The sequence below is a fragment of the Lutjanus erythropterus genome, chromosome 7 (assembly GCF_056507025.1).
Source record: "Lutjanus erythropterus isolate fLutEry1 chromosome 7, fLutEry1.hap2, whole genome shotgun sequence".
Taxonomy (NCBI): Eukaryota; Metazoa; Chordata; class Actinopteri; order Lutjaniformes; family Lutjanidae; genus Lutjanus; species Lutjanus erythropterus.
Window position 1 is genome coordinate 34,012,325 of NC_139323.1, and position 71,623 is coordinate 34,083,947.

The window sequence follows — 71,623 nt, forward strand, 5'->3', positions numbered from 1 at the left end:
AGCAAAACAAAAGAAAAACTGAAGGCAAACACAAATCACCTCCAAGTAGTGGGCCACATAACCAAGCGAAAATGTCATCTTGTTGTATAGTAACAGCTCAAAAGTTAAGTTTTATAGCATACCAGCTGCTACTGCCAGTCAAAAAAACTAATAGAGACAAAGAGCCTGAGAGATGTGCATTTTTATCGGCCCACTTTGATTTTGCACCAGCCCACATCCTTCTCCTAGGAAGCTAGTGTTAGTTAGCCAGACATGCTCATGCTAAAAGCCCACTTTAGAGTAGGTAAAGACTAAATTTAATCCATTCCCCATACGTGTGCTCTTGTGTTTAACATTTATAACATTTTTGAGGACATCATCAGATGTCATTAAACACTGGGTATTGCTCTTTTTAGAGCCTGCTTCAACAGGCTTAACAGGTCTGTGGCACTTTAGTTATGATCGCTTCCTGCAGGAGGGGCTTAGCAAAGGGACAGTTGTTTTCCCTCCACCTAAGCTCCGCCCACAAAAAAGTCATAATGTTTACCAACAGAAAAGCAGTCTATAAATGCAACTTCTTCAGGCTGCAGGCTGAAACTATTAGCAAGTATCACAATAAACAGCCTTGTTGAGGTTTTATGATGGCGAGCACCACCGTTATCTCAATGTCAAACGTCAGTAACTGTGAGTCCACATGTCAGGGATGTCAGGGGCTCTGTTCCTGAGAAATGACAGAGGTCTCACATCTCCTGCATCACATGGCACACTATTCCTCGCACACAATCTGTCACTGTTTTCTCACAGTCCCAGCACAGTTGCCATGGTAGCGAAAAGGAAGTGAGTACTGCCGATGGCACGTTGTTAGTCAAGACAGTCACACTTGGGGAAATTCACTATCAGATCTGGATGCTACATGGTGCTTTAAACTGCTGGCTTCCTCCATATAGCAACTCTAGGCACACAATAAAATAGTAAAAGGGACAGCTTTCAGTTCACAGTGTTTGGTGACTCTTCGTAACGCATCGGTACTTATAACCGTGTTTGGGCAAAAGAGGGAAAGCAGCATCAGTGAAGCCAAGCCAAAGGGCAGATTGTAGCAGAATGGCCTGAGGTATCAGATGGTGAGCAAGAGTGAGAGGCAGGCACGTCTCTGATATCCCACAACTCCTCTGATGTATGTTAATTACCTTCTGAGGCCCAGTTTTTCTGTCAGAATCTGTTCCCCTCTTCACTAAACCTATAATAACTTTTATAATTTAAACGTTACAGAAGCGAGGTTGGTTGCACTGGATTACATTCATTCTTCTTGGTTTGACAAGTCAAGTTGCTCTTTGGATGTATGAAAAAGCTCAGTTTAAATCAAAGCTTTCACCTTTACTGAAATAGACGGAATTGTCTTAAACCAGAACTACTAAAAAGTAGATTGTCTTGTGAGCACTGACCTAGAAACTGGCTGAGCATGACGTGCTACATTAGCATTGGCCCCGCACTTGTCTGATGTTCAATTTTATTCGAGTAATTCCCACAAAAGTAAGACAGTGACATCTTGTTTTGTCAACCATGATTCCCTTTTCAATCTTCAATCTAAAGCTGCTTTTATTGACGTTTATTTTGGGGGAAATGAAAATAAACTGCTGTGTTAAGAAGCAAGAATATGAGCAGAATGATGCATCTCACAGTAAAATGTGTAGAAACCCGCCTGATTAATGTGAAGTGAGAGGCAGATGGTGTGATTCTGTTCTGTCACACTTCTAGCCGGAGCTCAGAGTGAAGTGAGAAGAAGAGGTTTACGTTTGCAGGGATTTGTAGTCTTTCCTTCCAAATTTAAAGCAGTTTTGTGCGTGATTTTTACACCCAGTGACAACATTTCTGTTTGAGAATCACGTTGTGGTGCTCCAAATAGAGGAAAACAAAAAAGCCAACAGCATCAATCAGATCAGCAAAACTATCATGATGTCTTGACGACACCAACACTGACGTTTTGCGACCAGCTCTTCTAACATAACTGATCAATTGCTAAGCCCCGCCCTCCTTAGTTACTGTTGCTATGCCTGCCAAACTTTCCATTCTTGCGCTGTATTTACGGTGGCAGACTTAACATCGAAATTGGGAGTAATTGTTGAAACATGAGTCCTTTGACTCCTTAGAGAAGTAAACAAAAGCAGCTTCTCATTTCTAGCTTGATGACGGTGGATGTCATTGGCTAAAATAATGACTCACAAGCAGAAGTCTAGCTGGCTGATGTGAGCAAATGCTAACTCATCTTGAGTCGACTGAGAAGCTGATGTTTTAATGTTTCAATCTGACACGTTTAAAACAAGAACCTTGTGAAAGTGTAAATGTAAAGTTACCTAACAGCTGCTTACATGGCATGACGTTAATACTAAAGCTAGTTTACATCTCAGTAAACAGTGGTTGGATGTCAAATACAGCTGGTATATCTAGATGATAGACGACAGAAATATACTCATTAACATGGGAAAAGGAAACTCACAGACTAAATTACTGTAGCAGACCTTGAGATGGGTCACCCAGCGAGACCAGCTGGACCGCAATCGCGGAAGAGAGCCGGAATAAGAGCTAAGCTAAACTGGCTTAGGCCTGAGACAGCGAGTCAGAGACAGATGCATCATCGGTGGTCCACTTTGATTCTGCACCAGCCCACATCCTCCTCCTCAAACAGCTACAAAACAAATGCAGATGCAGCGGTACAAAACAAGTTTGGCTGGAAGTAAAGTTACTGCAGGTAGTGAGCTAGCATTAGTTAGCCAGACATGCTAACATGCTAATCCACACATGTGCTCTTGTGTTTCACATTTTTGAGAGACTACAAAAAAGATGCCACCATCCATACTTATGACACACAAGGCATGTGTACACTCCTGCACACCTTCAACATGTAGAGAAATGGAACGCTTAACAGGTCTACTTTCAGTTGCTAACCTATGATTGGACAGTTGCTGTTTGGAGGCAGGGCTTAGCGAAAGGTCAGGGTCAGCAACAAAAGTTATTTGAGCCACTCAAAGAAAAGGTCCATTTAAAAAAAAAAAAGCAATATCAGTTTGAGTCTGCGCCATATTTTCACCAAACCCACCAAACCCTACAGGCAAAATCTGAAATTTTAACTTGCAGAACACGGGAACTGCTGGTCTACCGCTGCCTTTATTTGTTTGTTTGTTTGTGTTGTTGTATGACTTAGGTGTTTAAAAGGATTTTTCGGTTTCCTCAAAGTCATACAATAGCACAAACAAACTATCAGGTTGAGACCGCGGTAGACCAGCAAGTCCTGTTCCTTCAGAAAAAGCTGTCTGACAGCAAAGTAAACTTGTGAAAATATTCTAAATATAGTAACACCAGTGTAAGTGAACCCAGCTAATCTTACAGGTAACTCGTGATCGTGGCCTCTTCTGAAGCAATGCTTCACTGGGTAGAAATTTCAACATTATTTTGTCTTTAAAACAGAAAAGAGGAACAACAACCAAGTACAGTGACAGTTCTTGCCTTCAGCTATTAAAACACTGTCATCATCCATGACTGGGCATCTGATTTGAATAAATATTTAATTTGACAGGTAGGACTAATCACTAATGTTAGACACAAAGAAATCAAGTTAGCTTGTTAGTCTGTCAATACTACTACTGAAAAAATATTTTGGGACTGTAAGCGGTGATGCTGGTGACCAGGATGGTGTGTGGATAAAAACACAAACCACAGAACGAGTTTATGTCAGTTTACTTCAATGTGAAGAGTGAAGAGCATAATCTTACTTGACAAAAAGCATTTAAAAGTTTTTTTGAATGCTGGTGAATATCTTGGGGTGGAGGTTGTGGTGTTACCACGTACATTTTGAACTTTGCATATTGTGGCGAAGGAAATGACGACATGAAAAAGATAGGCACTTATATTTATTTGGCGTGTCACTGACTGGAACTGGGCCTGAAGTCAGTGGGGGCTGCGGTGCTTCCATCCCAAACTTAAAATCGCTGCTCCACCGATGTTCAAGGGGTGCTTCTTTTTTAAGTTTCTGAAACTGACTAGCTAACATTCACACTCATTTAACACAGTGTTTTGCAAGGTGTGTGGAGGAGTGAAAGTTGGCTGGATTTGAACTTCTCTTCAGTTCTTTTTTTTTTTAGTTTAGAATAACTTTAAGTGCAAAACCTGGTGCATCACCACAAATACCTTTGTGGAGAGACTGTTTGAATCACTGTGTGCTGTTATCAAATTTTGACAATCACATCATGCCCCTCTTTGGCACTTTTCCTTGACACTTACATGCAAACTAGATTAGTTCAAGCAGGCCCCCACCTTTAAGATAAGACAGAAGTTCAGGATCGAATGTTGAAGCCAATAAATTCCCACAGCTTATTCTTCAGTCATCATCTGCAGCGGCCTTGACCTCAGCGCCAGACAAAATACGTAATAGGGCAGCAATGATTTGAAGGAAACATAAAAATGTTGAGGGTCAGCACTACTATTGCTAATTCCAGCTAACGCTCGTCACTCGCCAAGAAACTGTCCAGTTCACTAGAAGTTCTCACACCCCAACTGGACTTTGGGCCAAGCCTGTTTTTTTCTCTTTGCCCCTGTCTGCTCCCAGTCCTTTGAACAAGTAACAAGCTCAAAAGTAACAGGCTGTGGTCCGTCAAATGTGTAGGTATAATGTGTAAGTAAGTGTAGACCCATGTAGTAGTTGACCATGTTGGCCATGTCACTGATGTCACAATTTCTTCCATTTTAGGTAATTCACCCTCACAGGAATTATTCTAAATGTCAATGTAAATGTGTGCAGTATAAGATATTTTTCAGCAATCCTATCTACTTAATTTTCTAACATATTAAAGAAAAAGTTAAGACATTTTAATGTGGGGTTGTATATAGTCAGTGCCGGCAACAAAGGCTATTTAAGTTCCACCTAAAAGCATCTATATCATTAAGTGTGCAATACATTTAGACTATTTTAACCACTTCACCTTCCCATAAGACAGACTTTTCTAAAGAAAAACTGCTGATATATAAGCAAAATATTGCTCTCTCCAAACTAACCAAACTCCATTGGTGAAATCAGTCATTTTAGCTCGTAGAAAACAGGAGTTGCTGTACTAACGCTGCCTCAGTTTGTTAATTTGTTTGTGTTATTGTGTGATTCCATGTTCTGTGAGTCAAAATGACAACAACGGAGTTTGGTTGGTTTAGAGGGAGGGCAACATTTGGCTTATATAACTGTGGTTTAAGTGGCTCAAACACCTTTTATTGCTGATTCCATCCACAGCTATACATCGTTTAGCCTCCTCTCTGCTTCTCCAATTTAGGAATGTGGCCATCCAGTGTGCTCTCATTCCCAACTCCTCAAATACAGATGTTTCGTCACCGTGACTCATCGACCCATGCAGATGCGCACAGTGCCCGTTAGTAGCTGGAAGAGAGGAGAGAGGGAAAAAGTCCTCATCTAGAGGAGGTGGGGTTGATGGATGGCTCAAACAAAAACAAGACTTTCCCTCAGGAGACTGGGGTTTGTGTTCCATGTGAAACCAAAACGTTATTTAAAGTTGTAAAGTACTTAAGTTTATGTGCGTCATGTCACTTTCGTCTTGCATGTCGTGTCAGTGATGTCACATGACTTGTCTAACGTAACGTATTTATTGTAATCCCAGACATGGTCTTATCCTAAGAAGCAGTTTTTGTGCGTAAGCGTACCCAAACTGTGATGTTTTACAAATGAAACACATGAAAAACTCTTTCTGGCAGCATCCTTTACTTCAGGGTAACTTGTGCAACTGTAAGAGAGGCAGAGGGACAGTGACAAAATGTTGTTATTTGACGAGTTGGAAGGAAAGCACACTGGCTGACCAGCATCTACCATGGATAAGACACTGAGTAGCAACCTTATAAAACACCATATTAAATAATCCAAACTATCCTTCAACTCTCTTGTGTTGTCACTCTAAAAACCCTGCACTGAGAGGATGCAAAGGTTGGAAAAATGTTCTAATTTCTGAGGGTTTCCCAAGCTGTTATATACAATAAAATACAACACACAGACTTGCATACCCTACCTTCCAAATAAGGATTTCTGTCTGCAGTTTGGCCATGTAGGATATGACATTCTGACAATTTCTAACTTCCTGTCGCCTTGCTGAGTCTCTCTGTTGCAATCAATTCACTGTTTCCTCTTTCTCGCATATGGCTGTAGCCTCGTGTTGCACGAATGTACGCCACATTTTTGAATTTCCCTTTGCGGGATCAATAAATGTTGAAATCTAAAGACTCACAAGACAGAAGAGCAATCCTTCCATTTGTCTTCAGCAAGCTTCACTTTTCCAAACTACAAAAACACACCGCATGCAAAGGTCACAATTTGCTTATCACACTCAGTGTTACTGTAATTTGCATGTGTGCTGTCAGACTAAAAATAATGTGGACACAGCACGCTTTCAGCCACAGAGAGTGCTGATTGTTTGGCTCATCCAGTCAGGAGGAGGGAAAGATCTGCAACAGCGGGAGGAAAAGAAAGGAAGCAGAGAGACATAATAGGGAGTAAAGCATCAAGAGGAGGGAGGCATGTATGCAGTTACAGTGTGAGTATGTGTTGTTTCAGTGAGGTAGGAGGAGAGGAGGAACAGGGGGAAGGAGGAGGAAGGGGTGCTTCCTCTTCAGTCTGGGGCTGAGCTGCTGATGTATCCCAGCAGCCCCGGTCCGTGGCAACAGGAAACCTTGGTATAAAAAGCCGCGTCGCAGGGGGAACCCTCCTAAGTGTCTCTCAGCCGCAGCATGACCAGGACCAAGAGCCTGAGAGTGTGGACTTAACAAAACAATGCCCAGCCTAATCGTCGAACCACTCAACACACAGCACTTCATCATGGACAGAGATGACAGGAAGAGAAACAAGAACATGTGAGTGAAACTTTGACGGCATTTCTAGTAAATATATTAATTTGGAGCTTTATTAAAAATCTTTTATTTTAGTTAAGGTATCTATTTAATTTGTAAAGAGATGTTACGACAAACCTTTCAGACTAAAGAACACAAAGCAATATTATGGATGCTTCATGGTATATCCTTATAAATAGTTTAAGTTAATAATGTCATCTAAGTTTACTACACCACATGCTCTGTTTTCTAATTACTAACATGCCTAACATGCTTTGACCGACTCACTTGAAGCTAATTTAACAGCAGTAAATCCAATAGGGATATATTCATGCATTTCTTATCTCTACACAGTGGAAAGAACTTTATGTGCCGACTCCAGTGCATGTTCTCACACTCATCAAGCTCTGAGAGGTAAGGAGACTTATGGAGTGTTTTGCATACATTTCAGTTTTAAAATAGCCGGCCCTGCTCCTATCATTTCCATCTATGGCATCATGAAAGGATTCAAATGAACTAGAGACACCATGTTTGCTTTGGCACAGCACACACGCACGCCAACATATCCCATGGTTTGACATTTTTGTATGAATTTGATAAGCACATCTGCTATGCTTTTCTTGATTAGGCTGCCTCTGTGCCCTTTGCAGCCCTTGCAGTTCGCCACAGCTTCATTTTACAAAAATTTGATTCTGGTTGAGTAATCTGACTTGCATTCTCTCCCAGCAGGCTAAGTTTAGAAGATACCCAACAATGGTCACAGTCACTGGAAAGGCTTCTCGAGTCTAAATGTAGGTTGCTTCTCCCTTGAGGATGAGAATACGGCTAAAAAATTATGTTTTTGAGAATGAGAGTTCAAAGAGGATAACTGTTTTTTTTTTTTCTTTTCAAGACAGCTGAAACAAGGTGTCATCTGTGCTTCACGCTTGGTGTGTTTTCCGTCTTTCCTCAGATGGACTGGCTACTTTTCGCAACTTTCTCAAATCCGAATACAGCGATGAGAATATCGAGTTCTGGCTCACCTGCGAGGATTACAAGAAGATCAAGTCTTCATTCAGAATGTCCTCTAGAGCAAAGAAGATTTATGAGCAATTCATCAAAGCAGAATCTCCTAAAGAGGTAAATCCAAACTTAGAGACCCTTCACATTCATACACAGATACAAAAATAAACTTAAAACGGTCGGTGCCTGGGCTGCCTTAAAACTTAAGGCTGACTGAGAAGACAAGTTGAAGTCATTTTTAAATATTTCAAAACAAATAAACTTGATATTAATTAAGTTGTACTTAGCAAACCTGCTCAATAAGCTTAGGAATTTAAGTTGAACCAATAACTCTCCAGTCACACTGCTAAACATTACAATCAAATTTTTTAATTTTTTTTTTTCAGTTTGAAGTGTCAGTTCTTCATTTCACACAAAGAACTTACAGCTTCAGCAGTTCCAACACTGGCACAAAGACAATGTGTGAAACTTCTTACCACACTGTAAATCCTAACAAGAAAAAAAAAAAAGGGAAACTGATTACTCTGTTAAAAGTACGTAAAAGAACTTATCTGTGTAAATTGCGCTGCCACAAAACCGAGTAGATAAAGTCCACGTTTCTTTAGAAACTTAATTTAAAGCTACTACAAGGAACTTTGTTGATTTTGGAGGCCCCTGTGGACAAAAGCGCCAGTGTGTCCACTGCCATAACCGCAAATACTAACGTCAAAAATACATTTATCTAAATAAAAAAAATCCTCCTGCTTCTTTTTAACTGGCTTACATACATCTCATCGTGAGTCAGCGTGGGAAAATTTAAACACAGCCAGAACGATTTTTTTCGCGGATGTCATGCAGGTCATCAGTATTAAATTGAGACTGTTTCATAGTCAATTAAAAACTCCTTGTGGCAGCTTTAATGAGTTGATTGAACTCTGTACAGTGCATTTATTCAACTCAAGATTTCATAAGAACTCATGTTTATTAGTCGTGAAGAGCTTTGAAAATGAATACCAGAAATTTTGAGTTTAATCAACTTGAATAAATAAAATCTACATATTTAAGTTGGGAAATTTTGGAGGCCCCTGTGGATAAAAGCAGTAGAATTTTTATTGTATTAACCACAAAATATAGCAGTCAATCTTCTTAAAGATGGTCGCAATTGCTTATACTGTTTGTAGAGAAGCGTCAGTATTAAATTTCATAATCAATTAAAAACTTATTTTAGTAGCTTTAATGAGATGATTAAACTCTGTACAGGACATTTATTCAACTCAAAATTTCAAGTCAAAAGACTTAAAGTTAGAAGAACTCTTAAAACTTAAGTTTAATTAACCTGAATAAATAAATCTGTATATTTACATCAAGTTAATGACAAAAGATGAGTTGATTCCACTAAATTGCAGTTAAGCTTTTTGCAGTGCACATGCTTCCATCTGTTATCAGTTTGAAAAATGAAGATGCATATTGCGCTCTGACAGATGATCTAATAGGAGAAGTGCCTGCTCAAAGGTTGACTCTCAGATCTTTCGCTCTTGGCTCAAATCCCCTCATTCCTCTCTATCTGCCTCATTCCAGATCAACATTGACTATCACACCCGAGAGCAGATCAAAAGGAACGTCAAGACTCCCACCACGCACTGCTTTGACGACGCTCAGAAGATAGTTTACGGGCTGATGGAAAGAGACTCGTACCCGCGGTTCCTCCGCTCGGACATTTATAGAACTCTCCTGGAAAACCTCGCCGCCGACGCCACGAAGGGGTGAAGGCGCGCTCACGGGGAGGGAGAAAGGACATAAAACCCAAAACTGGAAATGTTTGAGCTCCTTCTGGAGGAAGGACTCACAACAAAGAAGGAAGGAGGCTCGACCCCCACGCGCGCCACACACACAGAGGCCTCGCACCTCGGCGTCGTCACTAAATCCAGAAGAACTGTGCTTTAGTCCCGCCACGGGAGGATCCCCACACTGAGCACTTCACACCTGAGGACTATGTTACAACAAGAAGAATAGTCATGACCAGCCTTAACGATAATGACCCCGTAGTGTGTGTTTGCACTGGATGATAAGTCTGCGTACACGGGTGAATTGACCACTTTTGACAATGAATGAATCAGTGCGGTGACTGACGCCCGCTCTGACGGCGGAGCTGCGTAAGCAAGCCATGCAGCGGACCTCCTTTGGCCTTCTTTGCAGAGGTGTTTCCTGTGCAGATAAAGATAGAGGATGTAAGATGCAACGGTCACACTCGATTAGTTGTGTGCGTGTGTGTGTGTGTGTGTGTGTGTGTGTGTGTGTGAGAGAGAGAGAGTGCTTGTTTAGTTGTAGCTTTTAACTGCCACTGACACAGAATAAGCTGTCGCAATAAGAGTTGGCCAATTATCTAATGACAGCACAGAGGAAGCCAACAAATCCATAGTGGACAGAGGACTCAATAGTGATATGTCATCCTAAGTAAAGTGTTGCAGGAGGCCACTTAGTTGTGCAAGAGGCATTCTGGGACACTTTGAAAGGAGATTTTTCTTCCTACTTCTTTTTTTTTTTTTTTTTAGATTGGAAGATTGGATGGGATTTTAAAAAACTGATATTTCTTAGATTTAAGCTGCCTGTTGGTGATATTTTGTCCCAATACTCAATCTATTTAAGGTTTATAAGTTAAAAACAAGTAAAAGTAGTTTTATTTTAATTAAAAATTCAAGATAATTATATTTTTTATGTTAACAAAACATAGTCATGCACATTTTTTGTGTGGAATTTGAATGAAGTTCCCATTTACGGCCGGTGATGTCTAATAATAATTCCTCAGCGCACGACCGCCAGCTATTATCTAAACCGTCTAAACTAAATTCTTACAGCACTGAAGTGTCAAGAGTTGTGATTTTATGTAGTAAACTATTTGAGTGGAATGACTATAGAGGTAGAATGTTTCACCTTGCATGATAGGATGTTAAAACTCCTTGTATACCCTGAGAATATGCCTTGGTCTTAACTTTCAAAGCATGTTGTAGGAATCTTAGGAGTTAATAGTTAAGTTAACTTAAAGGTTAAACAAAGTTTTATTTATTGTTAATTGTCACCATTTGAGTACAAAGTTTGTTGCAGTGTTGAAGTGCTTGTTAAATTGTTAGTGATTTGAATGACATTAAATTATTTAAATTGCTTTCTTGGAACAAAGTGATCTTTTTTTTTTTAGGAACACACATTTTTTCGCCTTACTGCTTTTAGTGCTTTGTGCTCTGAAATCTAGTCTTGTGGTCTGTTTAAAGAAAAGCAAATAGATCTTAAAACATGGCATTAGAAAATTAATGAGATGTTTGCATAATGATTGTCTGTTATATGTTTAAAGCAATACTCCACCGCATAAGCATGGAAACATAAAAGCTGTGCCAAGTTCTGGTGGGCCGATGGCTTATTTTCTCTGTTATGGAGAAGCAAATACAGTGCGGTTGTTGGCAAGACTTAACACTTCATCCTCCTAAGTGACAACGTATATATACAGTAGTTTTTTTTTTTTATAAATAGAGCTCCTGGTCTCTCATATTCAAACATTTTCAGCATTTTAATCCCTGGGTTGCCATCACCAGAGTGAAGATATGCAGTAAATAAGACAATAATCCACCCACAGGAACAAAATATTTAAAAGAAATTACAGCACTAGCTTGAGTTTCAGTTTTTGAGACAGACGTTAAAGTGATCCTTGTTTTATCCAACAAAAGATACCGGGCAGTTTCTTGTCCTTGTCCTTTTTTATCACTGAGTGGCATCTGTTGACTTGAAAATTAAGTGCATTAGTGATATGTGCTGTTTTAGAAAACAGGAAGCCCTGGACTTCCAGTTTCTTATGAAATCAGACATTGTGAGAAATGTGATTTTCTCTGAATTGAAACAGCATGAAACACTGTACGATTCAACAGATGTGAGGTAACATATACATATAAAACATCATTAATAAATGCTAAATTGATAATTGATTTCACTTTAGTTAGTAGTTAAAATTAAACAACAATTAATTATAATTGATTATATTTGGTAATTATTAGTAATTCTATAATTTATATTTTTCTACAATTATCTGTCTAATATAAAAAAATAGTTTATGTATAAATTGTATATTTTATCATAGCTGGTAAGTCACAATTACATTCTGAATAAATTAGTTTTATTCTAAATTATTAGTATTTGGTAATGATTAAACGGAGAGATGGATCAGGTTCGTAACACTTTGTTGATTGCTAATAATTAGTTTGTAAACTGCCAAGAAAGATTATTTGGATTGCTACTGATGATTACAATACTTCATGTACTTACATAAGTAACTTATGTTACGTCTATGAGTAACATACATATTTTAAGCTAAAGTACGATCTTTTCCTAAACATACCCGAGTAGTTTGCCCTTCATGTGCAAAACTGACACTACAGCATCATAGTTTGGAGCGTAGATCCACCGACCAAGACCCTTTAACATTATCTGATGGTTATTGTTAAGTTGCAACTGACGTTTATAAGATTTTGTAAACGATAAATAACTACAGCTTAGTGCAACTATAAACATTATTTTGATGGCTAGTTTTAGGTTCATAAAACTTTACAGTTGATTAATAAATGTTTTATAAAGGATATATGAAAATTATTTAACAGAAACTAACTATTAACTTTTAATTGACTAAAAATGTATTAATGATGATTATCATATATTGCTATCAAGTAGGGTTATTGGTTTGTTTGGGGCAGAGATTCACACTAATCATGAACATCAGACTGACTCACGCTAATGTGTGAGTCAGTCTGATCAAATACTTGTGATTACCCAAAATGCACCCAACTCAAAGCTGTAGGTTTGGCACAGAACAAGCACACACACAGTGAGTGTCTCATTCTTCTTCTCCTTTTTTTTTTATTCTGCTAATTTTAACCAGTACAGCACACTGGCGTGGTATCACGGGCAACATGATGGATGGACTCCATTTTCTGATACGCTCATACAAAACAGTAACGACGGCTTGAAGAGAACTTGTTAAATACTGTTTGTTTGTGCATTTCGGAGAGTGACACCCACACAGAATGAGACCAAACACACACACACACACACACTCAGGCATTTGAAATATGAGTGAAACAGCCTGACAAAACACAAAAATCACAGAGCCTGTTGAAATTTTCCTCAGTGAAAATTTGTATTTTATTCTGAAATGTGCTCCCCGTGCTTTGATTAAAACTTATCATCTTTATAAAGTGAGCAAGTAAAGTTATAATATATGACTTGTACTGTTGGATGGATGGACAGACAGCAGTGCGTTGTTGATCTGACAGATGACAGGCTACGGCAACATTATATTCTAACAGCTGCAATGGTCGGGCTGCTCACACGTCATACAAAAACTTTCAGAAACTTCCGCCTGTAAATTCTCCCAACAAAACAAGACCAAGGCCCGTGTCAGAAGTCGGTAGACCCTTGCATATGCAGTTCAACATTCATAAATTGGCGTCTTGTGTTCTGCAAAAGTTTGGGAGACTCTTCCGTCTTAAAGCTTGCCAGTTGTTCCGCCCCACACTTAAGTAAACATCAGCAGGTGAGTGTGCAGGTATTTTTAGCTCCTTGGAAAGGTGCCTGTATGCATACAAGCAACAAGGTTTGCATGGTTAGGGACTTGGGATGGGCAACCTGTCAGCATAGCTACAGGTGATTTATTGTACAGGTTGTACAATCTGTGGTTCATTAAATTGCAAAAACACAACAAATAGGGACAACGACTCATTGTGGAAACTAAGCCAAAAAGTTGCAGAAACATCTTTGTTATGCACTTTATTCTTATAATTGGTAGGTCACAATTTCTGGGGCAGCATTTCCGATGGGCTGTTGCCCTCATTTACATGCAGATAAACACATCTTAATATATTTTTATCTTTGTATCTTTTACAGGGGGTGTGACTTATTTATTGTCAGCTGCCCTTCCTGGGTCAGTTTCCCAGTGGTTTGTGTGTGTGTTGTCTGTGCCGACTTCCACATACAGTACACACACACACACGCACACACACACACACACACACACACACATAAACAAAGAGACAGACTTACCTTACGATATTCCGAAGGACCCGTCAGGCCATGCGCCAGATTGAAGTGACTGGGAGGGCTGTTGAAAATGACAAATGGGTCATTTTTTTCATTAAAATAAAAGTCTCGCTCTGCACGTGTGCTATTTGCGATTAGCGATAATGGGGGCAGATTTAACATTGACATTGGCAGTAATTGTTGAAACATGAGGTCTCTGATTCCACAGGGAAGTAAACAAAAGCAGCTTCTCGTTTCTAGCTGACGACGGTGCATCTTGTCGGCTAAAATGGTGACTCTCATTAGCAGATTAGTGTAGCTGGCTTATGTAAGCTAATGTTAATGCTTGAACTCTTTGAGTCAGCTGAGATGTGTGTCTCCAGGTGACTTTTCCTAAATGCAAACAGCATTTCCACTGGACACAAGAACCATGTGAAAGTGTATTAAATAGGTAAAGCTACTCAATGGCTGTGTAAATGCTACAATATTATTGCTAAGACTAGATGCAAAAGCTATCTTACATCAGGTGAAATACCATGCAAATAATATGATAGACAACAGAAATATGCTCATTGGATTGGATTAAGTGCAATGGACCTTGAGACGGTCACCCAGCCAGACCAGTTAGCTAATTGGTCAAGTCAAGAAGGACAGAAACCAAAGACAAGAACAAAATGACTCAGGGGCTCTGAGAGTTTTTTCAGCCGAATGGGCAACTGTCCTCACCACGTAAGAGCCTTGTGGCAAGAGATCATTAGGCCTTGAGTTATGTTTGTCCACGTATAACCCGCGTAATGCCACTCCCAAAGCATACAGATGCCATAAAGCCTGCAGTGCATGTACATCTGCTCCGGTATTGGCAATAAAAACATCCTTTTGATAGGTCTACATAAAGCCGGAGGTCATTTGAAAGGTTCCGATGATTCAGAAACCAAACCATAAATAGAAGAGTAAACTCAGCACAGACAGTGAAGCACCTGCTGCAATGCCACACTGATGTTTCTTTTTAATAAAGCTGTCTTGATTTTCATACATAGAATAGTGGAGTGCTATTGTAGCCTGGGTTTGCCAAATTGTATGGGTTTATGCCCTCAATTCAAAAAAGCTGGGATGTTGTGGAAAATACAAATAAAAACAGAATGCAATCATCTGCGAGTCATTTTTGACAATATACACTCATTCTGAATTTGATGCCTCCTACACATTTTAAAAAAGTTGGGACAGGGGCAACAAAAGACTGAGAAAGTTGTAGCGAGGGTGAGATTCACCACTTTGTCAAAAATTGTGTGGTCAAATAATAATGTTTTAAGAACGTTTTTCAACACACTACTTGCAAAGAATTTTGTGATTTCACCATCTAGAATCAATAATATCATTAAAAGATTCAAGGGGGGGTGTTAGCGCCCATGGTATGGCTTACTGTCACATCTATGAATGCTTCACTAATGCTGACAGGTACATAAAGGTTTTAGAGCAACATATGCTGCCATCCAGATGACGTCTTTTTCAGAGACGTCCCTCGCATCTCAGCAAGACGATGCCAAGACACATTCTTCCAACAGCGTGGCTTCGTAGTGAAAGAGTTAATGTACGAGACTGACCTGCCTGCAGTCCAGACCTGTCTCCTGTTGAAAATGTGTGGCGCGTGGTTAATGCCCAAAACTGCATGGCATCATAAATTGGGCATTTATATCTGTAAAACTCTTGGGTAGCCGTAGAACTCATTTACATTCAGATATCTAACGGTGAGAGGTCAAGGGACCCCGTTGAAGATGGCCGTGCCAGTTTTTTCCTCACAAAAAAAAAGCCTAACTTTGGAGGGTTATTTAGCCTCAACAACCTGGCATAGTTGGTACAAATTGATGCCTTCGGTCATCTAGTTTCATATAATGCTGCTATCTTCACTCTCGCTTTAAAAATGCCCCCCACAACGGCCCCTGAAAGCCGAACAGATGCGACACTAACATTCACACACAAATGAGATTTAAAAATGTACTAATTAATCACTGAATGTACTTGCTGTGTGACTGCTGCTTGTCCTTTTGTCTTGTCTTGTCTGCTTGTCCTCCTGGCCCTGCTGTCTTTCTGCTACTCTACCTTCATATACTGTAACAGTCCAGAAGCTGACAAGTAGGAATGCAAGAGAGAGGTCAGGTTTGTTTTATAATGCAATTAATCTACTTAAATAATCCTAAAAATAGGATAGGCTGCAGAGTTAAAGATGCTGCATAAAACAGTAAGTCTTTTGTGCTGTCATCTGACTTCATCCTGTACGTATGTGGATATTTTACAGGCCATGCTGTTGAATTTAGGGGTAGCTGGGTCTTTTTTTTACTTTAACTGTATGATATTTTATTGGTATGGTGAATTTTTACTGGCTTTGGCTGGCCCCAGAGCAATATAATAACCTCTTATATTTCCTTTTTCTGTTTTTATGGGTGTGATTTGTCCTTTATGTGTTGTTAACTGACCAAAACTCCCCCTGTGGATCAATGAAGTTCATGTTTTACAGCTGTCAGTAGCCAACTATGACTTTTATCAATTTAAGAAATAAGAGGGTGAAATATAATGTGAGACAGATAAATAAATAACAGTGTGTACAAGGGGTATCATGAGTACAGGATGGATAACTTTCTACTGTGCGTGTTGGAACTTGCAAACCTTCTCGTTAAGCGAGGAACAGAATCTTCCTGTAAGTGAACCTTCATATAAGACGTGCCAAGACCTGATTCTGCATCCACAGCGTCAGCAATCATGGTGACAAGTTTCTGATGAATTCAAAATAAGTGTTTTTGAGTGTTTTTATCACCTAGGCCTTATTGCACAATATGCCACCTGTACGTCAATCCCAGCAATGACAAACAACCATGTTGTAAGTATTCTTGGGTAGCCTAATTTTAATGGTAATTCAGCGTTTGTTTTCTGGAAGTTGGTAAAAACATTATGACACATCCTGCACTCAAGGGTGGACATTAATTTTGATTCCAATGAAACACTTATGATGCAGCATTGGAGAATATGTTCAAAATGGAGTTTCCTGATAGAAAAATAGTTTTACTTGTGTCAGCTTGGTGAGCTGTGACTCAGCTCTGGAGTGCTGGAAGTCAAACCCAGCAGCTAAACCTTCATACTGTTGGTTCCCCGTCGTTAAACTGGCCTTTGTTGGTCTTGGACACTTTTTTGGTTTCTGGAAGGTCGTCTTCCCTCTGAGCACTCAGTCTGGGAAGTAGCAGCTAAAAGGACCACTGTCCTTCCTAGCGTTACATCCACGGACTGCTTTAGCTGCATGGAGCAGAGGTGGGGGTGTAATGCACAGCACTATTTGCTACTGGAAATGGCAAAAAATGTCTGTGACAAGTTGCTCCCTAAGTAACTAAGTACAAATACTTTGTTACTACATTTATGTAGATTTCCAAGTCCACTTTAGTGTTTTTGCTGAGAACTTTTTACTTCTACTCACATACAAACGAAACAGGCTTGTTACTTTAGTTTTAATGCAAGCAGAAAACAATGTAAAAAGGTGTAATAAGACAAAAGCAATATAAAAAGCATAACATGATGAAAACAACATAAAGCAAATACAGTGTAAAAGATGAAAACAACTTAAAAGGATGAAAAAGATACACAAGGACAAAAGCAAGATAAAAGACAAAACAACATAACAAGACGAAACAGACAGAAAAGGGAGATTTCTGAGAAAAGGTGAGGTTCCAATAGCTTTGGACAGAGACGGCTGGTAGAAATCACAGTCAGAGCGTGACTTTTCACCTTAAGACTCTGAGTACATTTCAGAGCCTGTACTTTTTTACTTTCACTTGAGTAAAGACACTGAACCAGTACTTCTACTTTCACCAAAGTGTTCTTTTACACAAGTATCTGTATTTGAGTACAGAATGTGCATACTTTTGTCACCTCTGCAGGAAACATGTAACCAATAAGCACTGCATTAGCTGTTTCATGGAGATTTTGAAGGCTTTGTTTGTGCTTCTAAAATACAGTCACAGTATGAGTTTAGTCAACATGGAGATGTGTTGCCATCCCAGGACCAAGCACTGCTCAGGGTGTGAAGATTAGTATCTCCTGTTCCTGTCTTAGCCTGCCTGACACTGTTAAGCACAGGAAATGGAGGTCAAGTCATAACACACAACCTTTCACCACTGCTGGTCTCAGTATATATGTACACAGGAGGAGGCCAGAAGGAAATAGCACTCATGTCATCCAGGTATCAACCTTCACATGACCGTTACAAAGACTCCCTCACAGATTGGTGAATTAGGTGATGCCCTCCGCCAGTCGGATCAACGAGGAAGCAGGTGCACGAATGATAGATGCTATGTCACAATTATATACTGCTTTTTTTAAGATAGAATACAAGAAATTATTTTTTTGAACACTCTGTACTAACAGGAAATGATACAAAACAAAACTTGTCGTCAGATATCAGTCAAACTTTTAAATGACAGGCAATTAAACATGAAAAACCCCAGAGACAGAATAATTTCCTTGTTTGGTTTCTGTGGTTTTCCTGGAGCTGTCTCCCACGCCTTCTACAATTAGTTTTCATTTAATCTCTTTGTGCATTACAGTGTGGGACAACAGGGTTAGTCAAAGCACACTCAAGCAGATTTTGTGTGTAATAATGACATCTTTGAATCTGAGCTTTGAGCTGAGAGAGAGCAGGTAAGATTACAAAGTCTTGTCTCTGACACAATGGCCTCTGTCTTCCAGTAGCAATGTAAACAAGAGACATGAGCAGTTAATAAAAACAGGTGTCATGTAGAATAAGACCGCATCCAGACCATTCTCATGCCCTGGTTGTCAAATTCTGACACTTTGTAATGCCCCTCCGTATTTCATGAAGACACACAAGGTAGCCTTTGGCGTACGAAAAGCAGCAGACTTTAAAGTAACTTCAATTTAAACCCATCCACATCAGGTGACATAGTATAAAGAGCAAGAAAATCCACATCTCACGACACCACTTTGGTCTCCTTGAAACCATCTTCGTGTTGCTAATTCATCATCATGGCCCCTGGTGAAAAAAAAATGCTTCACTGGGTGGGAACTTCTACATTTTTTTGTCTTTAAATCACAGCGGAACCGCACAGGAAGCTGCGCCTCTGTAGGGCCTCGACGCAAACAGGATGAAAATCAAAGTGAACATACCACAGCCCCATAAGGGACTACTTTATTGTAACAGTAGACCTTGCTAAGTGGAAGTGATGTGAGCGAAGTCAAGCAGATAATTCGCGAAAACACTGCATCTTAACTGGAAGCAATGTGAATGAGCGAGCGAGCGAACAGCTGATTGTGTTGGTGTCCGTAATGAGGATGTTCACACAAAAATGTACTGCACTAAGATTACATGCAGTAATGCAGTAGAACCAGAATATGTGTGCGTCTGTCATTCATGCACATGCAAGTGAGCTGCGCCCCTCACAGGGCTTCACACACACACCCCCACAACAGCCCTGCATCACATTACAGTGACAGTTCTGCTTTCAGCTGTGGAAATGAGAACTGACATCTAGTTTAATGAAAGATACAGCTAAGAAAACTGCAAACATTAGCTGCGTAGACCAACTGCTAGCTGTGTCTTTTTATAGCATCAAATAATTAAGACCGAACTGATCAGAAAAAATAACTCTTGAACATACATCAGTGTGATAGGAACTACTTAAAATGCCTAAAATGATAGAAACCATATTTGGGAAAAACGTATTTGATGTTTACTTTGATTGTTTAATGTTTTATCTGTTAACAGGATTTATGACCTAGATGTCTTTTGCAGCAAGGCTGCCAAGGGTCATCGAGATGTTTTGGCTTCACTTTTAAGGAGCTTTCATGTTGTCCATTTGTTTAAATGTCAATAACTGATCCTGACAGATAAGTCGGGTTTAACAAGGTGTCTCTGAGCAAATCAAGTCAGCTCTGACTTGGATTCTACGTGGGAAAGTGTGTGCAGAGATCAGGCGCAGCTGTCCTGTTGCGGTTTTATCCCATGTTTATTAGTTGGACTTTCATCATGAGTTACAGACTTTGCTGCCAAAATGATAAGTCAGTTTCAGTCGAGTTACTAACCATTGCTTCTCTCTAATTGTTTTGGGCTGAGTGCATGTGCAGCAGCCACATGCAGAGGGTCATATGGGTATTTTCCACAGTCTGTAGTACACACAAACTGGACTGGTCATCCACTCTGCCTGCCTTGCAGACATGTCTTTCTTTTCATGCTGGTGGCCATGGTGTTTTCGGCTATCTTTGAATATTAGACGTGAAGTTCTATGAGGTACTCCATAGTCAGTGTATTACCTACAGTAGATGCCAGTCAGCACGCCCCTAATTAGGAGAAGCAGAGAGGTTTGCTGGCACAGAAGCTAAGCAATGAACTGATGTGGACAGGGTCAGCAACAAAAAGTAATGTAGCCACTTAGAAAAGGTTAATCTAACAAAATCAATATCAATCTAAGTGTGTGCTCGTATGACTTTTCTGACAGAAAACTTCCATTATTTAAAAGCCAACTATTGCTCTCTCCAAACGAGCCAAACTCCATTGGCAAAATCAGTAATTTTACCTCACAGAACACAGGGGATCCTGGTCTGTCACTGTCTCAGTCTGTTCATTTGTTTGTGTCATTGTGTGAATTTGGTGAATCCTTTTAAAACACCAAAATCACTCAACAACACAAACTTACAGATTGAGGCAGTGGTACACCAGTTACTTCTGTGTACTGGAATGCAAAGCTCCTGATTTTGCCCATGGAGTTTGGTTGGTTTGAAGAGAGCAATATTTTGCTCACATAACGGTGGTTTCCCATCAGAAAATGCTGTCTGATGGCAAAATAAAGCCAAAAAAGAACTTTTATTTAAGTGGCTAAAATATCTTTTGTTGCTGACTCTGTCCATAACAGTGCATTTCTTAGCTTCCGTGCTGCTAACCTCTCTGCATCTACTGTAACTGACACACACTCCCTTTAAGCACACAATGCTTCATGCAAGCTTTACGCACTTTACCACTAAGAACATATCAAAAGCACATAGACGGGTTTAAAGTGCAGCCGATTTTATGAATACCAGAGTGTCCAAACACGAAGGAGAGGACAAACTCTACAAGCCAGTGCTGGGAATCACCTTCTGCGTAAGGCCTGCTGGACAGCCCTCGTGCCTTAGTGGAAACTTGGCTCTGCTCTTCATCCACTTCTAAACAGACGGCTGCTTACACACAGTCTGCACATCATAATAAACACACGAGGTGAACACCGTGTTTTCACCCAGCTGAGCTCCAAACTGGTGCAACACAGAGAGAGAGGGTGGCCAGTGATAATCACAACATAACACAGCAGGTGACGCAGATGCATTAGGTCAGATAATTTAGAACATATTGTGATTGTTCTTTACATATGTGCGCCCTGTTCCTCAATAGGAATGCCCTGTTAGAGTTTTTTGGACATGAGTTCGGTGTGGAACCACTTTGTTACTGGAATAAGGAGCTCCCAGTGCTTAAATGGTAGGTCTCTCAAGCAGACACTGATGGGAAATTACTTTCAAACTTGTTTTCAATGTCCAGAGCATGCATTCAAATGCAAGCAAATGTTTTCTCATTTTTAACTTTAACTTTTGCGCTAATCTTGCTTAATTGCTGGTTATAACTGTACATCTCAACATAGACTGTATTGTTTAATTTATCATGAGAATTAGCTTGTGTACTTTTCCACTGCAATATCATGCAGACAAACTGCACCTATAACGGAATGACAAACATTTGCATGACCACAGCTTTGTGTGCAAACACTGTGACTGAATGGAAACAGGGAGGGAAGGCAGGGATGGTGCCTTGTGTGGATGGTGTGGGTTACTCATCTACTGTGTATAAAAACTGGACATGCAGGTTTAGGTGAACAATTACGTAATAATGCGTGTGTGGCATTTGATTCATCTGGTACCCTGCTGCATCTGCAAAAACTGAAAAGAGCTTCTGCTTTGTACATACAAGAATACTCAGTTCTGTACATGACATCTGGCACGTTTAGTAATTAAACTGACCATGTGTGCTTTAACGAATGTGAACTGACCAATGATCTATTCAAAAATATACTTTAGACAGCTGACAGTTATTCACAGTTTTGCTCCTGAAAAGTTGGGATGGCAGACGCTTAACGCCAAAGATTGGATTCAGTTATGTAATATCACTGTCCTGGTAGCAAACAATAGCTAAATCTGTATATCGAATCTATATCATTAAATTGGGGTCCTTTAATCAGCATTTTCATGTTCCAAATAGATCAGGCCAGAGGAGTCACATGTTGATGAGCCGACAGAGAATCACCCAATTCTGCAGCTCTTGGAAGCTTGTTAGCGTCTTCTGACTCACTGGTTTGCTTTCTGGCCCATCAGTTCCATTTCCAGAAGAGGAGGGCAGCTGGTTTTAGTGGGGAAAAAGATTTTTTTTAAAAAAGGGGCTAAAATACCCATGCAAACACTGCCCAGCAGGAAACAACAGACGAAGTTAGTGACTAAAAGAAAGTCATACAGCTAGCAGCTCAAGAGATTAAAAAAACAAAACAAAAGGAGAATGAGTATTGGACTTGTGTTACTTGGACAAGAATGAATGCTAAAAATGCTAAAGTTGCCCTGTGTCTTCATTAGCAATGAGAAATTTGGTGATAATGTGCCTTAAGTTCTAATCAATCAATCATCAGTGCTTTAACTATATAGCCAAAAGACTTCAGCCTTGTTTCCATCCAAGTGTATTGCAAATTTGAATCAAATTTCAAGGAAACTGACAAAATAAAATGTGAATTATCACTTGTTTCTATCCACTACTGTGAAGTGACTACTAGGAAATTGCTTATCAAGATAAGCAGTAGGTCTCGCCAATTCTCTGGTGAGAAAACCATTTTTCTAGCCGGGCATCGTCAGACAAACTGTCCAGAACCCCTCAGGTCATTTTCAATTTCCAAGAGACGTTATCAATGCATGCAGACCACAGTGCTCTGGTCACAACTGGATAGACCTGCAACCAATCAGAGCAACGAAACCTGACCAAAGTTACATTACAGTAGAGCAACGAAACGTGAGACGTAGCGGTGCTCCAGTTTCAAGCAGGACATATTTGATATTTGATCAACACCACCTAGTTTTATATTTTAGCCTGAGTTTCAGGAACCTTAGTCTGAAAGTAGGCCAAAAAGTGCACACGCCTGGTCACAGTCTTTCACATATTACAGCTTAACTAAAACACGTTTCTGCAGACATGCGAGGCAAGAAATAGGCAATGTAGTTGCAGAATCTTGATTGATCATCACTGCCTAGTTTGACAGTTTGATCTGACTTTCACAAGCCTGAAGTATTGCACTGGACAGACCTGCTGACTGGATGTAATTGTCTAGAACCTGCCACTCACCGTATAGCTCCATATTACATGAATGGCTGTGATTGTCCCAACTGGATCTAAGGCTGGTTGAATTGTGTCTGAATGGTGGGGGAGCTATACGGATCTGCCTGACAAAAAAACGAGCTCAGCAGATTTGTCTGCTTCCCAGGCTACCATTCTACCGTTGAAGACGGACAGGGCACAACAAGATTATGTAATTAAAAATACCGTAAATTAAATTAAATTAAAATTAAAAATAAATGTTTGTTTTGACTTTGTCACACCAGAGAAACGTGTTATTAATCGCCCAGCCAAATTTTGATTTGGCTCCGGCACGTCACCGAGCCACGTTTCAGGTCCCCCCCTCCAAAGAAAATTTCCTAAATACAGAAATCGTGGTCTTTTCTCAGTCTTTTCTGTGTTTAGATGAAAAACTCCCTTTCTCCTTTACATGGACTTTGACAGAGCAACGGTCGAACCACAGATGGTGAAAAAAGATGCAGAAAAATTATAGAAAGATGACATCTCTGTTTAATGTATTAATGTCGGGGGGGGGGGTTCCATCATCTGTATGGACAAATCACGGATTAAAGAACCGTGGGAGTGATGTGGAGACTATCAGAGCAGAAACAGCTGATCAGTCATGTGAATTATGTCCATTACGTCAGAACTTATTCAGAAAAAGCGTTTCCATCTCCTATTAAGGGCATTTAATCTATTTCAGAAAAGGGAAAAACCACCTTAAGCAAGCGTGAAAACTTACATCAACTTTTTCTAATGCAAACTGTGCATAGGCATACGTTGCTGCAAACACAGCCACTGACATGTCATATTGAAACTGGGTTAGAACTGGTTGACAGTTACATTTTTTAGATGTCTGTTACGTAAGTAAAACTAAGATGACTAAGAGTTCAGCAAGAGCACTCAGCAGATCAGTATCAGTTGTTTGATTCATGTTTTATAGTCTCATCTATCAATCATCAGCTGCCTGGCTACCAGCTGACCATTAACATTCACTCATATTTATACAGGTGTACACTTCTCACTATCACTCCTGATACCCTCATGCCAACGCACGTTCGCCGCCCCGGCTCCCTCTAACCTCCTCCTATGGTGCTGAAGCTTGTGGTTTTGTTGACTTTAATAAGATCTTACGTTCGTGCATGTGTTTGTTGATGGGGGATCAGTTCCCCTAGCAGCAACGGATTCTTTGAGCTCCCTCAACGAGCAAAGCTTTTTCCACCAAATCTAACTGTATAACTCTTTGCTATAAATGGTCAATTCCTTGATTCTAGTGTTGCTGACTGACAGAACCTGCTTAACATTGAAACGTAGTTCAAACTGCACCCTGGGGCTGCTGAAACAAGGCAACCAAAACGTCTAAAGACACGTTCACTTTTCAGACAAATTTAACCCAAATCAATGTATGGACATCTTTTGACCTAAAGTCACCACTAGATGTAACTACTACTGATGACGAACAGGTTGCTCTATTTAAGTTATTAATACACTGAAGTAAGTATTGGAAGAATGTAAAACAAAGCATTGTGCACATCTAATTAAGGTAAAAGGAAATTGCATCATCATCTATGTCCCAACCTGTCATATCTCACAGTGCCATCATGACACGCATTTCTTCATGGATCCACACCCTCTGTGAGTAATTCATTAAATATGAACACTGCCGGTTGTGTCGCTAAGTCACAATGAACCGACTGTACATCAGCAATGCCACTTGTGACAGATAAGAGCCCCTGGCAACAGGAAACAGTCTCCAAACGTGGTGTACGTGGTGCACTCTCAGGAATGAGGGTTCTTCCTGGAGGGCTGAGGTTAAACATTTTTTATGAAGAATGGATACATCAGTTGTTCTTTAGGGGTTCCATTCAGGACCCTTTTCATCCAAAGAGCCCTTTTTTGAAGTAAGAGTTTTGTCAGGCTTCTGGGTTGAACCCCCTCAATGGGTTCTAAATAAAACCCTTGGAATATAAAAGGGTTCTTGGTGAAAACCCCTGAGTGGGTTCATGCTAGCACCCTTTGAAGGTGAAAAGATTCTGGACAGAACCCTAGAGAGGGTTGTTGAATTCCTTGAAGAACTGTGTCATCAAGGGTTCTTTGTACTATAATATAAAATGGTTCTCAGTAGAACCCCCTGAGGGGGTTCTGGATACAAGCCATGAATATAAAGGGGTTCTACGCTGAACCCCATGGGTGGGGTTTAAAAACAACCCTTGGAATATAAAAGGTTTCTAGGTAGAACCCCTGGGTGGGTTCTTGTTAGCACCCTTCAAAGATGGAAAGATTCTGTACAGAACCTTCAGAGGGGGTTCTGGATGGAACCATTACACCACAGAGGGGTAATCCTTTTGAACCTCTCACCAGGGGTTTTGGTTGAAACCCTTCACAGATGGTTCTAGGTATAATCTTTTATGTTGGGTGCAAGGTAGAACCCTCTGAAAGAGTCCCAAGTGGAACCTCTATAAAAGGTTCTACGAGGAACCAAAAAGGGTCCTCTGATGGGGACAAGCCAAAGAGCCCATTATGATTCTAGTTTGCAACTTTATCTCTAAAAGTGTAGCTGCTGTTTTGGGTGTTAAAATATAAAGGGGTTCTCAGTAGGTTCTTGTAGCACCTTTACGTCTAAGAGTGTGGCTGAGGTTTTTGTATTTCTTTAATTAAGGAATCTACTAAATAGTGGAAAGTAGAATCATTAAAGCCTCTGTTGTTTTGTTAATGTGTCTGGGTGAACGTCACTGAGCAGCTGCAAATCTGCAAAACGTAAAAGAAGAAATAAAAACACTCAAGCAAGTACAGAAAAGTTCCATCACTGTCTGACAGAACCTTATTTTAGGAATAAGGGCATTGAGTCTGCATGTACGTCACATCTTGACCTTACGCTTAAAAATGGAACCCTGCAGGAAAATCAGGAAGGGAGGGGGGTGTTTATGCAGTGACAGCCTATCGCTGCCTCGGGCCCTGAGAGTCATACCAGGGCAAGTCACTGTTTACACAGCGAGAGCCAATCGCGTCAAAGACCTGCGATTCCAGGTCCGCCTCTTGCCTGCCGCGGCCGGGGAGAAACTATAAAGTTGCCTGACGAGTCAAGAGGGAGAAGCAGAGGAGATTGAACCATGAGAGAGATCCTTACAAGTGTGTCATCCCAAAGCATGGCGTTCACTGACTGTATGAAACCTACTGACCTGCCCGCAGAGAAGAAGGGAATGAAGTAAGTTAATGTGGTGTTTAATGAGAATGTTTCTGAAATAAAATAAAAAATATTTTAATCAGATTTACTCTGCCATGAAACACTGAGGAATAATTTTTCATTTTTTTTTTTCAGGAGGAAAAACTGGAGAAACAGAATAGGACTTCTCTTGAAGACAAACGCCTCCCAGTCGATATTACATACAATGAGGAACAGATCTTACAGGTAAGAACTTTTTATTCTAAGGAATATACGTACTATTAGATAACTTTTCACGTTCATGCGTAACATCTTTTTGTGCTTCATGTGAGTTATAGTTTAAAATTTATGTATTTTAATCTATCTTTATTCAACTTAAATTTTTATCTTTGAATTATCCACACTTTATTGAATCTGCACTTTACTTTTTTGTAATGTGTATATTTTTGTATGCATGCTATATATTGTTTTATGACTCAATCAAACCAAAGCAGATTACTATGATTTTACACCTCAAATAAATTATTTTCATTCAGTGAAAGAAGACTTGTGGCAATATAGTACTGTTTTGGTAACACTATATCTTGATAATGTAAGGATTTTGCAGTGTAACTTCAAACTAACGCCCGATATTATCAGCCCATTATTGGCCAAACACAGCCATATCAGTCTGCATCAGTATTGGCATATATGTTGTCTGAAATGCCACCATTTTTTTAATATATTTTATTTTTTCCCTTCACTTTTTATATGTGTGTTTCATTGAGTGGAAGGCAAAGCAAGAGTTTCTTTGTACAGGGAACTTATTTTAACTTTGCATATGACAATAAACACTTTGGCTTTGATATGAAAGTTGTTTTATGACAGGAACATAATGCAAACTGTTTTTATTTTTTAGCTTTTTAGGGAGCATTTTATGTATAGTAAAAAATCCAGTGTCTTTCAGGCCCGACTTCAAACTTGCTCTTAAAAGCAGCAGTTACCTCGTCCTTAACACGATCCTTCTCTCCCCTCAGGCCAACTGCTGATGATGTGAACCAATGGGCGCAGTCACTTGACACACTACTCAGTCATAAATGTAAGTGTCACTCACCGCATGATTGGTGCACAATTACATAAAAGAGTCTCAAAGGTCACACGGTAACGGTGTGCTGAATGTAGGCACTTTATTGGCCTCAATAAAACGCATGCTGTAATGGTTTTGCACTTACTTTACCTTACGCTAACAGCTCATGTTACTGGCCTCATCTTTAACAGTTCTTCTTCTCTTCCCTCCTCCTGCAGATGGGAAAGCTGCCTTTTGTATGTTCCTGAAGTCCGAGTTCTGCGAAGAGAACATCGAGTTTTGGACGGCCTGTGAGGACTATAAGCACCACACTTCGCACAAAGAGCTGGTGGCCAAGGCCAACAGCATTTACGAGGAGTTCATTAAAAATGAAGCTCCCAAAGAGGTAACAGCTGACAGATGTCATTAGAGCATTTGATATTAATCCAAATAACTTAGTTTTAAGGAGCAATTGCAAGACCAAAAAGGAATAACTCATTCAGCCTACATATCATGTTAATTTTGCGATAAATCACAGTGCATATATTACAGATTTCTCCTTTAATCGGAGTGCATGTACTGTCAAGTTATAGAGGCTTTTCTTTACTTTAGAAAAAGGATGTTAAAGGCTAATCGTGGCTGTTTCTTCTTTCACAGATAAACCTGGATTTTCACACCAAAAATGCTATCATCCAGAGCCTCCATGAGCCCACTGCGACCAGCTTCCTGGCAGCTCAGAGGAAAGTCTACAGCCTGATGGAGAACAACTCGTACCCACGGTTTATCCACTCCGACCTCTACAAAGAGCTGTACGCAGCAGCCAGGGGAGAGGGCAAGCACATTAAGTCCTAGTCAAACTAGACAGCCCGTCCTGAAGTCATTTGTTTACCGCTGTGATGTGTGAATAGACCGCTGATGATGCTCATTCCAGGCACCGCTTCGGGATAATAGACCCGAATGCAAATCCTGAGCATAAACATTACCGGCAAGTGTGGAAAATGCAAAACCGAAGCCATTTTTATTCCGTCCTGCTGAGAGCTTCCAACAATGAAGTTGGGATGATTAGGCTGGGAGCTGTGTGCTGCTAGAGGCGGCACACAGAGCATTTCTACCAGATGGGATTAAGGTTACATTTTCTTCACTGCGCCATTACCTGCACGTTTTTTAAAAACGCTGTTAGAATCTGGTGTTTCGAGCAATGATGCAGTTCGAGAAAAGCTGTTGTAGCGCAGCTGCATTCTGAGCTGAAAAGACTTTTGATGTCTGTCAAAAACTTTGCACTTAACTTTATCTCTTTCTGACAATATTGTTAGAATGTATTTATCCGCTGATATGTCATATACACAGGATTTCATATGTGTTACTCTGCTGGATTTGTGTCTATGCAAAAAGAGTGCAATTTTAATTTATATCAAAATTTTCAAAATTTCTGCCAAAGACTGCATTACTGTGAGTTTATTGTAAATATTGTGACATTGCATGTGAATGTGAATTTAAATTTGGAGCAGCTGGACTGCTTGAGAAATAAAATTTATTGTTCAGTGCTAAAATGTCTCTGATGCACTTATTTCTGAATTTAATGCAAAAATGTCAAACTTCTTTTAAGCGGAAATAGACCCTTTTCTTGCTTTAACTTCTCATTATGAAGTAAATGTTGATTGCACAGTGTAATGGTTATATAATAGTAACACCATCCGTGTTTGGGCTTGTTCCCTATAACATTCCCAAACACTGGGTCGGGACCCACAGGTGGGTCACCAGAGATTTTATTTGGGTCACCAAAAAAATAAAAGATTCTAGAAGAAATTTAGCAGTATCTTAATTAAACTCTTATAAATCAGTAGTCTAAAATGCTTTATGTTGTTTTCCTGATGAGAGGAAATAAAAACAATGAGATGTCCTGTTAACTCTGCCTAAATGCATTTATTTCTGATTTATAAAGTATCTAACGTGTGTATATGTTTGTGATAATATTCATCAAGATTAGGGCTGCAAATAATTTACTGCCGATCAATCTGTCCATTATATTCACAACTGATTGATCATTTGTAGGTGAAAAATGTCAATCTGGCAATAATTTTTCAACTAATCGTTTACTTGTTGTTTCACAAAATGTAAGAAAACAATGAAAATCAATTAATTAATCCTGCCACAATCTTGTCGGTTGAAAAATAGGTTCAATCGTGAAAACAGGTGCAGAGCATGGATGTATTTTTTCATGTTTGGATCTATTTTTCAATCTGACAGAAAATTTTCCATTGATCGATCAGTTGTTTGATCAGTGTTACTTGTTTTGTCCACAACTCAAATATATTCAGTTTACTGTCAGAGAAGAGTAAAGAAACCAGAAAATATTCACATTTAAGAAGAAGGAATCAGAGAATTTTGACTTTTTTTTCTTTAAAAATTTGTTTAATTAATTAATCGATTACAAAAATAGCTCCGGTTTAATTTAATGATTGATCAATCGTTGCAGCTCTTGTCAAGATGATATAAGGTGATGAATCTGTTGTATTTTCATGCTCCATTATGGACTAAATGAATGAAGAAACTCACACTTTCTCTCCTGATTTTTTCTTCTAACCTTACTCTCCCCTCAACCCGACCACAACTCCTGCTGCAGTTACTGTTACTATGCAAAGCACATGATTACAATAGCTTTTGTCTGTTCCTAAAATTCAGTATAAAATAGTGAGTTTCAGCTCAAAAGTGGTGTGGATCATTTCTTCACAGAGCTTGGCTTGGCTCTTTGCGACACCGGCATAAACAGCGGTGTCGGTGTTGTCGGTGGCTTTGCTGTTTGTGAAACGTATTAGCTGTTGAGAGCTGGAAACCAGGCTCATCGTCATTATGCAAACACACTGACAGCTGCAGGAGCACAGGTGCTGCGTCAGTTGAGGACATAAAGTGAAGTCATTGTCTTTTTTGTCACTCGGCAGTGGAAAAAAGCTGTAAATACAAACACATCAGTGCCTTTAAAGTTGATATGGCTAATGTTTGAGCTTATTTACACATCCGGCAGATGCAGAGAATCATTCGGTCGGAGTCGTGTTTCTGGCCACCTGCAGATCATGGGGGTTTTCACACCTGTAGTTTGGTTCATTGGGTCGGAAAGCAAAGAAAAAGTTCTGGTCTGTTTCCTCTTTTGTCATAATCACAGAAGAGTAATGGATTATAAGCACTATTTAGCTAGTTGCTGCATATGACTGACAGGTAGGACAGGACTAAAAGTGTTTTTGTACGGCATAATTTGAGGTTTATTACTGTGGGATTGCTTTCACCCACATTTTAATTGCTTAATGAGCTGATAAAGTGCATGGAATAGCAGTTTTAACAGCTTTTGACTTGTTAATCAGGGAAAATGCTCGTGCTGATGTGCCCACGTGTTACTAAAATAAATATATACATGGCTTATGCAGATAAATTCAATATCCTCCTCAGATTCCATGATCAGCAGTTGGATTTATAGTAGATTAACTTTTGAAATCATGCTAAAATCCTGTAGTTGGTCCATTTGCTTTCAGACTATGAGTCTCCACCTCAGTCCAGTTGTTTGGTGCATACCAGGGTCTGACCGACAGCTTTCAAACCAGTTCAGATGAACAGCACTAACCAGTCAAATGCACCGGGGTCCATTTTAACCGAACAAAACGGGTTAAATGTGAAAGAACCTTATAAGTCCAGTATTTACTCTCTTTTACTGTTGGTCTCCACCAACCCCTAAGAGAAATATGTCTCTTTAGCTGTTAAATGATCCATGTTCCCCAGCTAGTTGCTGACTTTGTTTGCTTATCGTTTGACGCTGGGCAGGTAGTCCACAGAGGGTTTATCTGAACGGATTTTCATGAAAATCATCCGCTGCAGCTTTAAACGATGTTGATGAGTTGTAAGAGTGAATCAGAACGGTAAAGACAGAGGCTTTAAAGCCAAAACAATAACTTAAAAAACGCAAAAATCTTTGAAGAAAAGAGAACATAACCTGGTGATAATTATATGCAGGTTTGTGACCTTTTTCTCATGTACATAATTTTGTATCTAATGTTAATATTAAAATATTGATTATAGCTTTAAATAGATAAAATGCGTAATTCCTAAATAAAGACAGGACTAATATTTGTCTCAAACAGTCCTGAACTATCTCATTTATTGCTAGTGGAAAGTGAAGCAATATTTCGCAACTTAATAAATGTGTTTTCCACAGACTGGTGATTACTATCTATCTTGAACATCAAAACTTGAAACGACGTAATGATGTAAACGTCACGCACTTGTGTTTGGTTTAACGGAAAGGTCAAACACATCCACATACTGTACACACGTACATATCTTCAGAGACAATGCGCTCTATGTTCGGCCGCACAGCAAAAACAACATTCCTCATCTTTCTGGGAACATTTCATTCCTCTCTGTGCAGCTGATGGGGGTCGCGTCATCACGGCCGGGTTCCCGTACCGTAACAGTGTTTAAAGTTGTAAGAGCTGGAGAGGAGAGAACACCCTGACCGACAGCAGAGAGTGTCCTCCTCTTGTCTGCTGATTGTCTGCTCTCTGATACCGAGGCTGTTTCCAGGCATGAGCTCGTAGTAGCGGCTGACAGTGGCCAGACACCCGGACGTTGCTGCTGACAGGCTGACAGCTCCTGCTCTCTGCTCAGACCTGTGGCCCGCTGTCGAGGCGTAATGAGATCATCTGTTACACCAGCAGCTCTGCACAACCGTATGCTCTGCTGCCCCACAGGTTAGACAAGTAAATCTGTGATCTGAACGTTAAAAAGGCTTCAAACCCAGGCTGAGGAAGTATTTGTCTATTGTATTAATGGGCCAGTGTGAGGGACTGGTTCAGAAGCTGTGGTAAGAGTGGTGGCTTTTTCCCCCAAACTTTGTAAATTTTATAACATCCAAAGGCGGGTGTTTCATGCGATGGTTGGTGGGGACGTGTCCTAATAAAATAGTAAAAGCTGTCAGTCTCCTGCCTGAACCTGGCAGTGAGAGAAGAGACAAAGAGACGCTGTGCTGCTGCCGGAGGAATGCTGACTGAGATTACAACATGTATGGGAATAAATAATAAAATAATAGATTTGCATAGATTTCTCTCTTTTCCTCCTGATCAAAATTATTGCTTAGGATAATTCAGTAATCCCTGAATATTGGTAGACACTTGTCCCTACCGAAGTCTACACACTTGATAACATCCAAGGTTCACATTTGTAGTAATTGTTTAATTAAATCTTGTTTTGTCTTTTCAGACAGCTTTGAAATATTTTTCTTCCCCCCAAATTCTGTCACAACTGAAACACAATATAAAATATCTTAATAATAAGGCTTATATTGACCTATTTACATTTATGTTGTTAAGATATATATTTATGATTCTTTAAAAAGTCTTACAGGTTAATTCATAAAGTATGTAAAAAATAAACATTTTAAACTTTCGTAATCTTAACAACAAGCATAATTTTAGAGATTCATTGTACTTTGAATCCAACATTTTCTTTGAAAAAGAGCATAAAATTGATTTGAACTGATTTAAAAGTTAAGAATCCATTATTTTTAATATATACTGATCCAATCTGTATCATAATGCAGTTGATAAGTTGAGATAATTTATATATTTGACAACACATCCCATGTTTTGGTTGTGACTGACTATTTCCGAAGTGTCATATTTAAGTGTTATATGTACAGAAATTAAACCAACATGGAGTTTATGATAAAATAATTTTAACTGGCAAAAAAAGTTGTGTATTTCCTCCAAATCAAAGATTAAATTTTCCCTTTTGTCGGTACTGAATCAGTCATGTCACAACCGAATCATCACACACACACACACACACACACAAAACAAAAAAGTATCCTTACTTGCAGAAAATAGGTGTTTGGTAGTGACAGACTTCTGAACACATCTACTTCAAAATGCAGCCACAAGAGAGAGGGACACACACACACTTTAGAAAAAAAAACAAGATCGTTTTCAAAACAATGTTAAAATTTGCAAAAATCGAGTTACTGTTTGGGACAGCAACCTCCCAGTTCAAAAATGATGATTTTTACATATATTAAACTTACTGCTATCTCAAATATGATTTTGGATTTCAATAGATAAAAAAGAGATAATAAGATTTGCACACTGAAATGTTTTTTAAATTTTACTTTTGGTTTTGGGACTGCAGTTTGCTCCAGTTTGGTAGAAAGGCTCTGGTTATGGTTATTTTCTTTAGCATTCTAATTATAAATTCCATTTTAGGACAGCGGTGCTCCCCGAATGTGTCTCTTTGGTCCAGACTGTAATAATTTTTCGATGGACCATCATGAAATTTTCCACAGACTTGATAGGAAATGATCCTCAGAGGATTAAGATGACTAACTTTGAATTTCTCCTTCTAGCTCCACCGGAAACGTGACAGTTGTGGTTTTATGTGAAATGTGTCAACAGCTATTGGTAAAGTTTCTACTGAATTTGCCACAGACGTTCATGTTCCCCTCAGAATGAACCACAGTAACTTCAGTGACCCCTGAACTCTTTACTGTATCAAATACTGTGGTTTATAACCAAACAGAATGCCTCAGGGATGACGGATTTTTGTAGTCCAACCTGGAAGTCTTTCCCTCCACAAAAAGCCAGTAAGATTTTTTCCACTTTGTTTCAGTGCAGAAAATAAGCTCTGTGGCAAACAAAAGTTTATGATACATGCTTTGGGCAACAAAAACAAAACCACTTTTATGATTTTGCAGTGTAAATACAATCAGCAGTGGTAAAAAGATATTATATAAGTGACAACAATTCAGTGTGATGATGTTTAATGTCCCCGACAACCTCTGCAGTCTCATATAGCCACTTGTTTTGCATCCCCCCTTTTGTAACAGAGTTTCATCAAATTGATTGACTTATGAAGTTAATCTTACTTTTCTAAAGTTGCAGTAACTTAAATCTTGCTTTAAAAATGTGTTTCGGTGGAAATAATTGTATTGATCACACTGTAGTACCTGCAAAACAAAATAATCATTTAACCAATGCAAACCGTGCATGTACTTCTTTGCCAGTGCAGATGTGAAACAGGTCTTATATTGCATTCATAATGGTTTTTAAAAGACCTTAAAATGTTTAAGGTACATAACAGCTTCAGAATTTACAAGTGGGATATTTACTGGCATTTTTTAAGATGTGAAAAACCACAGAAGATGTGTTGACCACAGATGTATTTCAGGCACCTAACCAAAAACCCCCCTGAAAAACTTAACTTGACATTAAGACAAAGGAACTGGAGGTGCTAATGCGCTGACTAATTTCTAGAATTAAGTACAGAGACTTCCCAGGAAGTCAAATAGGGCCGTTTTGGATTTGTAAAACACAGCAGAGTGATGCGAACCACAGGCAGAGGCCATGGTGTCTGCAGATACAGACACCACCACACACTTCTAGTGCATCATAAGTGATGTGTAAGTAATGAACAACAAAGGACCTTCTTCTTCTTTAACCTTCATGTTGACATTAGCATTTAGCTAAAAACACAGTTGTGCCAAAGCACAGATTTTGTTTGAATTATAAACTCCTCGTGGCCCGATTTTATATGAACCGTTTTCACTTCCTTTTCTGTATAAATGTCTTTCTTCATACCTACTGCATGCCTGGCAGTCGAAGGAAAGGGGATTTCTCTTTCAATCGCCTCCGCCAAGGCTTCTTTCTCTTTTTTTTTTTCCTGGAAAAGGCTAATTATAAAAACCAATTAATCATCTTTATCTGGAAAAAAAAAGCCAAACATTTCCTGGCTTCAGCTTCTTCACTTTGCTGCGTTTCTGTTTTATGTGATTGTAAAAATGAACATTTTTGAGGTTTGGACTGCTGTCCAAACAGAAAAAAAAAAAGCAATTTTAGGCCACCTTGGGTTTGTTTCCTAGCAGCTTAATAGACCAAATGATAAATCATAAAAATGGTCAAAGGCAAAAACAATTATTAGTTGTAGCCTTGATGATAATGTCATTTTTGAAGGTCTTTTTCCTTGTCTGGGTATGGAATCGCGGCTTTTATGGGCCTCTAAAGCCCTGTCATACACTGTGCATGATAATGAGCTGTACAAATAAACTTTCTTTGACCTTCAAAGTGGGTCTACGCAGCACACATTCCATTACACAGCAGTCTTTGGCTATTTTTAAGGCTCGATTCTTTTTGTAGCGTCTGTACTGTCATCCGCCTGCCACACCATACATTGTGTTGTGTGACGTCAGCCAATTATAAAGGATAAAACAGCGATGAGAATATAATAAAGTAATTGCTTAATGACAAAGGATGTGTAGTGAGGTAATGAAGGTATTCATGAGCACCTTGCAGAACTGGAAAACTGTCACTGTGAGTACTTTTTGTTAGCTCGCCCACGTGGTCTGACCTTAGACAGGATAGTACAACAGACACTCTGTTCTCTCTCTCTGTGCTGGTAGTAAAACCTGTGACTTTTCATTTGTTGCCACTGAGGATCTTGGCAACAGACTACTGGGATCGAATCCAACGAGTACTTAAGGCATGTATGTAAACACTGGGGCCAAAAATAGAAAAGGGTCACGTTCTACTTCGGTCGACAGACTGCAGGTGCGTCAGGCTACACAGGACTTTTGAGGCACGTTGCGTTCGAGCACGGCCCATAAGTCAGCTAAGAATGGCTGCTTTGTGTAGCACGAACCAGAAGTTGATTTACGGGACAAATCGCAGAGGCCACTACAGACTCCCATGTTCAAAACATCAACATACTTCTGCGGGAAGCGATCCAAAAAACACACGACTCACTAAACTTGTCCCAGCTGTTTCTTAATGATGCACTTATAAGGACTTTGCAGCTCGTCAGCGTGCTCCCATCAGGTCAAACAGTTCAACACAGATTTGAGTGCAAGATTGTGGAATAGGTTTGATACTCATCTTACCACATGTATACTGTAGTTTCACTGATTAATTAACACTGGACAAAAACAAAAAAAGTTCAGCAGATGGTTCTGTGTAATGTGCTGAGAATAAAATCACTGCTTTTCCTCTCCTTTACCAGTAGGTGGTGGCAAATATCTACCACTATGTCTGACTACTGAGTGGATTTATCTCATAACAACTGCAGACAAGAACATAATGGACTGATCTGTTAAAAAACAGTTTGGATTGTGTGCATGAAGTACATATCAGTAGTCAGTATATTACCTAAAGTGGATGCCCACAGTTTGGAGGAGCAGAGGGACACCAGTTCAGAAGCTAAGCAGTGCCCTTCTGTGGACATGGTCAACAACAAAAGGTATTTTAGCCATTTAAATAGGTCCACCTAAAGAAAAAAACTATGTCAGTTTAAGAGTCATCTCTATTTAGAATATTTTCACCACTTTACTTTGCTGTCAGACAAGAAACCGCCATTAAATAAGTCAAATACAGCTTTGCCTAAACCAACCAAATACCATGGGTGATTTTTGCCTTGCAGAGCACAGAAGTTGCTGGTCTACGCCACCCCGATCTGTTAGTTTGTTAATGCATGACTTCAGCATTTTAAAAGCATAGGTCAGATTCATCAAACTTAAAGAGGAAATCTGTAAAACAGCTGAAATTCTTGTTTCCCTGACAACAATATGACAGCAGCAGCGTCCCCCAGTGTCACATTAATTCTGGGCCGGAATAACTTATTAACATGAAACAGGCAGTTCAAATGAAGTTCAAATTAATACAGGATGTTTGCCAAATGAGTAAGTGTCAGTTTATAAGTCTTAAGAAATCAATCATTTTGTAATAGGAGTAGATGTTTATGGCGGATAAAATGAGCACTATGATAATGGAGACAGGCAGTCACTGAACTCAAAGTCCAGAGCAGGGTTGCACAATTCACCGCAATATTATCGAAAACTGCAATATGGCCGAGCACGATATCGAAATCAGTTTTTGAAAAAGGAAAAATGTGAGAAAACAGCATTACGATGAAGTAGAGTAGTGCTGCACAGATGCCCTGGCCTAAAAGTTTTGTTCTCCAGATGAAGAAAAAGCTAAAATGAAAATTGTAATGCAAAAATATTCATTGCCACTAATCTTATCGTATGTCACATGCTTAATCCAGAGTGTGTACTTTCAGAGCAGTGTGCTTTTGTCTTCAGGATAACAGGCTTAGCTTTACATTGACAGACGACTGACGGCTGATCAACTTCCAGTGGAGGACTCATCGTCGCTTGTTATTATCAGTTTATAATGTTACACCTGTGTTCAGCTCCTGCAGTGGTCCTACATCCAACCTGAGCTTCACAGTCTGGGGAGGAGTGAGGATTTCACCAATGGCTCCAACTCTCTACCTGGACTAATCTAGTAGTTTTTGCATTTGTATACAGACCCTTTCAACAAACTTTTCAGAAACAATTCACAAACATCTAGACATTTTATTATGAAAATAAGACAGAACATAATTTGAGCACATCTTTCCTTCTATCATGCATTAGAGCTGATGGACACACATGGAGAGAGTATTTTTTGCCGGACAGTCTCTCTGCTACACCTGCAGTGCAGTTCTTTATGTCTGGATGCTTCACAGGATGCCACAGTGAGGAAGTGCTGCAGACCATCTCTGGTCTTTAATGTGAATATGACATGATGTACAGTTTCTGTATGTGGCTCAGTGATGAAAGAGTGACTGTAGGAGTCTGGATGTGTGTGTGTGTGTTGGCTTCTTTGTTCACGTGTGTCTTGTTGTTGTTGTTGTTCACTTGGCCTCCTGGGCTTTTTTGGCGCTCTGTTTCTCTTTTGCCTGATGAGAAATAAACCCAGAGACATTTTCATCATTGTCCAGAATTAACACAGGAATGAGGCGATAATTCAGTTTTTATTACTCTAATCACCACATCTGAGCACATACTGTGCACACAGTTAATTTAAATTGGTCTACTGTAGCTCATTAAATCATACCTGGAGCACTGTAGGACGAAAATTACTTAGGTCTTCATCATGGCACGCTTATAAGATATTAGGTTTGTTCTCTAATGGACAGAATGAACACTGAAGCTCTGGCTTCATACTAGCATCACACAGATATATCAAACGACCAATACTGGCCTATCAGACAGATCATAATGTTGATTGTTTTTATTTATCTTAATTTTTTTGTTGTTGTATTAGCAGATTTGAATGTACATTTTATCCTTTTTCTATAATCTAAATTTATCTCTCAAATTAAGTTCAATGTTAATTGTAAAATATCCTGCCTCCATTACATATCTTTGTCACAAGGGTTTGATAAGATCATTCCAATACAGAGATGTACAGAGATTGTTACTCCCTAATGTTAAAATTTAAAATTACTGATCAGGCCCTTGTTCATACAGATTTTTAATGAATAAATTTCAAGCAAGTTACCCAAGTATCAAGTTACCCAACTCAAACATTTCCAGGCTCTCAAATTCTTTATCACAACATCTAAATTCCTTTATACCCACAACAATCAGTCAGCTTTTATCAGCTGTTCATATTAAATTTGATTATAGGCTTTGATCATAATTACTCAACGCTTACTAATTTCCAGAGAATAGATTAAAAGGGTTCTTATCTAGCTTTATACGACAAATGTGACGACAAGATTGTTTCACTTCAAATACCAAGTACTTTTTGTTTACGAGTGATTGTGGAGATGCAACAGCAGATTATGTTGAAAATGCAGCATTTTTCTAGCACATCCCCACACTTAACATAAAGGAAATGAAGTGATAAACGATTTCACGATTAACTGCAATGAATTACCGTTTCAAATTTTAATTATTATTAAATTATTATTATTCTGATAACCGTGTCTGACTGCAGCGCTTTCAAAAACGCACGTTAAATTCTGTCCAGCATCAACAAAAGTTAGCAGGAGTCTGCCAGACACAGACGCGGGAGGAGTGTGGGTTTCTTTTGTGTCGATGAGAACACTGACCTTGCAAAGGACATGATAAAGCTGTTGAGAGGTTTTCAATATAAACTCGGTGCAGTGATTTCAGTGTGTGTATGTCAGAACTTTTTGAAAATCCTAAGCATTTTTAACAATACCGCAATAATAATGATAACTGTGATAATTTTGGTCGCTATAATCCTGACATGAAAATTCTATACCTATCTCAACAACACATCAGCCAAAATTAAACTTTTTCCAAGACTTTGCACGAACCCTGAAACATCACTGCAGTGATCATGGTTTTGTTAAAGAAACGCCTTGGCAATCTCATTATGTTCCTCAATCATTTTTCCTTCCAGAGAACGCTCAAACTGACAAAAATCTTATCTTTTTTTGTCCATTAAAGTCCCTAAAGACTACCTGTTTTTGTTAACCAAGACATCTCATTACAAAATAATGACATTCTGAAACATTGTTGGGTATCCCTCTTCATCGAACACCACAACACATGATCCGAAAGTAAATGTTGTGGAAAGCCACAAAAACAACAAAAACATACCTTCTCCACCAGAGGTATTAACTGCTGGTACTCTGCCAGTGTCTTCAGTAGCTCCATGATGAAAGGAAGGTAGTTGTGCTTTCGTCGGATGTTTTCAATCTGTGAGAAAACATAACAACAAATGAGGGAAAACTGGGCGCAATGAACAGGAGCTCTGTGGTTGAAGTACATTCAGAGGTGGTTAAAAAAAACTCCAGTAAACACAGTCGCTATATTTATGAGGCACTTATGGTTATTCAAAAGGCATTTTTCACAGGACAAGAAAAATTCACAGTAGCCCTGCACATCTAATCGTAGGGAGTGTGACGCCGAGCGGAAACCCACCTTATATCTTTTAAGTTTCTGATTTTCCTCTTCGATGAGGAGTTGGTACTTGGCAATCTCTGACTGGATGGAGCTAAGAAACGTGCTGCTCTGGTCTGTGTCCATTGGTTCATCCTGGGAACAGATGGAAAAAAAGGTTTTTATATAATAAGTAAAGCAATTGTGAATATAATACAATACACATAAATATCCCATTCCTTTAATATGTCTGCATGATGGTTTTCACTGTCAGCTTAATGTCAGATTGAGACTTGCAGTATTTCTTCCAAAGTACTTTGAGTTAAACCTTGTGTTTGCTGACCTCCAGTGGTTGAATGTTACACCTTGCTGCAGTGATGCAGACGCAGACTCAGGGTGTGATCAGGGTGCCTTGACATCAATGTTAGGTGTGGTTGATTACAGGTGCAGCAGAGGACATTTGTGACGACACTCATTCACTCATTAATTACACTGGGTGTGGCATCTGATGTAACAGATTAAACCCTTCGAGCAGAAACAGGTCAGTGAAACAGGGACTTTAGTTACACTTACTGTTTTTATGAAATGTATATAGACGAAAACTGGAACTCTAAAGTCCTTAAAAACTCAAAGCTCATGTTTCAGCAACACAACAGACAGCCTCTAAGTGCAATTGCTTTGCTTTTACTTAAACAGAATTTTTAATCACAAATAACATAATTTTGCACACACTGTTCACTTGAGCAACACTGGCCTTCAAAATGCCAAATTTCTAGCGAAATCTGCAACTTCGGTTGACCACGGCATAACAGTGACTGAAACTAGATCATTACACCCAGAAAAACAGGGAACATTTCTGTATTCTCAGAACATAAAACAATGCAGTAGGAACTATATATAACTATATGGAGTATGACTCTGGGGAGCTGGGTGGTGTGTTTAACCCAACTGGGGCTCATTGGATAGAAAAATGTGGACTGTATCCTACGCTAACACAATGACTGTGTCAATGCAATATTTATGACACATTCACAGTATTACAGTGTATTGCAGTGCAATACAGCAACAGTCATTTTTACTGTGTGTAACATAAAATTGCAACCTATTTTGGGACAAAAAAAACCTTCACCTAAAAAAAAAAGGAAAAGGAAACTGTTTCTACAATTTTATACATTTGAATATGTAACATGACCCGATGAAGCAAGTGTTTCAAAATCATCACACTTGCAATATGCTGTGCTATGCCATATATTGATATGTTAGCTGTGTGTAGCATTTTGTTGGGAAGAATCAGTTTTGAAAAGAAAGAACATAGTTTTGAGTGAGTTTAGACAAGATGGCAAACTTTTTTCACTTTTGGATTTAGAGTTTTTGAGAAACTGAGCTGTAGTTTCAGGAAATGTGTTTAAACAGTTGGGGGGAAAAAACTATAAAGGATAAACAGTCACAATGTCCAAGACAGATGGTGTGAAAACTATCATTCATGGCTAACAGATGTACACTTTGATATAATTTCAGAGTTTTAAAAAATGCAACAGCTTAATATCATATAATAATATGACAAAAGCCGTGGTCGACATTTAATTAAATATGAATATTTACTCGGATAAATAAGAGACAGACAGGTGTGAAGTACTTAATTAAGTTTTTTATTCTCTGACTTAGAAAAGCAGCACAACTGCAGTGTTGGGGAGTAATTAACTTCACGTAATTCAGGTATTACCTTATCCAGTTACTAAATCAAACACTGCCACACCTTACTGTTTTCACATTTCAGCTGTGCCTCTGTGGAGGATTTATGAGTGGCCAGCCAGTGGGTAAAAGCCCAAATTTGGTGGCCTCTATTTTATCATATACACTAATCTTAATTACTGCATATTTTAATGAGTTTACCTTCCTGATTATTAGGGTTACTTTGCATTTCATGGCCACACAGTCTGTATTATGCACAGTGAGGGCAGGTATAACTTGAGTTTCATTTTGTGCATGTACATGAATACATGTTCATGCGCAACGCAGTTATCTTTTCCAGACTGCAGTATATTTTTTTTTTTACACTGCTGCCCATTGGCATTTATCAAACGCAGTAAATAGTTGTATTTCTCACTTTTGTCAGGCACAAAGTCACAGAATACAGAAAGCCAGACACAGACAGACTGGGAGATGCACTTCAATGCTAATGTTAGCTTACCAAGACAGACAGACTGACTCACTCACAGACAGAGAGGCTTTAAGCCGACACGTCAACTTAAAATTACTATTATCTGCTGACATCAAATTTGTAGAGCAGAGAACGCACAAATAAATGTCACTACTTTTCATAATATTCCAAGATCTCTGTGATTCACAGAGTGGGTGCATCTCCTCCCATTTGCAATAATCAGTGTTATTTCCTAAAATGTTAGATTTCATCAAAAGTATCAGACACATCATGTTTGATTTTTTTTTTTTTTCACCAAACAGGTTACTGGATGGAGTCTAACAAAACGCAGCTCTGTCTTGTTTTTCACTTGAGCACAACGTAGTTATGATCTCACTTTTGAAAGCTGACAGCTGATGTATTTCACACAGCCTCACAGGGAGAAAGTGAAGGAATACATTGTTCTCTGTCATGTCTGCGCTGGATTTGGCTCTTTTGCTGCCACTCACCTCAGTAAGCTGGGTCTGGAGCTCTGCAATTTTTCTCTCATATATCATCTTTCTGTCTGACACGATGGCCATTAGGTTGAATCGGATTTCTCCTTCACTGTACCTGAAGAGGGAAACGATACAATTTTACTAAGTGCAGGATGATACACTGTCAAGAAAATCAAGGTAGCACACAGAGAGAATACTAGCTTTGCTTTATAAGATTAGAATCTATACAAATCAAATAAGATGGATGACAGAGCTGTGCAAAATCATCATTACTGCATATATTCTGCATTCATTCTTTTACAGTGTCTAAATAAATACTCTTTTTTAAAAGAAACAAGGAGATGCAACATTAAAATTTCACATTAACTGTGATAGAAAGCATTTGTTTAACCTAAAATTAATCTAAAATAAATGTAAAAAGATATTCACTTCTGTATTCTTTTCTCGATCACTGGGCGAACTGCGCTGATCCAGTCATCCTGGTTGCACGCACCTGATGAAAAACACAAGACAGGAATAAATAACACCACAGGTGTCCGTATATACAGCAACTGAAAGCACAGAGTGTACATCATCATAAAAACAGACGGTTTTAGGGAAGTGGGCCATGGCCAATGAGACAAAATTCAGCTGTGCACAGCAGGACCTCACACAGAGGGACTTTAAACATAGCGCAATAAAAGAAAAGAAATCACAAATCACATTTTTCTGCTTACCCAGGTCAATTGGTCCCTCTCGAAGTCCATCCAGCTCATATAGTCGGCCGTTTACGGGAACATAGCTCACAAAGTGAAAGGCGTCCTCGTCCTTTGCTGATGACTTTGCATCAAATTCAAACATTTGCTGTCTATAAAACCAAAAAACCCCACAATTATTAAATCAGAATTAAAGACAGTTATCACACACACACCATATAACTGAATGATGCTTGTGTTCTGCCTTGTGTTATATCCAAGTATTGATACATGTTCAAAAATAATACAATACTGACACTTCATAGAACTGAAAGTCTTAAAAAACAAGTCTAAGTGCCCATTTCAGACCTCAGTTCAGTCTTTATTGTCCTGCCTGAAGTTTGGCTTTTTCTCTTTTTGCTGTGGTATTGAGCATCATCTTGTAATACTACTGTTTGTATCCATGTTTAAAAGATGTTTTAGTATCTACTCTAGTTCTAACTATTAAAAATCCACAAGCAGGAAAGTAGAAATGCACTCAGAGAGAAAGAAAATTATAACACAAATCTAAGCCAATAAATGAATTCCAAGAACAGAATGTTTCACACTTTTGTCCTCAATTATAAAGGTCATCATCAAGTTGTGAAATTACTTCACATGATGAAAACTTTTTAAAAAATGTTTTCATTTATTAAATAAGAGAATCAGCGCTGACTAGTTTTTGACCAACAAATGAACTGGCGTCACATCTGCCCGTTTCACAAAAACACACCGGTGCATTGGCAACAAATGGGCCACAGAGTTTTCACCAAGTTAAAGCGAGGAGCTAAAAATAACATGAAGCCAATCAAACCGAGCTTCTCCGGCTGGATGTGATATGAGCAGGGGCTTACCTGGCAAAGCTGTTGTGAACTTGTCGGATCACTTCAGAGTTGCTAAGAGCCAAACCTTTCATCTGAGGAGAGGGGGAGATGCAGGATTATAATGCTGACTGTGTCACCTCTACTTTAAGGGTGCAGCAGTGTTATGAAGGGCTGCATGGACATATTATATATTTATTTTATTTATTTGTTTATATTTCAGTAATATTAAGTGCTAATCAAAATAAATGACTAGTTTGTTGCTTCTACGTCATGCCTATAAATATACATATTCTTCAGCGTAGTAATTCCAGCCGTGCTTGTTTTCTCTCATCATTAGTGGTTGCCATTTCTAAACTGACTAAAATAAATAAATAAAAATAACACAAAGGAGTTTTGTCTAAGCGGAAGAGAAGCTTAGATGAGAGCGAAGGAGAAGTTGAGCATCATTAGTCAGTTCCGCCTAGTTCTTCTCAATATTTGTGGGATAGCTGAGTCATTATGGGTGTGAAGGTAAGAGGATAAATCTGACAGTGTTACAGATGGAAGGGAAATTACTATATCAAGTTGTATAGTAAATTACTGCTCCCAGAGGGAAAGCAGTTCTTTCTGAGAATAATGAATAATCTACATTTATTATTTGAGTTACGAGCCGAATCTTGATGTCGCTTGAGTTTAAAGGTAGTCATTAGAAGGTAGCTGTTTGAAGGCAGTTATTTATAGTGCTCATATAACTAATACACAAACAGACACGTATATTATGAAAAGGACAGACAAGAACTTATACACACAATATAAATTAAACAAAACAAGAGGCACAGTTTTATTTATAAAAAACAAACAACTTACCGCAGCATCAAAACTCTGTGAAAACTCTCTGAACTCTGTCAGTGTGTCTCCAAGCAACATGTCAGAATGGGAGCAGTTGAGCAGAACGCTGACTATTGCCTGGGTGGCACAGGCATTGTTAATGACCTGAAAACACACAGATAATTATTTGCACAGTAATTAATTAGCCAGAAAAAAAAGAACCCCGATAATGATGTGTGGTATGTATTTAAAAAAGGACTGTAAAAAAAATGGTGCAACAGACACCATTTTTAGGAATTAGCAGTTTTCTGCATATCTGTCAGACAGCAAAAAAGTTTAAAATCTGTGAACTCTCTCAAGTCCTGGAGAAAAATCTTCCAATACCACAGAAATTATAGTCCAGAGTGAGAAGAAACATCTTTAGAATTTGTTGTGAGCTGTGTGCTTTATGTCATAAACCCAGTCAATCCAGAAGCCCAGCAATTTCAGCTATTCCTAAACTGCAGAACGCCACAGCCCAATCTGAAATCTGAAAATTATCTGAGGCTCACCTAGAGACTAATCATACCAACGATGAGATACAAGATAGGTTCCGGTGTTAATGTGACAAGTCCCTAAATATGATGCATCACCTGTTAAACCAGGCCAGACAATTGAAACAGGTCATTTCAATCCCATTCTGAAGTTTGGAAATCACTGATCTGATTTATTATCCAATTTGTCCAAAATAACTCCACACTATAGATAATAATGTCTTTTAATATCTAAAAATTATACTGATACATGGGTTTATCTTTTATCGTGGTCAGTGTCTTAACTATCTGATTACGATTTAAAAAAAAAAAAAAACATACAGCGATTATTTTGAAAGATTACTGGCAATGAAATTTTTTGCATCATAGTTTTTATTTTCACTGGGAATAAAAGAAAAATAAGAGTAGAAAATTTGCATTTCCTGAGGGAAATGTGCGTGACTGTTGTATCTGCTGCTACTGCCGCTTGCCCACCCTGCTTCTGAAAGATCCCCATTAAGAAGTGTGATTAAAATGTGAAGATACCAGCCAAAATCAGTGGTAACTGAATAATCCGTTCAAGAGATACGATGGTGTTTAATTAATGGTCACAAGTTGGACGGGCTGGTTATGGAGAAAAATGAATGAAACAGAATTGTACAAACATAATAATTTACTGTTACTACATCACCCCCTCCAGGTAAACGTGACTGTATGTAAGGCATTGCTGCAGCAATATGTGCAATGCACACAATATTGATGATATAACGTTTGTTGAACAAAACAAACAGGTTTCTTACATCTGGAGAACAAGAATTTTAAGTCAGGGCATCTCTGCAGAACTACAGTACTTTGTTATAATGTTATTTTGTTAACATTTTACCTTTGCAGCATTGTGTATTGGATATTGCACCTTTCCATATTGTGATTTCAATAATATTGATTAACTTCACAGCTCTACATCCAGCCTTTTTCCTGTATGCAATTAGAAGAGGTGGTGCACCGTTGTTGGATTTTTTTTTAAATGAGAGGAGAGGGGCATTGTCTTATCTCTTTAAAAACAAACATTATTTTGCACTGTGGGCGCTTCATATCCAGGTCAATTAACACGGTGAGGAGGAGCATAAAAACGGAGAGGACAGGGGCTCTGCTTTATCTCTTTTAATGTTTTTCACTTCATATGGACACTATGTACCGATCAATTCACAAACCTGTGACCAGGTTAAAGCATATTAATTAGAAGCTTTGCACTCATCTGATAATGACAGCACAATAGAGGTGGGAATATCTTGGCATGTCACAGTGTAATTCGATTCCAATTCAGAGGACTATGATGTGATTATAAAACAAAAATTAATGCATCTTGATGCACCAAAATTTTAAACTGCCAGTTGGATTGTATCTATCTGCAGTTGCTCACGCTCAGCCATCCTCAACAAAACTGAGGGAGTAGCCTAGTTTAGAATGTAAATATGATGCACGTTTCATCCGTAAAGTCTGTTTTACAATATTGTTACAGGTCATCCTGTCCAGAATTGGGTTTTAAATTTCTGAATTTTCTCCACTGGGTAGATGTTAACACTGAAGAAAGAAACACTGAGCACAGATTCAGGATTATTATTCTGACTTTTCAGGATTCTGGATTATTTTTCCTTTTTATTATTCCTCTTCCTGGAGGCAGCCTCACTATGTTCGAGGGCCACTGTGATGCACAAGAGCTTTCAATCAAAGGCAACTGACAGATTCCCTCACAGTGATATTAATGTTTCATATTATGTTTATAGGATACCTTTAAAGAAATGTTGAAAACCGAGTTATTTTTATCAGTGAAAATATCTTTACATTTAAATAAATTAAGAAAACACTTTCTTCCCTGAGTGTAGGGATGCAAGTTAATACATTTTGATTCAATAAATATCAATAATGATTTTAATGGTTGGCAAGATATGGAGAAGAACTGGTATTCTTTATCATGATCTTTCTTTCGGAGATATACATCAGCAGTGAAGACACTGAGTCAAATGCATCTGGAACGACACGAGTATGAACTGAGAAGGAGCTGAGTAAAATGCACAGAAGCAGCTAAAGGCTGTCATTTTTTGGCTATATACTTGTTTAGAGATGCAACGATTAATTAATTATTAATCAATTACCAAATGAATTCCCAACTATTCTGATAATCAATTACTTAGATTTAAGATTTTTTTAAAGAAAGAAAGTCAATATTTTCTAATTTCAGCTTTTTAGAGGTGAATATATTCTGATTTCTTTACTCCTCTCTGACAGTAAACTGAATATCTTTGTGTTGTGGGCAAAACAAAACATTTGTGTCATGTCACCCTGGGCTTTGGGAAGCACTGATCAACATTTTTCTGACATTTTTAGGCAAACAACTATTATTTGTTTAATCGGGAAAATAAATACTAGTTGGAGCCTTGACTCTTGTTTAATTATTACTGCCACTGTTAAGAATAAAATGCTCAAGTATGGATGTTTTTCTTCACTAACAAAGTTGATGATTGTTGCAGCATGTGATACAAGACAATTTTCAGTCTGAATGGAGAATAAAGTGCGGTCTTATACCTGTTTTGCAAAGAAGATGTGATCAAGCCTTGAATCCTGAACGATTGATCCTGCAGGCTCTTCACCCGGCTGCCACTTGAAGAGAAAAATCAACCCATGAACCGGTCTGTAACAGAACAGAACATTTAGAGGGCCTGTCTGTGTAAGAGAGTGTGCAAATGTAATGAAATTGCAGGTCCGAACATACTTTAAGTTGTCAAAGTTCTCTGGTTCCATACTCCATATCTCTTCAACCTGGGCGCCTTTGCAACCTGGCGAGGACAAGTAAAGCATCAAACATTCATACACATTTTAAGCAGCGACTCTTGGGAGTAAAATGTAGTCGACCGTTAACTATAGTGTACTGACAGAGCAGACTTCTCAAGTGGGAGCTTAAGAGCCAAGCGAAGCACAACAAATGTCATCATTCATGAGTGAGGGTTTGTTTTCACGCGCCGTTGTTTTGAACGCTGAGTAATGCTAGCCAGTTAGCTTGCCTAATTAAATTAGCCACGGTTGCCCATTTATTATTACATATACCTTTGCGAATAATATAACGTTTGTGTTGCTGCTGAGGATGCAAAGCCTTCAAAATACTTTCGTTTTGTTCTCATAGTGTGTTTTTTTCTTTTTTCATGCTTTTAGAAATTTAGAAGTAAACATTAGCTTTGAGGCAGCTAGCTAGCTAGCGCTGTCGTATAGCCACGTTACGCTGAATGAGCAGCTAACGGTGAGCTGACGTTTCCAGTTAGAGCTACTCACCAAAACCTTTGATCAGTTCTGTGAACACGCCGGGGTCACTCTCCATCAGACACCACTCTCCTGCGCTTCCAGCCATTTTTTGAAATGTGTATTCAACCCACTGTGCACATGTACAAGATGCTAATATCCTAGCTTAGCCGTACACCCGCTAGTCAAGCTAATTTCACTTGAGCACTGATGTGGGTCATGTCTAGAAGGGAACCCCCGACTCGCGAAAGATCTCGCGAGAGTGACAATTTTGACCATATGTATGATCTTTCTGTATACGTAACAGGGTATTTTCTGTCCTAGAACCTAAGCAAATTTTGTCACAGCGTTATCACATTATAAAACAAGATTATTTTGTTCAAGGTGCACAATGAAAAAACAAAGGATACAAATCTCGCGATAGCTTCACAAATTGAGGGTTTCATTCTACACCAGAGACCACTGAAGTGACCTCACTGTGATGCGGCGCAATGAAGGCTATCTGGGTGCGCACGTTTTAACTCACAGCGTACACCGTCGGAGGGCGACAAACATTTGACCAAGAACAGTGCGATCCCAAACAGCAGGGACAATATTTTGAAGATTATCTACGTTTGCAAACGACACACTGAAGATGAGGAGATAATTAATAAAAGATATCTCTCTTATCAACCTGGACCAATACCCGCCCTCCTAAGAGGAGAGATATGAAAAAATGAAGCACTCTTCGATAAAGGCGCAGAGTAAGACGTGGGAAACGGTAGTAGACTTTCATTCATATTTATTAATAATCATACATTTACATTCAAGGCATTAAGAAAATGTTTTAAGAGTAGATATGACTTCATACAGTTCATCTATAATATCCACTGACCAGCATCATGATACGTCAGGCTATTCAAATCAACTACCTACATAATATAAAAGAAATTCAGACAAAAACAGCTATTGCTAAAACATGGTACATTGACATAGAAAATGCAAGTAAAAAAATAGAAAATTAGTATATTTTTCAAATTCTAGCAAATAACCAACATTTAACAGTAAGCTGTAATATTTGAATTCTCAGCACAATAAAATGTGCCAATCATACAAAAATCTGTACTTCTTTCAATCTTAAAAGATATGAAGAATGACCTCAAATAAAGTCAGTTAAAGCAGTGATGTTCACCATTTGGCGATGCTTAAAGAGATCTTTATAAATCAATAAACAACCATGCACAGGAGACATATGAGAAGTACTTCCACTATTCACAGGTTTTGTTTAAAAGATGGCAGCTTTAATAATAAGAATACTGTACATCCCTGGATGAAAATGTGTGTAACCTAACATCAAGTATCCAATACACTTTGATAAATAAATAACATGGTGGTGCTCAAACAATACAGAACTTGTAGCATGAGATCAAGCAAACATTTTATAAATACAGGATTGAAAAAGAGTACAAGAACGGTTAGTCATTTAGTGGACTCGAACTGTCCGCTGCCCGAGCCTTCGGGGCCGGTGGCAGCGCAGCAGGGAGCGCACTGTTCGATCAGGGGCAACAACTTTCCCTGCTGGTGGAGCTGTTTGGTGTCAGAGCCGCCGCCGATGCAGTTTCCATTAATGAAGACTCTCGGCACCTGAACACAAACCATATCATAATATTAGCACAGTGTGATGAGTAGCTCTTAAATATGAATCTAACACATTTTGAGTAACGATTATAGACCATATATTTTGGCACACATTATTTTTCACAAGCTACTTAGTCCAAAAACTATACATTTAAAGTTTAAGAATTACATTTATAATCTTAAATTTGTAATATGAGTAAAGGTTTAGCTTAAAAAATGTGACTCCCATTCTTTTTTTAATCAGCATTTAGGTAAATAAAAGCACTGGATGGGAAGCAGAACTGGCCAAAACTCAGTGTAAAAGGACTCTAGCAAGATCAGGGCCAAAAAAGCCATCCTTGTTTGAAATGCCAAGCATCTACAAAGCATCGCCGATGTCAGTGAGGTGGCTGAACAGAGCCTAAGTCATAGTAAAAGACAATATCCATCTCAGCTACAGCCTGTTCACTCTGCTGCTCTCTGGAAAGCAACACACAAATATCCACTGTGTACCAAACGACTACAGAGCAGCTTCTTCCCTCAGGCTTTGAGACTCCTCAGTTCACTTCATCATAAATATTATTTTTTGTGTAACATAAAGCGAGTACAGCTCGCATTTTGTAGAATGATAAATGAATCTTGTGCCTGAATGTTTTTCTGTTGTGTGCTTTTGGATTTTGCAATTCGGTTTGCCTGCTTTACTCATCATTTAATTACTCAACATACATTTATATATACACCTTTAAGGTCCAGTATGTGAGATTTACAGGGATTTATTGGCAGAATATGGTAGAAATTGAATATATTAAACACTGCTGGAGTTTCACAGGAAAACACCAGATGAGCAGTACTGAGGCATTTTTTTAAGTTTTAAAAGTGGTCACCATTCACTTCAATTGTTTGGGAGATTCTGCAATGCTGTTTTCCTGTGAAACTCCAGAAGTGTTTTGTGGACTAAAAAACTAAACCTGACCTTCAATCAGCATGAGGGTGAGTAAATAATTTCATTTTTGGGTGAACTATTCCTTTAAAATTAAATCAGTTTAGCATGCAAATACATACTGACCTTATAAAATAAAGTATTTTTTTATTGTTTTGATCAAAAACTACTTCCATATTGTAACTGTAACCAAGGGTCCTCTGTTTATATTGTATAGTGTTTCTGTACAGGTATACAGGTAGTCCAAACATGTAACTGTACCTATATATATCTTTAGAAACTATTCCACACTGGAAAATTAGTGTTTTACACAACATTCAAATTATCACTACTATTAAATGTATTTGCTACCATTAAAGACTATAGTCTGAAAAAGATGCAGCTTGCTCTGTTATTTTTCTTGACTCAGATTCAGCTATTTTGATCCAGATAAAAACCTAATTCTTGGCTGTGGCCCTTACAAAAACACTAGGCAAGTCAACCTGAATTTAACTTAAATGCAGAGCTGCCAGAACAAACAAGCTCTCAAATATCCATGTTTTGATTCTTTTTTAAATAGATTCTGAAATAACAGACTGTGAAGTTACTTTAAATCACGATCCCAAAATACGACATGAGGCTCTTACCGTTCTGGCACCAGTCATCTGAGCTAAGGCCTCTTGCAGTCTCCTCCCATCATTGTGCTCATCCAGCTCAATCACTTTGTAGTTCGCACCGATTTCATTGAAGACATTCTTGGCCATTTTGCAGTAAGGACAGGTGGTCTTGGAAAATATCACAACACAATTCTGTGACACCACCTCCTGAAAGGTCAGCAAAAAATAAGATTTAATTAAATACCAGTCGAAACCAGAAATAGACTGCACATACCAGGCCTCAAGTGGTTTGCAAGGCAAAGGCAGAAGTAACCATAACTCTAGATTTTTATTAAATATTTCCATTTTCGTCAGTGACTGAACAGTGACGGAGGGTCTATAAAAAAAAACTCGATACATTCATCCTTTGCAGTCAAAAAACTTTCTAAATCCTATAGTTTCTAAAAGTTATAATTCAAATGTAACCTTCGCCTCATATGAGAAATGGAGATTTCTTAATTAATCATCAAGGATCTGTGAATCAGTGTCACAACACAAGGCATTCTGGATCTTACAAGACCTTGTCTGTCAGTGTTCAGTTCTTGTTGTTGGCTTACATATGGAGTTTCAGAGGTTTGGGTTCAATTCATAACATATTTTTCACTCAAGAATGTAATGAGAAACAAAGTTCAGGTCAGTTCACACCACATTCAAGACACATATTTCCCCCCGGCCTGTAGTGTTATTTATCAGCTGAGACTTTTTTTGGTAATGTAATTAAATGGCACTCAGTTTGTGGTGCTCAAAGTGCAAAAAATACACATTTGACAAATTTAAAACCAGCGTCTCTTTCCAGCAGCTGTAGACCAGCAACTCCCATGTTCTTCAAGATAAAATTACAATTTTATATAATATATAAATATTATTATTTATATAATTTATGCAATATTTGACATATATAACTGTGGTTTCCCATCAGAAAAGGCTGTCTCATGTCAAGATGAAGTGGTAAAAATATTCTAAATAAGCGTACATTTAAACTGATATAGATTTTTTTTAGGTGGCTAAAAAATGTTCTGCTGCTTAACCTAACCACAGCATTAAGTTGCTTATCTTCCTGCACCAAGACACTTGCTGCTTCCCCAAACTGGGCGTGTGTCAACTGCCATCTACTGTAAGTAATACACTGAATATCAGTAAGTACCTCATTCATCCCCAGTCTGAAGTATCCCTTTAACTTGTTGCCTTTGATGCCTAATATATCAAACATAGACCATTAAAACAACAGATCCGAAGCACACTGTGTTCCAAAAGGTTTATCAAGTTGACTCCAGCTAACAGATCTGTAAGCATCTTACTCACCTGAACATACTGTACACATGATGTGCTGGACCCCACAGTAGTGGAGGATGTAAAATTCCCCATTCTGAAAAAGACAACGCACAATATTGTTGCATAAAGTACTTTAAGGCATTTGGTCTGCAGTCTGACATTGGAATCTCCTGGAATCTAACTGGCAAACACTACAGGGATTAACACAACACAGCTCCCTGCAATAACCTTAAAAACGTGAAGAAACCAGAGGGAGAGACGAACGGAAGGCTAATTATTAGCATAAAAATACTATTTAACTGGAAGATAACTGCCGGTCCGAAAATACCCATGTCCACTGTTAAAATCCTAGGCACTGATTTAACCACGTTGTAAATACCGTCGTTTCACTTCTTATCTACAACCGCACTACGGTTTATGTGCTTGGTAATCCAGGATTACTAGTACACATGCTCTTCACTGTCACTGGTAATTAGCTCAGATTTGATGCTGAGAGGCGACGTGCCAAATCACATTCAAAATCTGGCGATATCAATACCGGGTGCTAATATGAGAACGAAAAACATTTCGTAAAACGTGGCTGTAAATGTTTCACGAAACACGACCGCGTTACTGTTAATTCGGCTCATACTTCATACACCTTCCACAACTTGTTTCTGTTAAATCCAAATGTTTCAAATAGCTTCACTGACACATTTGGTTGTACACAGGAGATACAGCGAACGTTAATTAACAATGACAACAGCTGGCACGTCAATTATAAAGGTCGATTGTATTATGCAATCAATGGACTGTTGATTGATAACATGAAAGCCGAATTCAAAAAAGAAACCTGTTAAGTCGTAATACCTACAATTGATGTAAATTTGCCGATGAGTAAGGCGCCTGATAACATTTACCTTTTAATTGTGTCACTTTCTTATGGAAATTCTTTCAGCAATGTTGAAGGTATGTTACGCAAGCGGCAATGACTGAACCTTCAACTTTGAGAACTTCAAATTATGTCCAGCTATGCTGGGTACATCTTTTTGGGTGAATATATTTCTTTTGTAATGGTATGTGGATGATTTATTTAACATCCTAGCTAGGTATATTTTTAGTCAAGCTAGCGGGAATGACCTTCGGCAGCCGGTCCACGCCACCCTGGGAAGACATCCAGCTCGAGCAAACATGGAGAAAAAATAACAAACGGCCAAAAAACAATCGAGCTGTTGGCCTGGATAAAACATGCGGTTCGTGTACAAACAGGTCTGAGGTTACACACCACCCCTGGCTGTTACTGTACGCTCGCTTTCACCCGGTATTTGCACTGTTTATGCGTGAGTCCTACCTTACGTGACCAGCGGAAGTAGTTTCTGACGCAAGACGCCGTAACAACGTAACACCCAGACGTCAACAACACATTGTGGAGGCGTGTCAAACATGTGATCACACAAACTGACATGCTGCGGTTATTGTATTTAATCAAGATGTTGCCAATGCTTTATCTTTTATATTATTCATTCACACGTATACACGTGCATATTATAAAGTTTGTATAAGGAGTTAATGAAAAATCAAGTATCAAATAGAATTACATTAAATGTTTGATTGCCTTGTTTCCAACTTACAGAAACACTTGACTTATAAACAAGAAGAGTCTTTTATTTATCTTGTTTGTTGGTGGTAGGACTGCAACTAATGATTATTTTAATTATCTATTAATCTGGTGATTATTTTCTCAATTAATCGATTAATAAATTGTCATAAAATGCTGAAAAATGTTGATCACAGTTTTCCAAAGCCCAAGGTGATGTTTTCAAATGTCTCATTATGTCAAAAGTTTAGTTTACTGCTCAATAATGTCGGACTTTCATTCATTCATATTCAAGATACACTATATTGTCCAACTTTAATTCCATATCTTCAATCTTTCATTCTAAATTTCATTCCATATAATTAAGTTTCTTTTCTTATACAATCATATATGAAGAAAAGGACAACAAATAAAATCTTTAAAGAAAATTAAAATGATCTGCATGATGTTCTGTTTTTAAAAAAAGTTTTCATGTCGGCACACAGAGGACGAGAATGAACCAGAATGCACTTGTGTATGTATTCAGGATTAGACAGGATTGAGTAAAAGGTAAAAGTTATATTAATAATATGTCACAGCCAGGGCCATCTCATCATCTGTGCCGAGTGCGCTGAGGTCAAAGAGAGCAGAAATAACATTCTTCTGTCACCACATCTGTCTGCACGGCACAGGCATCAAAGCTGGTACAAATGCAGATTATTTCCCCCTTTATCCTCAAAGGTTTTCTTTTGCCCTCCCTCTTCAAATGCAGGAGGAAATGCATTAGTTCAGAAGTAACTACTTCCCATTTACCATGTTATCCCTGAATAGGCTCACAGGCAAGGGAATCAATCACAAATCTAAAGATATCTGATGAGGCAGCACCGAAGCGCTTCACTTCAAATACCTTTTTTTTATTTTTTTCAAAGCCAAGCGAGAAATGCATCATTTCAGAATGGATTCACACCATCAAAGAAATCTGCAGTTTTGCCCTGGAGTGGGTAATATGCCAACACAAATCCAGAAATATTATGAAGAACAGTGGAGAAAAGCGTTAGGGTTCAAATACCTGCTCACAGCAGAGATACACGTGATAAACGACAGGGAGGATTGGCCCAACTGATCGCTGCATCCTCAGTCATTTCGGTCAGGCTGGATAGAGCTTCAAGCTGGAGTCTTCCCCACTGTAAAAAAAAAACTTCACATAAAAGGTAAGTGCTTCCTTTTGGGGAAGGTGTCATCCATAATCTTCTTTCAAGTGTGAGCGTGTTCATATCACACTTGTTCGCACGTAAAATCTTAGAATGATGTCTGTTAAGTAGATCAAACAATAATATTCTGTGGCGTCGGTGCAAGGGAGAAGAAATGAAAAAGTAATTTCCTCAGTCTGGTCAAAGTGTTGCCATGGCGATGGATATCACTCATCTCTGACAGGGATATAACCTCTGGATGGAGACATGCCACCCCATCCAGTCCTCTGTTATTGGTCAAATTAAGCATTCCGGAGGCACTTTTAGCTCATTTTACTACTGTTGCCCTGTAGTATTTTTCTCTCGGACAAAACCTAGCAGAAAATATCACATAGTCTCCACTGGCCAGATCATATGATAACGGGCTAAAACTCTTTAAGAAGTGACAAGAATTTTAAAAAGCATATTTCATGTACCATTTCAGGCACAGTCAGGAAAATGTGTGCGCCTTCCCTCATGGAAAACAGGTCGGTAATGAGGCATGGAAAAACATTTCAAGCTGCAATGAAATTCTGACACGTGGAACTGGTATCTGCTGACAAATTGTTGGTGGACATATTCGCACTGCTGAGTGCCATCGAGCCACCTAATTTATGATACAAAGTAGGCCTATAGACTAAACATGTATGCACTCATGTCTTCAGAATGACCTGCACATTCAGTGTGCCAACCATGCCAACAATAAAACATTATTATGTGATATTGGTTTAAACAACAAAAAGCAACCAAATATACCAACCAAAGATTTAGGGGGATCTACTGACAAAATATGTCAGAAATGGACTGTATTGTATTATTGTTTGCTCTGTTGGAAACTGGAAACACATTGGTTATGGTCATGGCCTGGTCATCTTTACAAGGGTAGTCCAGACCTGCCAAAGATCTTTTAGTGTTTCAGTGTTTAGTTTAACCCAAACTATGATCTTTCCCCAACTGTAACCAGGGATTTTGTGTCCCCAAACCTGATCATATCTTAACCACAGCGTTGGTACATTATAAGACATAATTAATTTGGACAATGTGTGCAATGATGCAGCAAAACATCGCAATCTAATGAGAGTTTGGCAAATCTTGGGCTTCCCTCAAGACACAACCCAGCCACCTGGTCAAGTTCTTTTTCGTATTACAACTAAACAGTACACTAAAACTTTTTTCGTTTGATCTGAGTTTCATGAATGACCTGTCAATCACACTGTAGCCCTTCCCTAAAGCATATCCTGCTTTATCATCTATTTTACTCTATGTAAGACCATAATTTAAAAAATTAACATCATGCTGTATAGAAGAAGGCTTGAAACTAGCGATTGAGAGCATAAAGTCATTAGGAAACTTTTTTACTCAGGTCTAGGTCTGTGGCCCCCTGCTGGCCCTTATAAATAATGCAGCTTTAGGGCACTTAAGCATTGGTTTCACTTTTCAGACCCAGAAACTCCATCCATTTCTTCTTCTACAGTCTGTGGTGATCACCTGAAAATAAGAATCGTGTTTTCATTACCTGGTTTAGAATGAGGCATTTTATATCTATAGGGCCTGGGTCATCTTCAACGGAGGTCACCATGTGGCACTTCAATGTTCCTGTAGGTTCGCTGCCATCATAGTTTCTCCTACACACTTGGACATGGAGGGTGAGGCAAGCACAAACTTTAAACAATAGTTAGTAACAATAAGTGAATGTACATGAGAAGATCAGGTCACTTTAAGAGAAATGCAAAAACAGTAACATTATTCAGAAGGTGGACTCTGTGTCATTGGCTGTGGATAATTTGTCTTTGGAAAAGAATGAGCAGCCATTAGTGTGATCTATATCACATATCTCATTGGCATTACGCCTCCAGTGCTTCCCTTTGACAAATTAGAGCCAGCGAGGGGTGAGTTGTTGACATTGCCTCTCCTGGTTTCGCATTTGTTTGTGATACAAATCACAGTGTGTTCTAGCCTGTTCCAGCAGATATTGTGCAGAAGACAGACGTCCATGGAAATCTGTTCATGGACGTCAAAACCTGTCCATCGCGGTGACAGTAAAAAGAGACTGTCACATTCACGCGCATCAGCAATCCACCTCCTCAAACCCACCTGATATGTAGGCCTATATTTGGATTGGTGGAGGAAACCCACACAAACACCAGGTATGTGTTCTCCACACAGAAAATTAAGGTCGATCAGAACTCGTTTGTACGGTGCATTGTCCGAGCACGGTGGAAATCAAGTTTTATTAAAGGGAAAATTTGGCACTTTTCATGTTGATGTCCAGTCAGTGTCAATTGCAGCAAGAAATTCCTTATTGCGTGCTAGATTGACCAAGAAAGCGGAGCTGACAGCGCCTGTATCAGGATACATTGGATGTGAGCTTCTGACGCCCACGTTGCCATGTATCACCACAAACACAGTGTGACAGTAATTCTCGCTTAGCATGCCCCTGGCTGCCCAGAGGCGGAGACTAGAATTCCAACCTGAAAAAGGCTATCCATGCTACTACATTTTCAGGTTAAAACGTCTCTGGATGTCTAGTTGGCAACTGATTTGATCTTCATCAGCCTTTTAATCTGTGCCTCGATTACCCCACAGCCACAACAGCCACGGTAGCCAGTGAGCATTAAATCTAGCATTTGCTGGTATTTACTAAGAAAAGAGACATTCATCCACTCTTTGGTGAAGATCAACACCTGACCAACAACTGATCTACAGTTTAGCATCACTCTTGGACTCACTATGTCTGATTCCAGCAGTTTTGAGCTGCTGACTGCTGCTGCTGCTACCACAGCAGCACCGCTAACAGAGCTAACAGCTACTTAATTTAGCATGCTTGTTGTACTACAAGAGTGACCAGGGAAGACTCTGGAAAACTGCAACTGGACTATCCTAACTTATTTCAGTTATAAATGTGCATGTGTGTGCGCAAATAATGGATTAATTTTGATGCGCTGATGTTTGAAAGTTAGCTATATGCTACCACTGTCTTTAGATCCCAAACAGACATTGAAAATACAAATATGAAATCAACAAAACATAAACCACACTTCCACTGACAATATATTAATAAAAATAGCATTATCTGGGTGGATTATGTGAAGAATAATCATGTTGGCACACACACGCCAAGCATATGTGAATGTTTATTTGATATGCATTTTCAGGGGTGTTAGTATGGCTGGAGATTATTCCTGAAATGGTGCTAAAACACCTCTCTGGACAAAGGTAATTTTTATTTTAAAACACAGTTTTAAAAGGAAAACTCAGAAGTGTGGATGTAGCCTGTAATTCAGGAAGAACAACAGATTTTGCAGCGTGAGAACTCAGCTTGCTTGGTCAATACAAAACACACTGAGGAATTTATTGCTTCAATTGACTACATACACCATTGAACATACACATGAAAGGTGCCAAATTTTTCCTTTAAGTGTGTATTGTTGTTTTTTCTGAACAGCCACACTGGAAGGTGATAACAGCGCACACTTTCAAACACTTGGTCCTGGAAGGCATTCACAGTGTGGCACTAGGTTGTGCACATAAAAAGTGGCTGAAATAGTTAAAAAAAAAAGAAAGAGCCAGAGAGAATTTAAAACCTTGGCTCCTTTCTCACCTCCTCACAGCTGGTCAATCGCTGCATGAAGTGGGTGTGGATGTCAGAAAGTTGAACAAATGGTCAGACACATGCAGCCCCCCTGATCCGACATCGAAAAGGTGTGAGGGGGAGTCTTCTCGTGTGTGAAAAGTGATGAATGATGAGTCAGACTTTTCCCCCACTGTCTGACACAGACTGGTCTTCCTCTTCATTCCTGTGGAGAAAAATGAACCAAAAGACTAAAATGCACAACAGTGACAAATCATGCACCTTATGACCAAATTTTGACATGTTTGGTTCTGATTCATTCTGATCACTTCACTTACAAGCGTTCAGTGATTAGCCTCTTTGATTGACCAGCTGGGTATTTGTCAGTGTGGCGATTTTGTATTATTAAGCAAGCCTTTTGAGTAGTTAAGTGGCAGGCTGAGGCTATTTGAGGGGCAGGGGTGAAACAAAATAAAAGGGCACCGGCTGTAGCACCAGTGCGCCAAACAACATGGTGCACTTTGTCACATTTTGTCCACTGGAAGAGACCTAGAGGGCACTTTATCACATTTTATCTAAAGGAAGGACACTTCATCATATTTTGACCACTGGAAGGGACCTCTAGAGGGCACATTATCATGTTTTGTCCACTGGAGGGGCGCCCAAGAAGGCACCTTTGGCGTTTTTTTCTATGTGGGCACGCCATCGTGAGCTGTTCCTACAATTTGATGAAATATATAAAGCATTTTGATTTATGTATAATGGAATAGGAAATAATAAAAGACAGTTCTGTTTCCATTTATTCTTGCATGCTTTGAAAATGTAGTGAAAATAAACAGTCCTCAGTTTTAGATTTTTATCCCATGTATCATTTTATTTCTGTCATCTCAGCTTCAGTCCTGAGTCTGAAGATGTTTGCATTCTCTACACATGATTATATTTTCTCTACAGTTAGCAGTTGCTTTTGGGCAATCAGCCTGATCCTCAAGAAAAATCTCAATTGTAGTCTCCATTGATCAAAGCATAGCTCTTGGCAATAGCGTGATTGAGTGCTGTGCAGTTTCTGCTTAACAGGCATTTGGCAAAGTGCATAATAACTCATTTTTAGTCAGTTCATCAATAAGCTAACACTAAAATCTATAGCACTTATCATGCGGATAAGTAAAGTGTGTGTCACTGTGATTTTTCACTCCACGCGAGTTTGAGTCAGGGATGGAGCTGAGCTGCAGCCAGACTGCTGATTTTTATGTGTTGAGAAAACTGTCAGTCAGAGCTGACTGCAGCCTGGATGGCTTGGGTTGAGTCCAAGTCTGCTCAAGACCAAGTCCGAAGGGGTTACAACTGAGCCAACACCACGGCCAGAGTAAATCAGGATATATTAAAAGCCAAGATCAGCAACAAACCTGTACTCAGGGTTCTTCCAAATGTAAAAAAAATACTAATCAACTCTGCCTTAATTTATATTTCTGATAGAACCATTCAGAAACAACTCCATGGAGCATTTTTAACCTCATTTAGCTCATTCATTCAGGCCGATAAACCCACTGTAGAATATATGCCCTGACGAAAATGACAGACACTTTCTCTTAGACGTTATACCGAAACGGAGCTAAAATGCTGCTAAATGCATTAATCAGATGATCAGAAATTGAACAGCATGTGAACATTGTTTCATGTCTGCTGGATATATAAGTTTTGATATCAATAAATATTTTATAAGCCATTATACTTCATGTAATGGCTGTGTGTTTGTATGTTTTTTCAATTTAATCAATTCATGCAAAAGTCAAGATGTTTCTGCAGACATGAAGATCCTTTTACAGGTCTAATCCTTTAAATGGTTTGTAAGAATGAAACATGAAGTAGCTGTTGCTGCATAAGCCAAATATTTTACCTCTAAGAAACACAGGAGTTGCTGGACTGCTGCTGCCACAATCAGTTAGTTTGTGTTATTGTGTGACTTTTAAAAGGTTACCTCAGATTCACCAAACCATCCCTTTAAGTACAGAGAAAGGTCCATGTTACATTTCTCTTAATTTACACTTTGATTTGAAATATCGGACAAATTCCTTAATGATCGATTTAAATATACACCTCACTCTTAAAAGACTAAAACCAAACCTTACCTTAATTTGAAAAATTCTTAATTAACAGATTTGAATTAACTTGACCTAATTTTAAGGGGTAAATGACTCTTCGCTTCATGTATGCATTCATCTGCTGCTGCTACTGATTGAATTTAATTCAGTACATTTGTTTAAGAACTGCAAGCAAAGACAAGGTCAAGAAAAACAATCACTGAACAATCATTCAGACTGTGTGAAGTTATGGTCAAATACAGAAGAGTGTGACAAGTGACAGACGTCACAAAATAGTCTGGGGACAAGTATGACTCTCCAGTCAGCTAAAAATACACACAGATGACAGCAGTGTGCTGTAAGAGCACACCAGGTTAGCGAGATAAAATGAGATAATGCCGCCAGATTACTGTCTGATTTGTTTAGTCTCCGGGAGCTTAATTTCAGATCTGAGAGCTTTAAAAAAAATCTGTGCATGGCAAGTGACAATCACTTTTGATAGATCAGGCCCGGCTCTGCTGTAGGGTGAGTGCATTTTCCTGCACTCAATTGTTGACTGCTTATCCAACCACTGCCCTCAAAGGCAGAGTGGCCTTCCAGTGCAAAACAACAGATACTATGGCAGCAATATATTTCTCAGACAGAACAATTTATGGGGCCATCACTATTAATCATTGCCGTGGAAAGAAAGATTGCCTAACTCATCTCGAGCCCCCATAGAAATGTAATTCTCCCACTGCCTAAAGTGCTTATAGGGGTGAGCTGCAGATGCATTTTGCCCACGCTCAGGCTCGGTCCCACACTGGCATGGCAATAAGCTGTGTTGATTTAATATCCGTTTGCCGCATGCATTTTCTTGGACGTGTAATCAGTCCACAAGGTTCTGCGAGAGGCTGTCATGAATCTCAGCGGCTGTACCGTTACACCCCCCACCCCATCCCGCCTCAACCCCTGGCTCCAACCCCTCCTCCTGCAGTGGACAATCACCAGCGCAGCAGCAGGACATGGCAGATCCAGCAGCCGTTCCTGATTACACCCATGATTCAGGATGCTGATTGGCTGTCAGGATGCAATCACGCGTACAGTTTTGTTTTGTTTTCTTTTCTTTGGTTTTCTTTGGTGCAGCATTGTCTTCTGATATTTTGTCAGAGTGATTGAGAGTGATGTTTTGAAATGCAAATACATGTTCCTTGAACAAAAACTGAGAAAAACAGTGAACTTTTTTTTTTTTTAATTCTCAGTAGGAAACCAGTGAGAGGGAGGAGAAACCACGGGACGCAGGCAGCGGTTTTAAAACTGCAACTATGAAGACGGTCCAAGATCTGTCTGGACTCTCATGTGCCTGCAGCTTGTGTGTTTGCGTTGAGCTCATAATTAACACAGTCAGCTCCAAGTTGGCAAAGAAGAGCAGAAATGATTTGTTGATCAGTTCAGCTCAAGGAAAGTAATTCTCATTTGATAATCAATTAATCATTCGAGTCCATTTTCAGGCAGATTTGGGCTTTGGAGTCTGTGTGACATTGACATTGTCATGAACATCTTTCAAAAAGATAATCAGACATTTTACTGACTTAAATGATTACTTGAGAAGGTAATCAGTATATTAATTGATGGTGAAAATAATCAGAATAATTTGTTGTGGCCCAATATTTAATTAGAAGAGTTAATTCAGTAGAGTGCAGACATTTTGATGAGTAACTGTAATTTATTTATATATTTATTTCTCAGTAACTATGTCAGATGATAATTACATGCATTTGTAATTAATTAAACTCTACTATCCTATCCGACATTAATGAGAAATGATAATTTACTAGTGTCTGACTTCTTGAGTTGTGGCTAAAAACTTCATTAATGAGGTCTTTTGATCTTTGACCACCAAGATCGAAGCAGTTCATCTTTAAATCCAAGTGGAAGTTTGTGCCAAATTTAAAGAAATTCCCCCAAAGTATTACTGAGATATCACTTTCACAGTCGAACACCAAAATCTAATCAGTTCATCCTCAATTCCAAGTCATTTGACATTTGTGTAAAGTTTGAAGACACTTCAAAAAGTTTACAAAAGCGCAACGTGATAAAAACTAGGTGCTGGACAGTAGTACATATTAAAAAATAAAAGAAGAAGAATAGTCCACACTCTCAATAATGGTCCATGAATATTATATATATTATATTATATTATTCTTATTCAACCATGTGATGTTTCAGTGCACAAGCTCTTCTTCAGACAAGTTTGAAATTCCCTCAAGGTATTCTTCAGATATCACATTAACAAGAATGGGATGACCCAAAAACCTGATGCCTCTGATCACAGCTGTTGCAAACGTAGAGGCATAAAAAAAGGTTTTCAAGATTTTTTTTATAAAACACGTGAATCACAGAGGATACAGCCGTGAATGTGAATAAAAATTGGCTGATGGGTCCAGTAGTGTGTGAGATTAGCCTGCAGGTCTGTTGGTCACGCTCAAACCTGCACACACAAGTAATTCAAAGATCCTCTCCAGAAAGATTCACTTCAAGCACTGAACTTCTGACATGAAAACTCAAAGTTTAACTGTCTCTTCTATTCTCTGAGAGGATCATAACCAAGCAGTGAGAGCTCAGATGTGCATGTATGCACACGGTTGAAAAAAAAAATGAAGCTGATGATTTGACTTTTTAGTCTGTTCAGTCTGGTTACGTGCATGTGGGAATACCTGGGAGAATACCACGAGATCCGGACCATGGACAGCGCTTGTGACAACCATAAAGGCCCTGCACACCGACACAGGTGTTGTGAATCAGATTAGGCCTCTGTTCAGGTTGGGAATTATGTGTCACTCAAACTTGAAACCCGGTGGCCGATCGTCTGACAACAATTTAGCCTCTGGGGGCAGTGGGCAATATTCTGGGGCTTCAGGTGTAGCCAACAAATATCCTGGTAACAGATGATGCATATCCAGGCCTCTTCCAAGTGCCAGTAATTATTTACAGCATGAGCAGCAATTTGAGATGTGAGAATAGAGTTGGAGGAAACAGATATGCGCATGTGAGTACATTTTTAGAAAAATAATTGAATGTTCATCAGATGATAGCTGATGGGTTTTGCATTCAGGTCAGTGCATTCAGCCTCTTTTGGTCTCGACACAGACTGTTTACCTGCATTGCAACTAAAGCTAGCTGAAATGTGATTGGTCTATGCTACAAGCTGAGGTAGGGCTGTTCATGTGTCTGATTACTTATGAATAACCACATAACTAGTGGATTTTAGTCCAAATAAGTCGCACCATCCCAACAATACACATACAGTATATGTGTATTGTTGGGGTGGGGTGTGTCTTGAGAGTTTTGAGGCATTTTTGTTTTATGTATGAGAAACATTTTCTCTGACCGGGCACAGGCTGTTTGTTTTTTCAATTACACATTATCAGGAAGCCCGAACCCTCCAAAACATAAGCTGCCATTTTTTTTCCTTTTAAATCAAAATGTCAACAAAAGGCTAAGAAAATAGCACGGACAACTTGTCTAAGATAACAGCACAGAGTTCAGTAAGAACAAAAATGTTTTCTTATTTTTCAGAAAGTTGTCATCTCGATGAAGGATTACACAGAAGAAAATCAGAAACATGTGTCCGCTGTTCTGTTTTGGGGGGGTTAAATGAATCCTGCACTCTTCCTCCTGCTCATGTGTCATCTTTAGTTTTTAAATGTCTCTGCTGAAAGATTGGACATGGCTTGTGTCAGCGGAGACGGGCCGCGCTATCGACGGTGACATTTGTTTTAGGGAAGGTTACGACAATGTGTCAAGTAAGTATTCTCCTGACTGCTGTCAACACGAATTGCTGTTTTTGTTGTTGCTGTCGAGGGGACGGGTGGAGGGACCGCTGTTGACACAAATTGGATTGGTGGCATGTCAGGTTAGTGTTTAGAAGTCTAAAAAGGACAGGTCCCAATTCTTTTGACTGTGTGTGTGCGTGAAAGAGAAATTGCAAGTGTGTGTGTGTGTGTGTGTGTGTGCGAGGGTGGAGGGGTTTGTCTCCTTGTTATTCAGGATGGACGCTGGCCGGTGTGTGTTTCTGTGATAGGAGAGGCGGACACCAGTTGTTTCAGTGGCTTGAGGTGTCGGAAGAGATTTCACAGCTCTTTGAGCACAGTAATCCTGGAGCTCTTGATACAAGATGGCAAATAAAACGGCCCCCTGGACGATACTGAAACACTTACTGAACCCTGCTTCCACTGATCTGTATCGCTCCACAATGTGAAGTGCTGTTGTCCCCTACAAATAAGGTCAACAGCACCTTCCTGTACACTGTTATTTTCTCCAAACTGATTATATCCATTTATTTTTTTCATCATCACACCCTCATACAAGCTGCACATTAAAATGGTAATGCATGACTGAATTAATTAAATGCTCAAATGTCCTTGATGTGCTGTACATCTTGTGCAAAAATGTCCCACTTGGTTTCATTTATATTTGATTGACATTTAAATCAGAAGCAGTGCTGGGTATTAAACACTTAATATTCAGTGTTTTTCTTTCAGAGTTTGAGATTCTTAATAGTTTTAAGGTGAGTCAAGGCATTAAAATTCTTTCTTCTCTAACACTTGATTGATTTTTAACGATGATGCACAGAACAAGGCAAGAATGTGTTATAAAAATGCAAATGGCTTGGATAAATGTTTGACAGATTAATTCATTCTTCTGAAATATCACACACTTTAATTCAACATTAAAAAATATGAGAGGGACTGGCTTTAATTTCACATGGGGGAACTTTTTTTTTTTCCCACCTGTGCTTTAGCAAATCTGAGTCAAAGCTAAATAAAGTGTGCTTTGTGCAGTTTTGATTTTATACTGAAGAGGGCAGAGTTGCTTTGTTGTACCGCTCGACAGCCAACATGCACTGACAAAGCCTGACACTGAATATTTTAGAAAGGATCTAATCAACTGGGAAGTGAAACACTTTGCAGCAACAACAACTGACACATTTGACACTGTTGTACTTATCTCCTCTGTTCAACAAACGTTTGCTTTTGAAAGTCACCTGACACGCGCCGTTTTCAAACTTAACATGAGATTTGCATGTAGAAACTGGGCATAAACAGGACAACCACTAATACAGTTATGTAGTGCACGGTAGTACCACACATCAGGGGGAAAATGTAGCATTAATCTGTAATAATCCTCGACCCCTGAGGCTCAGTGGGCCAAGGTAGATAAGTAAACGGCCTGTCGCTGCCGCTGTTCCTGTGTGGGTGGCCTGCAGCAATCACAGATGACGTCCCGTTGGCTGTGGAAGCCGGCGATCCATCTTCCCCCAACTCTCCCGTTCTTCTTCTTCTTTTTCTCTCTCTCTCTCTTATCTTTTTTAGGAATCCTTCCCCCAGTGCAGTTTTATCAGCCGGCTTCAGAGCCCCCAAGCAGAGCGCCAGGTCTCTATGTGTTGCTTTATCTGGAGCAGGAATTACGTTGACCTTGCGGCAACTTAAACACTTTATCAGAAGCACAATAATCTTCTTCGCGGGAAAGCGCATCAGCAGAAAAAAAATAAAATAAACGAGTTGCGGGCTAGCGGGTATCCAGGTTGACGCTGTGGGGTTACAGTGCTGCTGGCCTGAAGTCAAAGACAGCGAGGTTTCAGCATGCTGAGCCTCATTGTCCTCAAAGAAAGAAAACTAAAAAATATGCTCTTTATAGCAGAGACTCCATCCACCCACAACTGCTTACAGAGGCAGAAACACATTAATAATGAATGTGTTCCATATGTAATAAATCAGGTACTGGATGTGTTCTGTCATTATTATGCATATTATTTATTCCTTTTGAAAAGCAAGTGTGTGAATGACAGCGGATCCTTTCATGTTGCCACAGAACTGCGCCTGTGTTATTTTTACATGTGGTGTTGAAACAGGCTGATTTTCTACAACAGGGCTACAAGTGCTAGATCAGAATGAATGGTCCGCACTGTCTGTTCCTATATAAACTGATGATCGACAGGTTTTCTTTCACAGCTATAGTTTTTGCACTTGCTACAAGTCCTCTATGGTAATAAGCTGTTCCCTGATGCATCTTAGAGATGATTCTCCAGGAAATGACAATCCACTTATCACTTTCGTCTTCACGGTTGATACTTCTCTTATCTGCGGGCTCTGTTTTTCAATGACCCATCATTTCGTTGAATGTAATCACACTGCATCTGAAAGTGCACCAACTCTGTTTTTTTTTTTTTTTGATTTTACCCAGGTGACACACATCTGCTGTGGCAGGGCTACGTGGATACAGAATGTGCTGCATAAATTATAAGAGAGGAAGCAATGACTCTGAATGAGCCAGCATTTGCATGGCAGACACGATGTGAAAAGACAAGCTCGCACACTGGTGGACTCACGGGGGGTGGGGTGGCAGGGCGATTGCTCCCCATATTGCCTCCATGTTTAAAAAAACACTGCAAAAGTGGATGAACCTATGATAGATAAAACATTATAAATGCATTCTAGAGTGGCTCAATGTCAAAGCCAATTTGACAAAGTGCCCTCTGAGGTACAGAGAAACACATAGTGTTAATCCGGTCGAGAAAACCTGGTGAAGTGTCCTCCAGAGTGCCCTTCCAGTGGAAAAAAATTGATGAAGTGCCCTGTAAAGTGTCCTTCTAGTGGAGAAAACCTGGTGAAGTGTCCTATAGAGTGTCCTTCCAGTGGAGAAAATCTAACAAAGTGCCCTCTAGAGTGCCCTTCCAGTGGAGAAAAGCTGGTGAAAACCTGGTGAAGTGCCTTGTAGAAGTGCCCCATACAGTCCCCTTTCAGTGGAGAAAATCTAACAAAGTGCCCTCTAGAGTGCCCTTCCAGTGGAGAAAACCTGGAGAGGTGCCCTCTAGAGTGCCTTTGCAGTGCACCAAATGTGGTGAAGTGCCCTCTACAGTCCCCTTTCAGTGGACAAAACATGATAGTCTGCCCTGTAGGTTGCTCCTGCAGTGGAAAAATGTGATGAAGTGCCATTCCAGTGGAAAAAACCTGGGGAAGTGCCCTCTACAGTCCCCTTCCAGTGGAGAAAATGTGATGAAGTGCCCTCTACAGCCCCCTTCCCATGGAGAAAACATGGAAAACTGCCCTCTTGAGAGCTCTTCCAGTAGATAAAACATGAGAGACATACATTTATTACATTATTAAACCAGGTGAAAACATTTCAAGAGTGACCTAACCAAGAGGGCAGCATAAAACATTGTTTTAATGTACAACAGTACATCCAGACTTATACAACTGTCACACACAACAAAAAAGTGAACCCAGTATCCAATTAATATGGAATCCAAGATCAAGGACTACAATAATTTCTAAAATGAATTCGGTAAAAATTTAGGAACAATCACACTGACCATGGGAGCTATTTTCTCAATCTGAGTTGAATTCCCCCTCAGTGATCAGCTCTGCCAATTTAAAATCCTTCTCTAAATTATTCCAGGATGAAGGAGCAGCATATTTAATTTCTGTTCTCACTCTCCGAACCAGCACTTGCAGAATATTACGAGAGCGAAGGTCGTATTGATTTTGGTTTCCACACATGTATGTAGACAGATAAGAAGAAACCAGGCCAAGAATAGATTTATACGAGTCTGCAGACATACAGTGATGGCTATTTAGATGGCAGTGGCATAGAGTACAGTGGTGTGTGAGATTTCCACAGCCAGTTATAATGATAAAATGGCCTCTACGGTCCCCTTCCAGTGGAGAAAACCTGGTGAAGTGCCCTTTAGAGTGCCTTCCCAGTTGAGAAAGTGTGGTGAAGTGCACTCTGGGGTGCCCTTCCAGTGGAGAAAGCATGATTAACGACTTTCCCTGCTGCATACAGATGATTCCCTTTTCATTTTTTTCATCCCTGCTCCACAGACGGAGAGTCCACAAATGAAGTGACCTGATTACTGCTGCAGAAACTCGTCAATAAATTGATTAGCCTATCAACAGGAAAATAATCAGTTATTAAAATGATTAAAAATGAGCCTTCATCTTTTTTTTTTCTTTTAGAAATGACATCTGTGGGTGTGGAGCTCTGCTGGTATCACTCGTTTCATTCTTTTCCTTTTAGAAAAACAATCAATCCATGCTCCAGCTAACTGTTTGCATGATTTAAACAATGAAACATGGGCAGCGCGGTGGCTTTCTGTGGGAGGAAACTGGAAACGGAGAGAAGACAAACAGTTTACAGGAATGCAGGTTAGGTTAAGTGGTGCGTTTATGTTCTCCGTTTTCAGTTTCCTCCGAGGTCCTCCCACAGTCCAAAGACAGGTTAGTTTAATTGTTGACTGCAAATATCCCAGAGGTGTCAAGTTATAAAGGTTAGATCTGTGATCGACTCAAGACCTGCCCAGCCCAATTTATGCTGGAAGTGGCTCCTGCTCCTGTGACCTTACACAGGATGAACAGGTATATTGGAATGATAATGAATGGATGGATGGAAATGGCAAACATTTGCTCCTACCTCGGATGTTTTTCTGATGCTGCAGGTAATATTAATTAATCAGTATAGGCTTCGGTAACCAGGTACATGATTAAGAAATAGTGAGGAAAAACATACACCTCATTACTGTTAAAAATTAAAACCACAAATTAGTTGGCAAAATGTTGTGGAAATCGAATTCTTGAACAAAAAAGTGGATGCAGTATCAAAGGTATGTCTACAGTGTATGGGACTGTATGATCCAATTATGGTTTTATCTTGGTAATCAATATTACAGTATAGTGTGCCTTAATAAAATAAAAATAAAAAATAGCAAATGATTCTCACCCAACCAGCCGCAGCTTCATGTTCATGCAATAACCTTCATTACTGTAATAACTGTCTATGGCCAGAGGGGTACACCTTTGATTTTGTGCCTTGGTTTTCTTTCACTGCACATTATTTTCCTAAAAAAAAAAAAAAAAAAAAAAAAAAATGAAGTTGTTCCTGAGAGGGACCTGGATTCAGTTCTGAATGAGGTGCACAGGATTTTTTTTACTGGAACAGCTCCAATGCATTTTTATGCATATTTAAAGAGGCACTCTAGCAATTTAATATTAAACTTCTATAAGTCTAGAGGACTTGCAAGACACAGATAGTTAAGAAAAAGAATAAAAACTGATGCATCAGAGGGAACTACATCCTGAGTTTTTGTCCTTAGCCTCAAAAACGTTGGATCCTACATCTCCCAGAATGCATCTCGATTGCATCTCTCTCCCTGCCTGGTAAAGACCATGGATGTGTTGTAGAAAACTCGGTGAAGCATCTGAGACGGGCCTCCGTTCATTCTTATGAGAGCTTTTAAGTGGTGCATGAAGCCGTCTTCCATGTCGGAGCTGCTTCCTTTGGCTAAGCGGCTAAGTTGCTCCGCTAAACGTAACTGTGCGTGTCTTCTTCTTCTTTGGAGACTTTCCAAATGTTATTAGACAGAGTGAATCAAATTCTGATATTGAAATGAGTCATTTTGCGGTGTTGAAGCTAAAAAAATTGTCTTCCGTTTTACAGATGCCTCTTTCACGGTGTAAGTCTATGGGGAAAAAGTCTTTTTGGGCCATGAAGCATCATGTGATGTTGTCATTACACGGCTTGGCTGCTGTGTCAAATGGGTTTTGAAGCCCAACACTCTAACTAAGGATCTAACTGAGATAAATTATGAACATAAATAGTCACATGTAGTAGATTCTTGTTGGCATATGATGTTAATACATGTGCTTTTCTCACAATACACATATAATGTGTAAAAACAGCTTTTACTGCTCAAAAATAGCTTGTATGTGTCTGCTAGATAGTTCAGTTAAGATG

The 71,623-nt window shown here is 39.1% G+C and overlaps 4 protein-coding genes across 8 annotated transcripts; 2 read left to right on the plus strand and 2 right to left on the minus strand.

The window, feature by feature from the left end:
• The first annotated feature begins 6,581 nt into the window (after window positions 1-6,581).
• On the plus strand, window positions 6,582-9,727 carry LOC146324283 (regulator of G-protein signaling 13-like). 4 transcript variants are annotated; one of them, XM_084723590.1, is made up of 5 exons: window positions 6,583-6,873; window positions 7,204-7,263; window positions 7,579-7,640; window positions 7,802-7,968; window positions 9,409-9,727. In XM_084723590.1, exons 1-5 carry the CDS (start codon window positions 6,794-6,796, stop codon window positions 9,595-9,597), a joined length of 558 nt encoding a protein of 185 aa, XP_084579716.1. In that variant the 5' UTR covers window positions 6,583-6,793; the 3' UTR covers window positions 9,598-9,727. The 4 variants fall into 4 exon arrangements, with proteins under 4 accessions (XP_084579717.1, XP_084579718.1, XP_084579716.1 ...); XM_084723588.1 differs by having other exon boundaries at window positions 6,589-6,873; window positions 7,576-7,640; XM_084723591.1 differs by lacking the exon at window positions 7,204-7,263 and having other exon boundaries at window positions 6,582-6,873; window positions 7,576-7,640.
• Window positions 9,728-26,329: 16,602 nt separating this feature from the next.
• On the plus strand, window positions 26,330-29,033 carry LOC146324284 (regulator of G-protein signaling 8-like). Its single transcript, XM_084722298.1, has 5 exons — window positions 26,330-26,480; window positions 26,595-26,684; window positions 27,455-27,516; window positions 27,723-27,889; window positions 28,141-29,033. The coding sequence occupies exons 1-5, from the start codon at window positions 26,386-26,388 to the stop codon at window positions 28,333-28,335; spliced, it is 609 nt and encodes a 202-aa protein (XP_084578424.1). The 5' UTR covers window positions 26,330-26,385; the 3' UTR covers window positions 28,336-29,033.
• An 8,811-nt stretch (window positions 29,034-37,844) lies between these two features.
• On the minus strand, window positions 37,845-49,194 carry uchl5 (ubiquitin carboxyl-terminal hydrolase L5). The gene is made up of 11 exons (XM_084723593.1): window positions 49,007-49,194; window positions 48,453-48,516; window positions 48,266-48,371; window positions 45,210-45,335; window positions 44,394-44,455; window positions 43,543-43,673; window positions 43,256-43,319; window positions 42,839-42,941; window positions 40,232-40,345; window positions 39,908-40,006; window positions 37,845-38,229 (listed from the first exon to the last, which is right to left on the minus strand). The coding sequence occupies exons 1-11, from the start codon at window positions 49,080-49,082 to the stop codon at window positions 38,185-38,187; spliced, it is 990 nt and encodes a 329-aa protein (XP_084579719.1). The 5' UTR covers window positions 49,083-49,194; the 3' UTR covers window positions 37,845-38,184.
• A 1,037-nt stretch (window positions 49,195-50,231) lies between these two features.
• On the minus strand, window positions 50,232-54,829 carry glrx2 (glutaredoxin 2). 2 transcript variants are annotated; one of them, XM_084723595.1, is made up of 4 exons: window positions 54,747-54,829; window positions 53,447-53,510; window positions 52,136-52,312; window positions 50,232-50,596 (listed from the first exon to the last, which is right to left on the minus strand). In XM_084723595.1, exons 2-4 carry the CDS (start codon window positions 53,507-53,509, stop codon window positions 50,432-50,434), a joined length of 405 nt encoding a protein of 134 aa, XP_084579721.1. In that variant the 5' UTR covers window position 53,510; window positions 54,747-54,829; the 3' UTR covers window positions 50,232-50,431. The 2 variants fall into 2 exon arrangements, with proteins under 2 accessions (XP_084579721.1, XP_084579720.1); XM_084723594.1 differs by lacking the exon at window positions 54,747-54,829 and adding an exon at window positions 54,536-54,740.
• Window positions 54,830-71,623: the final 16,794 nt, after the last annotated feature.

What these genes read in the sequence shown, in the direction of transcription:
- LOC146324283 (XM_084723588.1), top strand. Translation starts at nt 6,794, where the DNA reads ATGCCCAGCCTAATCGTCGAACCACTCAACACACAGCACTTCATCATG. An exon ending in CACTCATCAAGCTCTGAGAG is followed by an intron (nt 7,264 to 7,575) that starts GTAAGGAGACTT and finishes ATTCTCTCCCAG; the next exon opens with CAGGCTAAGTTTAGAAGATA. An exon ending in AAGCAGAATCTCCTAAAGAG is followed by an intron (nt 7,969 to 9,408) that starts GTAAATCCAAAC and finishes GCCTCATTCCAG; the next exon opens with ATCAACATTGACTATCACAC.
- LOC146324284 (XM_084722298.1), top strand. Translation starts at nt 26,386, where the DNA reads ATGAGAGAGATCCTTACAAGTGTGTCATCCCAAAGCATGGCGTTCACT. An exon ending in GCAGAGAAGAAGGGAATGAA is followed by an intron (nt 26,481 to 26,594) that starts GTAAGTTAATGT and finishes TTTTTTTTTCAG; the next exon opens with GAGGAAAAACTGGAGAAACA. An exon ending in ATGAGGAACAGATCTTACAG is followed by an intron (nt 26,685 to 27,454) that starts GTAAGAACTTTT and finishes CTCTCCCCTCAG; the next exon opens with GCCAACTGCTGATGATGTGA.
- uchl5 (XM_084723593.1), bottom strand. Translation starts at nt 49,082, where the DNA reads ATGGCTGGAAGCGCAGGAGAGTGGTGTCTGATGGAGAGTGACCCCGGC. An exon ending in GAGAACTTTGACAACTTAAA is followed by an intron (nt 48,372 to 48,452) that starts GTATGTTCGGAC and finishes GTTCTGTTACAG; the next exon opens with ACCGGTTCATGGGTTGATTT. An exon ending in TCCAGACCCAGCTTACTGAG is followed by an intron (nt 40,346 to 42,838) that starts GTGAGTGGCAGC and finishes ATCTGTTCCCAG; the next exon opens with GATGAACCAATGGACACAGA.
- glrx2 (XM_084723594.1), bottom strand. Translation starts at nt 54,645, where the DNA reads ATGTTTTATCCAGGCCAACAGCTCGATTGTTTTTTGGCCGTTTGTTAT. An exon ending in GCGTGGACCGGCTGCCGAAG is followed by an intron (nt 53,511 to 54,535) that starts GTCATTCCCGCT and finishes TGTCTTTTTCAG; the next exon opens with AATGGGGAATTTTACATCCT. An exon ending in CATGTGTACAGTATGTTCAG is followed by an intron (nt 52,313 to 53,446) that starts GTGAGTAAGATG and finishes CTGACCTTTCAG; the next exon opens with GAGGTGGTGTCACAGAATTG.